Raw genomic sequence first — 71,942 nt, 5'->3', positions numbered from 1 at the left:
AGACTTTTCAGTGATACTGCTGCCGATCTAGTTGAAAGTGGGTACTGGCCAGCACAGTCAATTTTAAAACCTGTATGCAGTGGATTGTCTACTAACATGAGGATCTCAAGATTGCGGCTCTGGGAATGTCACGGCAAGCTTTTGTTAGCATGCCCAAACATCGCACAAAAGTCTTAGGTCGGTGAGCATAAAATGGAACCAATTACCCACCGCTCTGCAATATGTTTCCCATATACTACTATAACATAGCAATGGATTTACCCTTTCTCAGTGCAGATTAAGATATGTGGGATGTACCATGCAGAACGCATTACTGGGAACAGACCTATGCCAAATTTGAAGGTTGAGAGGCTGTCCCAGGTGCAGCATTCAGTGCCCTGCGTGCACACCCTCCATGTTGGTTTTGCAGTGATGGGATCTGTAAAACTATACGGCTTTAAGAGCCAACCAGGTAAAAATTTAGAGAGTGCCATAAATAGCATTTGTAAATATGTATATATTTTTATATGTTTGAGACTTGATTGATTTTGTTGTTCTTGGCCAGTTGATCTTGAGGTGTCTTCCTTGGTTGATCATATCCATGAGACGCATAAAACACGAGTTATATTACATCATCTTTCATTTACTTAATACACAAAGTTTTCTTGTACTCCTACCAATTTTATTTATGAATAATGATGTTTGGAAAGTAGGAAAACAAAACCTACCACCTTCTGAATTTATCCTTCCTACGCACCTGTCAGCCTGTCCTACGAAATAGATGTGCAAAGCTTTCCTCCATATGTATAATGATGACCCATCAAACATCATGTTAGCAATATTTACACCTTTTAATTTATACTGTTTATTTCTGTCTACATGTGAATTTGCCTCTCATTAGTTTTAGAAAAGAGCGATGTATCGGCCAGCGGGCGGCAGCACGAGACCCACTAGTGCAAGCAGACGAAGGCGCTTGAGGCCGCTGTCGGCCATTGTTTTGCTTAAGGGACTGAATATGTCCGGCAAGTAAAACATTTGCACTTCCTTTATATCTACAAAAACTGCTTTGTTTCTACAGACTGCAGTTTTGTTTTGTTCGATGTGGTGTGCAAATACTAGCCGTATCTGCAAAGGGCTGTGCAGTACAATATTTTGTAACTCTGATTTTGTTTTGACAGACTGTGCAAAGGACCTGAGAACATCAACACCTACAGGAAGACACAGTCCAGTAATGGGTGTCAGATGTTCAGCAGGGACGGCAGTAATGGGAAAAATGTATGTCATTGTTGCACAATGTCCTTTGATTCCCTGTTTGCTGGCTGCTGGTCTACACAAAAGGTTTGATTGTAAACTGATATTGGCACTAACGCATTTTATTCTCCTCTTCACAAGGACCAACCAATCAAAATGACTTATAGAATAGCCATTGAGGACTCTATTTGAGCATTACAGCAAAGATTTCGCCTGTATCACAGGCTGGGTGAGACAACAAGATGCCAACTTTAATGCCAATTTCTTTGTGTAACATACTGTGACAAATGTATTGATTAATATTTGTAGATTGTAAAATAGCTAACCCATTTATAAAGAAAACAAAACTAGAATTACCGCACTGCGGTTGTATGACTCGCTAACCAGTGCAGTTTCTGTGGTACATATCTCACATACCTTTTCTCATAAATGTCACTGTAACTCGATAACTGGAAACCGTAAGACGAGTGGGTCAGGCCTTCCTGACCTTGACTTTGGGCGCGTGCCAGTCAGATGGACAACCCGGAAAACATACAGTTATGCCTCCGGCAACTGGCTGCAGAGGCATTAAAATGTTAGTGTTTGGTTTCACATTCTAGATGGCAAGCAGAGACATCAACTCAGGAAAAGATTTGTAGAAAAGAAAGCCTTGTATGTGTGTGTATATATACATACACACAAACGCAATTATTAAAACGTTTTGTTTTATCATATATTCTCAGGCAGTACTGAGGCATTTACGGAGACGGGACATGAGGGTCTACTCTGCGTGCCTAAGAGAAGACACAAAGTCTGCTCAGCAGGCTGCAGCGTGGTCCGATATATTCTGAACAGCAACAATGTCTTTGGATGACTTCTCCTCTGAAGAGGAAAACATGGAGAGTTACTTCGCTGCTCAAGAACTGCGAGTGCTGTGGATTAGGTAAACGTGTTGTTACTCCCCTGGGCAGCCGTAGGGAAGGCCTTAGCTTGTGTTGCAGCTGTTAGCTTTAGCATATTTAGTGTTTAGTGGCCTGTCTGACGTTTATCTTAAAAAAAAAAAAAAAAACAATCAGAGGGAACCATCTTCTGAATTTCCAACACTATGGTTTGCTCTGTGTCCTTCAGTTCTTTTCCTATGAAGCTGTACCACTGTGCTCCAGCCCACACTCCCCTCTCCTGCAGCCTCCGCCCTGATGCTAACTTTCCTGTCTCCACTCACCAAGCAGCAAACCTGGGAGGACAGAACTTTCTCCATAGCTGCCCCTCCCTCTGAAACCCCTCTCAAACACTATTTCGCCTTTTGCATGAGAATCTGTTGATCATATCATTTCCAGCAACTGCCTTAATGTAATTTTGTGCATAATAAAATGACATTGATCATAAACATAATAATTTCCTTGCACTTCTACAACACCATGTTATTGGTAGATAAGATGCTGATTGAGTTAAAGCAGGAATACCTGCCTACCTGTGAGAAATGCAAAGCACAGGTCTGGTTGCTCAAGTGGCGCCTATATCCATATTGTTTAAGATGTGTACCATCAAGCTTGTATCAGTGCTAAACATCCAGTCATAAGTCAGGAGTCCACCTTCTGTTTACACTAAATTAGTGACCTGATGTTCATCAACCTGTTGATAACAGAAGAGAAACATTCTTAACATCAAAGAAATGAACAGAGCAGTACAGCAATAGATGTTTCACTCTTAAATCAGTAGCTGGTAATGTAATAGAGGCAGGTTTCTATCAGAAATATTTCTGGACATTACTTCTAAAAGATCTCCAGTATAAGCAAATATGTCAAAATTGGTTTACATCCAAGTGTGAGGCTGTCTCACCACTTGGAGTGAAGATAGTCCAGGTATGAAATAGTCAAACCCTCAAATCACAATTTCCAGTACGGTATGGTTCCAGGTGACAGTAGGTGGAAGGTGAAGGTAATTTCATGAGTCAAGAGAAACAATGTGACGCCTTAGTAGTTCTATTTGGGTCCCCAAAACATGCACCCACCAGTGTAATGGCAGATTTTGCATTTGTGTAATGTTTAATAGAAGAACAGATATGTATTTAGAAGAAGTAGATAACAAATGTGTTTTCTGTGACTTAACTACGGGAAGTTGCAGAAGGAAGTGTTTATGACCCCACACGTGTGTCTTAGCAAATGCTTCACTGCAGGGGTTACTTAGTGTGTCTGATAGAGATGGGTGAGGGAACTCTGCATTGTATACAGGACTGGAGTCTTTGATGTTGTAAATCTAGATAGGGATCTCGAGACAGATTGTCTCACACCAGAGAGGCACACCAGGGGTGAGACGGAGATCTGAGACAGGAACTCTGCCCAACCTGGTCAGACATCAAGAGACTGAAGTATACCTTTTGGCTCCTCGCGGGGAGGGGCTTCTGATTGTATAAGTGAAGTGATTCTCCTGTGCTCTGTGCTCATTCTGTACACGTCACACTAGGTGACTGTGTGGGGTGAGCCCACCTGCAGGTGATTTAGTTGAACTTTCCTAGAGACAATGTTATGTGTGTATTATTATACAATAGAGTATCATTATTAAACAGAAACTGCCACCACAATTTTGGCGTTGTCGGCAGGATCACTCGTGTGAGCAGACACTCTGGATCTCAACGCTGAGGAAAGTCTGGGACTCATACCTCAACAAAATGAGGGCCGAAAGCTTGAGAGCCAGGAGTGCACTCACTGAGGTGATCCAACGGACCTGGTCTGGAAAACAAGCATTGTCTCTCGGGTAAGTAAAATTAAAATGTTATGATATGATCTATTAGGAAAAGATCCAGGAAAAAGAGATTCACTCATTCATTGTATTGAGGGACAGACGTGTCTGCATGGCAAGGTTTTGGAAATCGGTGTAGGATCCAGGAAGCTTCGTTTCGATCTTTAGGAAAAGGTCAAATATTATAAATAAGATTGGGCTCTGATGTCGGGCTCATGACTAGTAGTTATTATTAATATATAGTAATATTATTATTATTTTGCAATAGAGGTGTAGCTGGGATGGAAGGACCAAGGCCAGGTCCGGATCGTCTCAGTACAGCAATCTGTTGAAAATCTGATAATTCCAGTACATTTTATACCTGCATGCGAGGTGCTAAAGAGAAGTGTGAATATGAGATTTCTCTAAGGCATTATATCAGGCAGAGTATTTAAAATGTATTAAGGAATCAAAAACGTAGGAACAATAATGGAGAAATTTGCCAAGTGATCAGGAATTACAAGAGGTAATTACAATAGACAACATTATATCGAAGATGGGTTTTATTGTTCCTTACAAAAGCATTTTTTGGAGTTTGGTTGAAGGTTAAAAGCATTTTGGTGTTGGTTGAAGGTTTAAGGTTACTAACACTAAAACACTAATAAACTAAACTTAACAAATTTTGTTGATGGATATGTGTGACTGTGAAAGAAGAAACATGTAGAATTTGATGAAACTAAACTGAGTATTTAAGCTGAGGATTTCAGCTGAGAAAGCAGAGGAGAAAAGAAAAAGAGAGGAATCTGAGAATCCTCAAACTGGAGAAAAAGGTGAGTATATGTTTAAATATATTTGGGGTATAATTGCGTTTTAAAGGCTAATAGTAAATGGAAAAATAAACAACCTCTAAAAAATCTTAAAATAATTTTTTTAAGAGATAGAAACGATTTGGTTAAAAAATTAAATTAAGAGACTTTTAAGTTCTTTTCCCATATAAGCAGAACTTTATTTTCCAAATTTCGTAGTCTGCTGAACAAACCAGAGTTTAAATTTATAAAATAAGAGTCGGGTTCGCAATTGCTGAGACAACCTATTTGAGAAAATAGGTTTAAAAATAGAGAGGATGACTGTGTCTTTTCGGAGCATGGGAAGTTTGAGTTTAAATTATCTTTGGTAATTCAAAACTAAACTGCGTGTGAAAAGAGAAATAGAAAGAATAAGAACGAAGTAGAGAGGACAAAGAAAAAGGAAAAATGAAAGTAGGGATTTTTGTGCTGGATTGAAGAGTGTATGGATGTTGTTTAACTGAAGTGAATATGCAGGAACTGAAATAATCTCCAGTCTCAGTGTCTCCGACTAGATTCTGATCTGGACTCAGCTCCACCAAGAGGTGGGCAAGAGAATGCCCGGGGAAGCAGCGCACACAGTGCGATTTGATTAGCGGTGAGCTGGGGACAGTGAAGGAATTCATCTGGTGAGGACACTGAGATGGAGAGAGAGAGTTTCAAGCACGTCACTATAGTAAGAACACGGTTACACACACACCATGTGAATTAATGTTAGACATAGAACAGATGATTAAGATTGCTATTGACCATTGTGAGCTTGATTAGAAGATCAGTAGAGAGAGGCCTACTGTACTTTATGCTAAATATTTTCACATAATGTGTATAAACTAATGCCCGAACACACAAATCACAGTGAGTGGTAGAGACATCACATATATTTGTAGATTCAGGAACCGGAATCAGTTAATAAATGTGAAGAGTGTGATATTACTCCTAAAATGAATGTTGGATATCTCATAATGATTGGAGCAACAGGTCTATCAACAGTGATAGAGAGATGCACTGTACAATTGCTATTTTTCATGATGTGGTTGAAGGAGATTGTTTAAGATTCATTTTTGTTGTCACCACACTGCCTGATAAATCTTATGGGTAAAGATTTGATGTGTTCATTGAGTAGTATGTTAAATTTAAACACCGCAGGGCATTAGAGGTAACTGGAGTCTAAATAACATCTGCATTTGTTAGATAGAGAAAGGGGGATTTGACACTAGCATATCAATGGGAGGTCTAGACTCTTTTCTACTCTCTGGAAGTAACACCCTCTTGCGAAAGGCAGAGGCAGAGAGACTTCAGACAAATGTGAACATAGATGTTATTTACTCAGAGAAGCGGACTTTTAAGTAAGAGCAATTTAAGTTTAAGAAGGTTATAGAGGATGTGAATTAAAGAAAGGATAAAGTAAGTTGGTTGTATTGAGATAGTAAACACTGTGTTGTCTTAGTAGTTTTGATAGACTCATTGGCTAAAAGATTTGTTAAAATATCAACTTTTGATTATAATACTACTGGAGGGGAAAAGACATTTAATACCAATAAGGTATTTTTAAAAGGGTTAAAGGTTAATCGCAAACGATTTTCCATAGTGATAAATGAAATTAGGAGTGTTGAACTCATTCCTGAATGTGGTAAATCTTTTGATAAAATGTATTACGATTTTTAGTTTTGGTGTAAACATTAATGATATTCCTGAGTTGGAACAGGTACCGTCATGTTTGTGGACCGGGCACAAATATGTTTTGGGTCTGATCAAGGGAGCAGACCTAATAGAAAGGTATATCTGAATCCTCGTGTAGAATATGTAAAGATTGTCTGTTAACACACTACTTTTTTCCTGTAAGGAAAAACAAAGGAAGCAGAGCTTCAAGCAATGTCTTAGAGCTGCGACAACTGCTGAGAGAGCTGTGATATTTGATGTGTGATATGTGACGCTGTGATATATGACTTTACTGGTGCCAATATGCTGATACGATGATTTTGCTTGAGCAAAATACCTCCCACCTTTTAACAAACAGGTGGCTCAGATATGGGACAGTATTGCCTTAGATGATAGACATCACTATTTAGAGATGCAATGTTTTTAACTATGCGACTCTTATCCCTACATCAGTAGGGATAGCCAAATGATTGCGTAGCAGTTTTTCTTAACTAAAGAGAAAAAAAAGTTTTTTCTCCTAGTTTAGAATTAGGTTTTAAGAGATAACCAGCTAATTATGCAGAAGTGATAGTTGTTTGGTGATAAGTTCAGCATCAAAGGATGCAGCAACTGAGATAACCAAGTGGGTTTACGACTGTGTGATACAATAGAGGCTAAACCACTCCCATCACACTATTGTGCATTGACTGAAGAATGCAAATATGCTAGGGACAAGAGTGTTAAGAGCAACACTAATAGCAGGTTTGCATGGGGGTGGCATGTGATTTTTGGCCGAGTTGATTGAATAGGAGATTCATGAACCTATTTCACTTCACACTCATCTGTGTGCTGATAGATGCTGTGTTAGCATGCAGCATCATGTTGTATGCAGTCTGCAAATGCGGAGAGCGTATTAAAGATTTTTAATGATAACACTTAATGTAGGTTATAGGAGCTATAAACAAGGGTCAATCGCAATTAAATAATTTTGTAAGAATACAGATTTAATTTACTACGTTTAAGGAATAAACTGGTTGGTGGATAACAGTCTGTTTGATGGATGACAGACTTATGATGTGGGTCACATGGATGATATTGTTTAACTTATGTATGTTTCTTCATTGGTTTGAATTGACACATGACTGTAGTCAGTGTGTCAAAAGGGAGGAATATAGATATAGATGTATTGGGTGTACAAAAACAACACTCTAAACAATACTCAATAAAAAATTTTTATCTGAGTCGTGTAATTGAATTACAATGAAAATAGGTAAAGAAATCCAGATTCCACAAAGTAAACAATCCACCACCAAACGAGCAGTTGATCATTTATAGAGGGAATTTGATAAAGATTAAATTGAATTAAGTAAGTTAGATAAATAAATAAATACTGTCTTGTTCTTGTTGACATGTATGCTATGCAAGTAGAAGCTTTCCCCACATCTAGACAGGATTCTTCAGCAGTGGCGCAGACACTGCTCGGAGAACTCATTCCACATTGGGAAATTCCGAAAAGATGTCCACTGATAATGGTACCCCATTTGTAAGCACAGCTTTAAGGATGCTGGTGAGTATGGGTATCGACATGAGGCAACATCGTGCCTATCATCCCGCCAGTGGCGGGGCAGTGGAAAGAAACAAATAGTGGAAGGAGACAACAGCACATTGAAAAACGAACTGGTAGATTATTGTGTAAACCTATCCCCTGTACTCTTTAAAATCCACAGGCAGGTGATGGACTCCCTACCGAAATCCATAGAAAGGAAACTGCATGATCTGAGACCAGGAGACAGGATTGTGTGAAGGACGTGAGGAGGAAACCAGGAGAGCACGTCGATGGAACGAGTGCAAACCAAGTGCCTCTCACCACACAGACGGAAGTGAAGGTCAACCTGGAGACATGCAAGCCATTGAAGGAGGATTTCCGGAGCCACGAGTGGATTCTACAGGACGGAGCGTGCGTTGTGTCAGTGTGCGAGCCTTCAGCCTTCAATTGTTTCGTGTTTGCAAGCAAGGAGAGGTGTGGAAATGATTAGGGCCACACGTCTCTAATCTCAAGAAGAGGCAACACTTTGAAGAGGGGGTTGGCGAGGGGCACTGCTGATACAATAGCGCCGAAGGGGGAAAACAACGACACCTGATGGGACGACTGGGATGCAGTTCGAGGGAAAAGATGGTTTCCCTGTTCATGAACACCGTCATCGTCGTCCTGCCACCAATAATATGGCATGTGAAACCTTGGCAGGAAGAAAAACACGAAATATAACCTGAGCATCAAAGTCAGGACAAAAGGAGAACTCATGTTCGACTTCCCTGATGAACTGACAAAGCCTGGAGAATGCATGGTTTGAGACCATGAAAATATCAGAGACCCAAGCTCATTTACAGATTCAACTCATTGTGTGTAATCAAGAGATGAGAGTTCCACAGTGTGAGTGTCTCCAGATGAAAGGTTTTGGAGGACTTGCCCCGGGGGGGGAGCACTGTGAAGAACACACACAAACAGATGAGTTTGCTCTGGAGATGGAAGATTTCCATCTTTAGAGGGGGGCTGGGTTTCCAACTCTTTCTCCCACTGTCTAGGGTCAGGAATGACTCTGCATCACAGGATGGCTTTGAGAAAGATGCTAGCCAAGAAGGTGTTTGTCACATAATCAGGACGAATTGTGGCACATACACAGTAAACATTTTGACAATATGATGCATATCGTTTCAAATTTTAAATGACCTATTGTCCAGAGAAAGAACAAGGACACTCAGATTCCTGAAGGGCGGAATTGATGGTCACGCCTACTTTTGAATGATTGCAAAATATGTTATTGAAGTTTGTTGAAACCTATTTGGATTTTCATGTGTGTACTAGTGTTGTTGAACTGTTGTATTGTCTTTTGAGTTTAAGACTATGGTTATTTCCTTAATCAAGTCTATGATTGGACGATATGTTCAACTTCCTGAAACTCATCTATCCTGGATGCTTCCCTTCCAGGATGATGAGATGGTATAAAGATGTATAAAGGATATTGAGCCTTTTAGGCTCAAAGGGGGAATTGTAATGGCAGATTTGCATTTGTGTAATGTTTAATAGAAGAACAGATATGTATTTAGAAGAAGTAGATAACAAATGTGTTTTCTGTGACTTAACTACGGGAAGTTGCAGAAGGAAGTGTTTATGACCCCCACATGTGTGTCTTAGCAAATGCTTCACTGCAGGGGTTACTTAGTGTGTCTGATAGAGATGGGTGAGGGGAACTCTGCATTGTATACAGGACTGGGGTCTTTTGATGTTGTAAATCTAGATAGGGGATCTCGGAGACAGATTGTCTCACACCAGAGAGGCACACCAGGGGGGTGAGACGGAGATCTGAGACAGGAACTCTGCCCAACCTGGTCAGACATCAAGAGACTGAAGTATACCTTTTGGCTCCTCGCGGGGAGGGGCTTCTGATTGTATAAGTGAAGTGATTCTCCTGTGCTCTGTGCTCATTCTGTACACGTCACACTAGGTGACTGTGTGGGGTGAGCCCACCTGCAGGTGATTTAGTTGAACTTTCCTAGAGACAATGTTATGTGTGTATTATTATACAATAGAGTATCATTATTAAACAGAAACTGCCACCACAGTACTCTATACTGTAATCCTGAAAACCAGGGACCATGCTGCATTGGGGTCTAGGGAAGGGAGTAGCAATGTTAAAAATTAAAGGGAAGACTGTGATATGAAAAGTGTTTCACAAAGAAAATTAGGTCTACACTTGCCCAAATTGAATGCAGATATATGTATCAAGTCAGATGGATACCATAGATTTATACAGAGTCAATGTCATTGGTAGTGAAAGTAGAAAATGAATACACTAAGATACATACAGTATGAACACATAAAAAATGTTCAGAAGTATTCAAAATATATCATGCAGAAGAGTATTGGTGTAAGTATATGGACATAATATATGGACACAAGTATAAATATTGTTGTGAGAGAATACATAAGTAGTCCAGAGAGTATGTACACAGTGTGTGTGGGGAGGGGTGGCTGCAAGTTAGGGATGGTGGTGGTGGTGGGGGCCTGTGGGATGACGAAGTCATCACCCGCCTACTCTCCCTCTGATTGGCTAGTAATCCTGATTGGCGCCAGAGCTATGTATTGGTGTTTAGGAATGAGGACCGTCAGAGTTAGGGTCAGGGTTAGCCAATCAGAACCAGAGTAGGGGGGGGCATTGTCATCATCGCGGGAATCCTGACACTCTCCACAACAGCTGATGCTCCTGGACAGGTATGGGACGAGCAATTATGAATTTTAATATTTCAGTATTGAAAAGTATTAGGCATTTGTTAATAATTACCATGGAGCAGAGTTTATATTGGTTCCTAACGTTTCAGTTTGGTGTGAAACGTTAGGAATGTATAGTATAGTGTAGTGTGTATGTGTATACTAACTTGAATGTGAAATCTCAACATATAGCTCAGTCTACTGCAAAAGTCATAAACACCACATTTAAAGCATAGATCAAATTAAGTTGTATGGATGTATTTTACTTATATGTATTGAAAATAATGAATATGCTAGTATGCACCACAAAACATTACTCTGATATTAATGTGTTTTTGTTCCATTGAGGTTGAAGTAACCAGCATCCCTCCACTCACTAACCCTCCATCATCCCTGCCAACCAGCCACCCATCAGCCAACTGGCCGCTTGTCCTCTCAACCAACCCTCCACCAATCCTGACATGCAGCCTCCCAGTGCCATGTTGAATCAGGGTATGTTGTGGTGACATTTTTAGAAAACGAACACAATAACGTTGTATTTTTACTAAGGTGTTACACAAGTAAATAATACATACATGTAGGTCAGAGTAACTAACCTTTGAAATCTTCCTAAAGATGACTGATGTTTGTGAACTTTGTTTCTACAATTGTCATGACACTACATCACATTATGTAAATAGAAATTTGTTTTGCTAGAGTTGTGATATTGTGGTAATAAATTGGAGTATTATATTCATATATATATATCTGAGTGTGTGAATGGATATGATCCCAAAAACTGAGCTCATCATTCATGTTTACTCTTTAGATTTTTATCTTTTCACATATTTTTAGTGGATTTGGACTCACAAACATATGTCGTAGGGCGACTAAAGTGAGAAAAGTGAGCAGCGGAGTCTGTGTTTGTGCGCTGCTACCTTTCCTCAGATTCTGGGACTATATTAAAGAAGCTGTGCAATTCTTTTATATAATCATCCATTTGTAGACATCAATTTGGCCGGGACAAGCGTGATTACTAACAATTTTTAAGGAGGCAGTATGAAATTTGACAGAGCTGGCGCACAATGAACTGAATATCTTTAATTTATTATCTAGGGCAGCAGGGCTCCATCTAATTGGCCAAATATATTGACATTATCTTTTGTGATATGTACATCGCCCATGTTGATATTGCGATGACCGTAATTTTAGATATCTTGTACAGCCCTAGTGTCTATGATTTAAAACCCATAAGCATGATCTGTTTTTTCCCTGTTCTAAAGCCAAATAAGGTTTGCTGCCATCTAGTGGTAATTTTTTTCCAACCAGCTGAATAGTTAATGGGTTTGAAGTCATCAGCGGATAATGAGATGAAATGTTGCTGGTCATCAACGTAATCATGTTATTTTTGCTGATGATAAAGCCAAGGGGAATCATGTCAAGTTAAAAGTGCACAGGAAGGAACCCTGTGGAACCCCAAACACTAATGTTTTTTGTTGGAGTGGAAGTCGACTGTTAATCGATTAGTTGTTGCAGCCCTAGATTGACACACCCAGTTTTTAGCATTTCAGTAGGTTCCCATGATCTCCATGATGCATGTGCTAAATGATAGCTCTGGTAGGAGTATTAGGATGTTCACTGACAATTGATTATCAAATTGTGCAACAATGCTAATATTAAAATATATGAGGTCAGATTGAGAGTAAGTGTACTCTTGTTTTGCTCTTTCAGAAGCAACCGTTCAATCACTGGAGGAGAGAAGTATTACCCGGTGAAGAAGGTACTGAAAAGCAAAAGGTTGAAGGTTTTATTTGTTGTAATTTGAGGTCAAAAATTTAGTTGTAATATACAAAAAAATGTTGTACTACAGAGATACTAACTGGATTTACAATCACCACAACTTCAAACTGTAAAGTCATCTGACCATAGGTTTGCTTTTAATGGTAAACATGTTTTAATGTGTTTCAGGGGAACGTAATGGAACTGGTGGAGCGGGAGCCCTGTTCCATGTGGTATGTACAATGTCTCTTAATTGGATTTGATTGTCCCTAAAATTACTTAATGTTTACTGCAATATTACAATTAAGAAATTAGTATTATATATCGTTAGTTTTTCTTATATAACATTATGCATTTCTTTACTTTTATGTAAATTGTTGCTGCTAATGTGGTGCTATTTATTTATTTGAAAAATATTTTTAAAAAGACAAGTATAAACTATTGTCTTGACAATTGACTATTACAATAATCAGGTCATTTACACTAATCAGCTTACTGTGTGCATGTTAAATGCATATGGCATTTATAGCTCGCTGTGTCTCGTTGCCCTTCTTCCTTGTCAAGTTTTGAATTCCATTCAATGCTAATGTAAAAAAAATTCTTGGTTAATTACAGTGGGAAGACGTGGCGCTTGCAGTGTGTGCCAAAGGAGAACACCGGAGTTGACATACATACACACAACATGAATATACACAAACGCATACACACACACAAATGTGACATAAAAGGTTCAATGTTAAGTGTTTATTTTCAAGAAGTTTTTGTTAATATTACTTATATATATATATATACACATATATATATATATATACACATATATAGATAGATATATAGATGTATTACAACAGAGCATGTCAATATATATACAGTATATATACACTATATATACAGAAATACAAATACAAAGTTATAAGAAAAAGTAAAGATAAAAAATGTATTAATGATATACGAAAAATAATCTTAATGTTCATCATCAGTCCATATCAAACTTATCAAATACACAATAGGCATATATACTGTAAAAATGTGCACTCGCTATACTAAGCCGTCCAAGATGACAGGTCCGCTCACGCATGCGCACTCGGCCCGCCTCGGTATGAATGTAGTTGCGGGACTTCTTAGATCCTTCAATTAGAGGTGTAATCTATCATCAAATATTAATATCAAATAACGTGAATAACGTTCACGCTCACTGAACGACGCAACGCACGGACGATGATTCAAACAGCACGCTACGACGTGGTTTACGGCATGGCAGCGTTCACAGCAACCACCATAGCAACGATAAAACGCGACATTACTACGATTTTTCTGGCGAGATCTGAAAAATATTCATGATAACTAATAAAATATAGATCGTAAGCATGAACTGGCTGAAGATTGTGGAAGCAAAGAGCATATTTCTCGCTAGAAATGGTGTCAGAATGTATTTTAATGCCCAAACTATATTATAAAATGACATTTTTATCTGAAAATACAAGGAATGTCCGCCATGTTTTCTTTTCGCAGACGGGAACTTGAGAGTCACGGGACGTGGGCACAGGCCAATGCAAAACAATGGGCAGACAAAAACGTAGGCATCTCACAATCTGAGAGGCCAAATTGTGAGAATACTACGTTTTCCAAGTGGACCAACGTAGGTGGTGTACGTTTTCTGATGAGACTGGTTTGCCCATAGCTAAGTAGCAGTTCTGTTCATTGTTCTAAATAAATACTTTTTTGAACCAGACTGACTCTACCATCTCTACCTAAGGAAAAAGAACACGACAGCTGCCTGCAGATTCCTGTGAACAGCCGTTAACCTGAAATTCCACCCAAATTTGCAGAGACACTAACTGACACAAATTCTTCTTTTCATGTACAGAACAGAGTCAGACACAAGATCTTGTGGTGAAAAGTTGAACCTGGTTCAACTTCCCAGATCGTACCTCAGTCTTTAAGTGGGGGAAATTAATAGTTTCTTTGATGTATGGTGATGCGGACGTGAGCGACTCTGCATCGATGCAGAGACAGAACATCATCGATTCATGTTTTCTGCTACGTTGATTTTGTTTTTTTAGCCATGTCCTGCCACTGCATAATTATAACCACCGCTACTTCAGGATCAGGACAGATGCACAGGTCTTCTTTTACTGTGTCAGTTTCTGAGTGTCCTCCCTCCACTCTCCCACAGACCTGCGCTCACTTTACATTTTAACAATAAACACTAATCAGAAGTTATTAGGACCTGAACAGAACTGACGTTTAATTTGTGTTTGTAGATTCGCTTTAGAGTTTGAGACACGTATTTTAACACATGCACACTGTGCGCACGTGATGGATAATCTGCTACACACAACACGAGACATGCACAGCCAGGACATCATGGTTTAAGTGACCGAACGATCCGGATTCATGATCCGATGCCATTGATTGAAGGACACAAGGAAGTAAATACATGTGGTTATCAGATTTTGTGAGCGACAGAGACGTGCAGACACACAATCACAAACTGTTTTTGTTTTTTACTTCCTTGTTGCAGCAGAATAGCGACGCCCGTTTTATCAAGGAACATAAATATGAATTCATCAGGTTTTTATAAAGATCAGCTCTAGGTGTGAGTGATTAGAGAACATCAGAGGACCACTGTTGTAGTCTGATTTTAAATTGAAAACCTTATTTTGTAAATTATAGCACACTTTTAATAACAGTAACAGTCTAGAATACTTTTAAAGCACAAATCATGAGGTCAGTGAAGATGCACACCTCTAGTCTCACAGTAATAAAAAATGTATCGTGTATAGAAATGAAATTCTTTGTATCGAGATGCATCGATAATCGTTTTGTAATTGAATCGTATCCCTCTGAATTGTGAGGTGCCTAGAGATCCCTAGAGACAGTGACAATTCAATATGTCAATATATGAAGTAAATTGTTGTAAAAATGTCCACATTAAGGAAAAATCTTGAAACTTTTTCTTGATCAAAAGAAACCTGAGAGCTGACTGCAAAAGTCAGTTGAAAGATAAATGAAAAAGAGCTTAGAACTGAACTAGTGTTGTGACTTGGGCCAGATTATCATGTACCATAGCCCATGTACTGCAGGTCGATTGAAAGAACTTGTGATATCATCATTATGAGTTCCTCCCTTTTTCCCCATCTGCACAGGATGTGAAAGCAGCCATCTTGGAGGACATGGTGCGACTGGGAAAGGAAGGAGGCCTCAAGTCCTTTGAGCAGGTAAAACAATGGCTCATAACTCAGCTCGGAGTTGAAATATCTGTGTCTGTCTTTGTAGCGTTCTTACAACCTTTGTTCAGATATGAAATACTTTTCTGGGAGTGAAACATTATCCTTCTCTCCAACACAACCTGGCAACTTGTGTGTGTCCCTCAGGTGAGGGCCACCTACACCCACACCGAGCTGTTCTCAATCGAGAACGGCCTTCTCACTCCGACGATGAAGGCCAAGAGGAACGAACTGCAGCAACACTTCAGACCCCAGATAGAAGAGCTGTACGCTGGGATCACAATGTAGAAGGAGAGGGGAGACCACTGACACAAGAGCTCCTCCAAACATGTTTTCAGATGGACAGCAAAGAAAGAAGGGGGTCGGAGAAGGACAAGGAGGAGGACAAGCTGACGCACACAAGGAAGTAAAGGAAGAGCGTCATCCACCTGCTCAGTCCTCAGTAACAAGAGAAACAACAGGAAGAGGATATCATGTAGCTTTTAATGAAACTTGATTCAGAGCATTCTGAACAAAAACGCAAAAACCTTTGAGGAACAGAGTAGATTTTATCTTTAAAATAAATGCGGCCACTGATTGAACGGTTTTGCGGAAGTTATGATCAGTTCTCGTCTCCAATGATGCATTTTAAAGGGAAACAGTTCTTCACTGTGGCATCAGATATCTCAGGAATTCTGTGGAATGAACCACACACAGCACCTCACACACACACACACACACACACACACACACACACACACACACACTTTCTAACTTAAAGGATGAAGAGGGAACACTTCACTGAGGGTCAGAGTGATGACTTATGTCACACAAACACCCTGACACATCACAACATGAACATTTCAGGGTTTTTGACAGTTATTGTCAGATTGTATTTCACTATGTAAGTTTGTTCAATTGGAGTTGAAATCCACATTGGATGCTTGGATTGTTTCTGTTGTGTTCTTTAGTATGAGCCATATTGAAACTGCACAAACAAACTTAGCTGTTCACAGGGACAGACACACTCAGGGCGATTTTTCTAATTTATCTATGTTTATAACAGGAACAGAGGAGATGTGTGGAGTCAGGAGTGTCATAGAAAAGAACAAAACTGAAAGAGAATAGGGAAATAAATATTAGGAATAATTAAAAGAAGAAGTAAATAAAATGTTGAAACAAAGAGAAATGATACAAGAATTAAATGAACAAATAATTATAAGCATTTTCACATTTATATTTTAATTAATATATTTTGAAAAAAACATTGCTTTATTTTTGCATATAAATTACACTTTCTGTATATATTTTTTAAGTTTTTATTTATTTGTATCCCTTTTTTACCTTAATGCAAAAACAATGGGGAATAGAACAAGGAAAAGTAAAGGGATAAAAGGACATTATATAAAGTTGGTTCAATAAATGAGTAATCAATATATATATTTTTAGAATTAAATGATTAAAATTGGAAGGAAATAAAATATTTTTAATATTTAGTTGTAATTCACATTCTGCATTTATTTATTATTTTATATATTTTCCCGTTAAACTTCTTATTTCACAGATTTCTTTTTTCATGGCACTGACTCCATTTTCTAGAGTTGTTACATGTATCTTATGTTACGTTGAAAAGACACATTTTCTTAATTTTACTTGCAATCTCAGTGTAATGATCTTGAAAGTTTATGATGAATTTAATGGAAGTACTTTTAACAGTGTCTCACTAAAACAGTTTTTACGATCATCTTGGATTTGTTTTGCAAAACTTGAATAAAAAATAATTGAAACAGCTGCGTGATCTCATTACTTTTGTGTGGCTTTGGGAAATATTTAGATAAGTAACCCAGTTTAATTGAATCCTGTCATCTATACTCCAAGTGATTTCCAACATTTTGATTTATTAGTGTCACTGCACGTTACTTACTTACTTAAATAAACTAAGAAAAATGTACCCATTAAATACCTAAAATTCAACAATCACAAGGAACCCGGAGAGAAGAAATTAATATCCAGGCTATATTTTGGTTGTACAGGATTATGAAACAGAAAAGTTAGTACGGTATGATGTGAAATTTCAGAACATGTTCTGCTTTTTCGTCCAAAATATACAGACAGAAGGCTACTGATACGGAACCTTGCAGGTTTAAAGTTCCATTTGGCTTTGGGAGAGGGGGTATCTGTTTGTGTTCCAATATCTCATGAGAACAAAATTGATTGAGAGGATTTATATTATTTAATTTTATTCTCCGTACCACTTGGTGGCGGTAATGCGTCATTCCGTTGTTTGGCCATAAAACAAGAGAAGAACGATGACTGGGGTTTACAAACTTCATCTCTCCGTAGGGACCAATGTGTCAGATAACCCTCTCACAATAGGGTTTGATTGTATTAATATGAAGTAAATATTGCCTATACCACAGTATTCGACAGTAAAATTCAGTTCGGTTTTTTGTATAAGCCATTCTTAGCAGTATATCTTTGTTTTCTTGATAGAACTGCTCCACCTCCCACCAGCCCTGTGTGAAGTGGTACAGTCCAGGAACTCAAAACATTTTGCGGGAAGCTGTGAGGAAACTACGAGCAGCGGATTGTTTACAAAGTGGAACCTGATATTAAAGCTGCAGTTCTTCAACATGAGGTGAGAACGGTCCATTATTAGTTTTTAATTAACCTGTCACACCCGTCGCTTTGTCGTTTGTTGGAAGAGTCACAACATTTCATTTGACATACAGTGTAATAACGAGAGGAAAACGCTCGAACTAGGGGGAAACCAGGGATCGTTCAGTGATATAAACACAACAATGAGCAGAGCTGCAATCGTAATAAATAAAGTACACTGTGAGTTTGTATGTAGGTTATTTAGCCACATGACAAACACAACACGAGGCTGGAGCTGAAGTGTCTCCTCTGGGCAGCAGCTACAGGTTGGAGGTGTCACCTGTAGCTGCTGATGTTACATATTCTGATGATGATGATGATGATGAAGAAGGTCCTCTATATTCTCTCTGTCCACAGTGCCACAAACGGCAGAAGAGCCAAGGCCCCCCCAGAGAGTCAAGTGAGTCACTGTACTATGATTTTTAATGTCATGTCATTTTTTTATGTAATTTGAGGTTTATTTTGTGTTTGAATGCAGAAAGCTGCGTCTGTGGATCAAGCAGAGCCTCCCAACCTGTCTTTCATAGACAAAGCTTCCTTCATGGAGGGGCTGCAGCTAAACGATGGTGACTCTTTACACTGCACATCTCTCTTGTCCACAACACACACACCAAACAAGTTCCCTCTAAATATTTATGTAGACGTTAATGGAGCACACATGCAGATTATATTTGTAATAATAATGATAATACATTGTATTTCACTCAGCCTTTTCTAGACACCTTATAATGTGTCGTAATTAAACACATCTTCCATCAAGGAGAACCAAGCATTAAAATCAGATTAAGAGACACAAACACCTCAATACGCAAGAATAGTTAAAAAAATCGAACCAATTGAATCAGGTTAAGAGGCAAAAACACCTACGAGTAACCAAAGGCTCATCAAACACCAAAGGTTCCAATCTGATTAGTGAGGGATGGATAAGATGGTGTCTGTGGTAGACTGATCCAAACAGATGTGGGATTTGAACAGTCCGATAGAGTCCAGCTGACAGATGTGAGGTGGCAGAGATTTTCAGAGTTGTAGCGAGGTGTAACACATTTGCTTTCTCAGGAGACCGAGGCCACTTGGAGCAAACTAGCATATGTTATGGTTTCTTCAATCTATAAACTGGAGTGTTCTGCAGTATGGAATCAGTGCCTGGCAGTGTTGTCTCTCTGTTCAGCTTGAAGCTTGACTGGGTGGACTCCTTCTACTTATCTGCTCAAAGATTGTGGGTCAAGTGCTTGACTCGACTATTCAAGCTGCGTACTTTAAAATAATGTCGACTCTGGCTGATATTATTACATCCGACCCCTCTCATTGCCTATTATAGCAGCTTTTTTCATCAAGCAGAAGATTTCGATTTGACTGAATTGACTGCGGAACTCATTTGTCCCTTTAGTTTGTCAAAGGTTAGAGTTTAATCTCTAAATTGGTCTCAGTGTCCCTGTGTGGGCTGAGCACAGGATGTCAAAGTATAAGCAGCTGATATAGCAATTGTGTTTTAATATAATTAGGCTGTTGATTTATTTATTTGCTCAATCCGTGTTGTGCACAATCACCTCAGTGATGACTATGACACCAGTGCACTGCCCACCTCTATTTTAATGGAAGTGATGATATCGATTGGTCGGCAGCCACTTACACATTATGTGTGATACAATAAGTTTGTATTTATATTTGCTTTGTGGTTTGGTTTCATGTTTTGTGAAACAGACGCAAGACACAGTTCAGAAGAGCACTCTGATGACAAAGAGTTATCTTGTCTTATCTTATCTGATTGTTTCTCTATAATACCCATAGTACTGTCAGGCAAGGGCTTGATATAGTATTTTATTATATTTTTTGTTCTACCTTTACTAGACCTCTACTAGAGTTGCACTCAGCAGTGTGTGTACCTCCTCCTAGGCCAAAAAGTCCTCTTAAATTAACAGGAGTATTATAGCTGAGGCCACATTACGTTTCACAGCTACATATTGGTGGTAGTTACAAGTTTCTAGCCCTATTTGTTACCATACAGCGGCTATATGCTATATACCATATGCTAGGGGTTGATGGCTTGATTGAAGCCAAATTTAAATCCACTAGATGATGATTTTTATTTGAATCCACATGAAATTTCACACACTCGTTGAATCAAACACCTCTTTTATTTTAAAGCGTCACTCATATTCACTAAGATATCAACGAAAATGTTTATAAATCCTGCAATCACCCCTAATCTGGATCTACACCATAATTTAATGGCTTCTTCCCAGACCCATACTTCATCCTTCCAACAAGTTTTGTGGGAATCACTATTAGTTTTTGTATAATCCTGCTTAACCTGCTCAGAGAAAGTTAACATGTTACTGCAGACGAGCAGATAGTTTATTGCACATTAACATGTTTTTCTTTGTATTGTCCTGCCTAGGTAACCCTCTGCACAGTACCGCCATGGAGGAAGATTTAAACGTCTTAGTGGAGGGACAGATGGACAAAGGAAAAGCAGGAAGAGGGGACGATCATCAGATGTTGAAGAAGAAACAGCGTGGAGCTGCGGTGAGGAGGGAGGTCACAGAGACGGGAGGCGAGAAAAGGAAGATAAGTAGGAGAAATCCTGCAGAGAAGTTCAAAGCCAGGTATGGTTCAAGAAATGTGTGTGCTGCAGTAATATTTTGGTATTATGATGTGAATTAAGTATATTGTCTCTGCTGTCTGTGCTGAAAAGACCTGAGAAAGGAGCAAAAGGGGAGAAAAAAAAGGGAGAACCTGAACCGGAAGTCCCCGCCACTGCTGAGTCTGACACCAGCGTCACCCCCCACACAAGCACCAAACCTCCCCCAAAGGCCAACATTCGCAGACAAGTAATTGCGAAGAGGAGGAGTGCTGGAAAGACCTCTGCATCGAGGTGAGGTCACATAGAGAAGCTACTGACAATTTTAAAGTGATAAAAAACTCGTCGGGACAATCTACTTGTCCTTATGGCCTTTTTATTAGATATGTTGACCTGCCTGTCTTCCTGTCAATTTCCTCATCTGTCTGTGTCTCTCAACAAGGCCATTGAAAAAGCAGCAGATGAAGGACATGAAGAGAAAGAATGAATCAGACCGTGGAAACTCCATTGACTCTGAATCACAGGTTCGTCCACACTATATCTCAGTTGTAGTAATACTGTCGTGATAAATACGCCACATCAAAACTTGGGGAACTTCTTGTGATGATGGATGAATTTTGATCTTTTTTCATTCAGCAGGAATCGAACACAGGCCAGCACAGCCGTAGTAGAGTCCTGTCCTCTGATGAGGAGGTGGACGAAGGCACATATTGGGTATGGAGCGACTTCAGCAGGGGGCTTTAACAAACACAATCAGTTTGTAGTTTGTTTTCATCTTTTTCTTTATCTCTTTCATACAGAAGCCAAGTCCAAAGAAGGCCAGAGTATTTAATTTGGGCAAAAGCAGAAAGTCTTCACCTGTTCGGTCCCAACCCAGAAAGTCTTCATCAGGTGAGGATAAAGGCTACAAGAGGATAGTGTCAGTTATGACTTCATACATCAAAATCTGGCATCTATGCTTCGATGCCCCGAGAATGGCTCTCCACACCAAAGACAACTTTGTGAGAGCCCCTTAATTGTTATGATTGGCTACTGACAAGAGACTGCAATGACACTTTGGTCAGAAACCTCCTAACCTCCTGCTTATAGCTTTCTGTTACAGCTTCGTAGTTTAAGAGGTTTGGTTGAAGAATATAAATATGTGTACATGATGTGTCTGGGATGGGGGTGGAGGTTTGCATTTAAAGAGATAATGCACATTTAAATGTGTTTTTTGAGCTATAAACTAACTTATATACGTTCTTTAATGACATACATTAAACATAAACATTTATTACCACATATAAAAAAAATCTACATTTATGAACATGGCTCATAACACCACCTAGTGTTTCAAACCGTCTTATGTAGAGTCAACCTTTTGGGACATCTCTACATCATGACACTTATATATATTTGAAAAGGTCGACACCCTCTTGGAATGATGTGGTTTGGTATCATGTGTTTCTTTTGGGGAGGAGGGTTTGGGGGGTTCACTTTGGTTCGATGTAGGGACCCCCCAGGTCCCTCGAAACACACTTGATAAACCTACTTCTCCCCTGAAGGCAGCGCATCTGCAGTAGCTGATAGTTCCAACACCGATAAAAAGAAGAGCAAGAGACGTGGTCGTCAGGCAACAACAGATTTAGAGGTGGTGCTGGATGCCTTCCTCGATTTCTGTGACGAGGACAGGTACATTTCCACTTCTAAGCACTTACTCTTCTCAAATATCTATAAGGTCTGTTTTATGGTGCAGTTAGGTTACATTCTTTGTGTATCTGTATGTTGTCAGGGAGTCTGTGGCGTCTAAATCTGTCAAACAGTCCATCGATTCCTTCTCCTCCAATGTGAAAGAGCAAATCCTGGAAAAGGTCAGACATTGTGAAATACTTGTAAGACTAGAAATAGCGTGACACTTCAGAGTTTATGAGTCATCTCAGAGATTACCTCGAGGCTAAAGTGCATAAATGCCAGTGCCTTGTTTTTGATCTGATTGTGTGTATATGTGTATAAACTGTATTGTATGAACTAAAACCCGAAAATGAAAGATATGGATTAATGCCATAAGTAAGTAAGTCATTTTTATTTAATTGTAATACACAAGTATTGTCTGGGGTTTCTGCTTTTCCAGGTCTCGACATACAAGGAGCTCAGGGTTCTAAAGAGAGAAAATGCCAAGGTAACTATGGCAAACTGCAAAGATAAAAAGGCTAAATACTTCATCTCCTGCTGTTTGAGTTTGACATTCATGGTTTTCAGACAACATAGCCGACAGATTGTGGTGATATTCTTACTTTATCTCTTGTGACATTTGTGATTTTGAGAATTTTGCCTTAAAAAATACTTTTCCTCTGAGGGTTGGGATTTCATCACTTTAGCGACTTTTCATCTCTAGTTTGTCTGATAGTGACTGGTTTATTACCAAATATTTACGAGACTAAAGACATTCAAGTCAGCCTCACATATAAGTTGTGTGTAGATCTAAAATTGTTAGCATGCTAATGTACAATAGTGAACATGGCAGACTTTATACCTGTTAAACATTAGCATGTTAGCATGCAGTCACAGTGCTCAAAGCTGCTGTGGCTAACTACAGCCGCACAGAGCTGATGGATGGTGCTAATGGCAGCCTCTATTTACAGTTGTGTGTGTGTGTGTGTGTGTGTCAGGTGGCTTCTTTGATAAGCACAAAGACAAAGAGACTGTTGGATGCCAAACATGAGCTGATGAGGTAAGAGGCAGCTCAGACACCAATAATGACCATTTAGTATTCTTAGGTTTTTATGTGTATAAGCTAAACATAAAGTAATGAGTCATTAAAAGTATCCACAGTGTTTTCAGGTAGATGTGTAGACCTAAGTCAAAAAAATATCTTTTCAATGTAAAAAATATTCATCAGTAACCTTCTTTTCCTAAAAAGTAAAAGTTCCTGTAAAGATTGTTTACTTTAAAGTCCTCATACTGACCTTTACACTGTGGTTGGTCCGACAGAGCAGAGAGACAGGTGACGCTGCTACAAAAGAAGGAAGCTGAACTTGAGCTCCGTTTAGATGATCTGAGACGAAGCCGTGCCTTCCTCCATGACATCAGAGACCTCAACCAGCATTATCTAGACTACCGACAACAACACCCCAAAGAGCAAGAGATGGTACAGACGCACAATAATGACGTGAAAGCTGACTTTAGAAATCATAGAAATAACCGCAGTAAAACTCCTATATTAACATATTCTCTCCTTTCCGATCCTCCTCGTCCTCCTCCGGTGCAGTACGGGGCGTCCAGCTTACCAGCTCTGCTGCTGGAGAGGAAGCATGTTCAGGCAGCAGAGCATCAGCTGAAAACACTCAATGACCAAATGGAACAGAGGCTGAAGAAGAGTGAGACTTGTAATTAATACACTATAGAATATTGTCATACACACACTCAAAGCATATATGTTGTATATACAATATGAGCTGTACTAAAACTACTGGATTTTTAAGGCCAGAAGCAGCTCGACATTTTGATTTACACTCCGTTAAACCGCCATCATTTTGTCCACAAGTGGCTCACTGTTTATTTACATGTTTAAAAGTATTAATAGCATATTTCCTGTCTTTGTGTCATATGATCTGTACAAACAGGATGTACATCAATAGGTTTCCTTTCTTGACATAACATTAAAGTTCTACTTTCATGTGATGTTGAAATGCCTTAAGTATAAAAATAAATTTAGACTAACATACAAACCTATCAGTGTGTTTTTCGTCCGGTATTGTATTTTACAGGTGTTACAGTTATGTGTTGCATGTATTACTCATGTTGTGGGGGCCCTAGATGTATTCACACAGTTACATTATGGGGATTTGTCGACCTTATGGGTACATGTTTTAAACTTAGGTAAAGGTTTGGGTTAGGGTTACGCAAGGAGTCACTGTGGTTAAGGTTGGGGGGCGTGTGTGTTTCCTTCCTGTAAAGTCCATGTTTACTGGCAGATTGTTGTTCACTGTATTTTCATCTTGAGCGACCGCTCCTGACACGCCACAACTGATTGGTCGCGACGGCAGCGGACATTTTCCTAAGCCAATCATCTGTCGTCTTCTGGCCAAGGTGCTCCGAACACTGTGATGTTTCTCCCGCCCACACCAGGGAGCGGCGTCCCTGATTGGCTGAAAGTTTCAGACTTGTACTTTGAACAATGTGACATTTCCTCATTATGACTCTAAAGGGAGGGCAGCTGCAGAGACTTTCCTCCACGGTCCTGTCAAGAGAAAAGGTGCGTTTGTTTTTCATTTAATCCTTTATATTTGTATTGTTATTTACACGTATGAGTTGAACGAAGCAGGACTGGAACAACAGGAGTTCTTATTAGTTTTCCTCGCTCGTAACTGGAGCCACCGCACCCAGCACCTGACATCATGAAGTTTTTCTGGTGTCATTTAAAATATAAGAGTTTGTTGCTTTAGCCTCATTCCGCGTTTAAATGTCACTGCAGGAAAACAACACGACGTATCTGCTGTTTTATTTTGAAAGTTGTCCTGTCACTTTCCTTTCAGGGATAACGTTGGCTAAGCTCGTGTCATTTAATTTTGATACAGTTTTAACACGTCTTATCTAATGAAGGCATGTCTTCAGTTAGCATGTGCAGCTAGCTCTTCAAGCATATTCCTCCTGACACGACATGCAGCAGTGACACAATAAGAACATGTCGTTAGCTGCATATGTGACAGGTTGATTATATGTAATAACATAGTTGTGAATAGAGTTTCGTTATGAGTTACAGGACAGGATGCATTATTATGAAAGGTATGATGAAACATTAAAGATAAACAGAATACAGTTTGAAAGATGCAAGGTACTGCTCATACATCCAAAGACCATATGATTTGATACCACAGGAGAATGTATACTAATTAAATAGTCATAACATTTAAAAACTAAGCCTTGAACATCTTCCAAGAATCTTTTTTTTTTTTTAAGCATTGAGTATGATTGAGAATCCTTTGTCATATGAACTGAATCATATTTACAGCAGTGAGTCAGAGTTTCTACTATTCAGTAAGGAATCACAATCTATGGATTAACTTGTTTGGTTTTTTTTTAACCAGTGGTACACAAACCTTCACCAAGCTCCAACTCTCCCCTTTAATCCAATCAAACTGCAGCAAATTGCACACACTCATACTTCCTTCAATATGTAAATCAAAACTCTGGAATATTTTTTTTTAAATTATCTAAAATCTTTAAAACACACAACCCACACACACACTCCGCCCTCAGGGACTGCCACTGGGGGAACAACAACATTCTTACACCATTTTGCACTATTTCTAAATATGCCTTGTTCTTTTTTCTGTATATAGTTGTTTGCTGCTATTATTGTTGTTCATGCTTATATTTCTCTTTATTTTTACACTCATAACAATACTGAGAACAACAGAAAAAGTGTTCTGGTCACTCTGGATAAACCAGAGACATCAACAGTTTTACTGGAAATAGAGAAAGTCATATTAAGTTCCAAAATTCCACTTGCAGTGAGTGAGAATATGTTTTTGTGATTTTCAAATTTATTCAATGATGTATGAAGCTACAGAGCTAACAGGAAATGTCTCCATAATGTAGTTTGTTCACAAGAGAGCTGGAATAATTCAATTTTTCAACTGTGAAGTTTATTTTAAAAACACAAAATCTAAGAGATGTGTATTGCATTTGTACTGCAGTTATGTATTCATGAAATTGCTATTGACTGATGTAGCATTATGAGATCTCTGTATCTGCATCAATATCTATTTCGCTCAGGCTGTAGCTGTAGAGGGATGTTAAGAGCTTCATTCCAGAAGACATGACAGACTGCAGGAATGTAACCAGCCTCAAAAGCCAGCAGTAGTGGAATAATATAAATGAAGCTAAGTCAGAAAATGTTTATTCTTTTCTCTAATACTTCTTATGGTAATAAAGGTAGTTTGGATTTTTCAGGGGTTCAGTGCAGTAGAGTGTGAGCAGGTTTCACCCATTTTTGTATTTTTCCATGTACTTAATTCTCTTATTTTTATCTTACATTTGTCACAGATTTTCAGATTTCGCTCTCTTTTCTCTTGATGTGTGTAGGAACATGGCTGATGGTGAAAAGGAGAGCGGTGGTGACACTGTGGATGCCTTAAAGTGGTTTTCAAAGAGGTAATTACTGTACACCAGTACTGACGACCTAAACCTGTCCGATGGCGATAGGTAGCTTGCACTCAGAGAGGCCTATAGAATCCATCAGTCCCTGCAGGGCATGTAACTCAGACAGGTGTGTGGGCAAATTGATAAAAAATAAGATAAAAAGAGTGAAATGAGATTCACCCAAACTGAAACAGAGTGATTTCCTCGACCTGAACGGCCACCAAATAGAGATGATGTAGAGGAAACATGACTCATACACTGCTCACTCGTAAGTCCTTGCTTTATCAGTTGTAGCCTAACTTTAGCCAGTTCCACCTCTGCTCAGGTTGAAGGTGGGCAGAGCTTTGCAACCTCGTCATCACGTGAGGTCAATCAGCGCCATGCACTGTGAATAATAAAGGCCTGGTTTGTCCCACCCTGGGAGGTGAAACAAAGCAGGCTGGAGAGTTGGGGAGATGTGGAATCAGCTGTGTAGGTGAACTATGAGTGTGAAAGTCTCTATGTGTATTTTGATTTAAGTCACTCAGATTTCTGCTCCTCTTTTAATTTAGTGGTATGGCTCAGTAACCGAGTGCTTCTGTATTGAATTACCAAGATTAATTCTGAGGGATTTATGGCCACCATGACCTTTGTGTTCATTTTATAGTCCTTGTTTATGTTGATTTAATTTTTTTATTAAATAAACAAAAATGTTTTATGTTGTCCACATGACACCTGCTAACAGTTTTACTTTGCCTGTGTGTTAACGACAGTGTAGGCCAGAGGTCACTAACAGGCGGACCGCGGTCCGGGTCCGGACCCAGAAGCCGTCCCGTACGGACCCGGACCTACAGCCAAAACAGAACGTTATGATTTAAAACCTGAAGGGGCGCTTCTATTTGTAACCGGCGCAGCTTTTGTAGTCTTTACGGTAGTGGTTTAGCGGATGAGGAAACGCACAGACCAATTGCATGCGAGTTAAGCCATCCCACGTGATACTACTCAGCCAATCAAGTCTGTGCATTCCAGGCGGTAAAGATTGCGACTCTACAGTGCAGACAGATGAGAGAGTTAGAGGCAAGTTACACACGAAAAGACGGTAGAAAGAAAAAGACAGATACAGATACAGGTGAGAAAACAAAGTTAGAGATACAGAGGAGTGAGACGGAGAAAGGGAGAGAAACAGGAGTGAGACGGAGAAAGGGAGAGAAACAGAGGAGTGAGACGGAGAAAGTGGAGAAACAGGAGTGAGATGGAGAAAGTGAGAGAAACAGAGGAGTGAGATGGAGAAAGTGGAGAAACAGGAGTGAGATGGAGAAAGTGAGAGAAACAGAGGAGTGAGCCGGAGAAAGGGAGAGAAACAGGAGTGAGACGGAGAGAGAAACAGGAGTGAGAGAGGAGAAACAGGAGTGAGATGGAGAAAGTGGAGAAACAGGAGTGAGACGGAGAAAGTGGAGAAACAGGAGTGAGACGGAGAAAGTGGAGAAACAGGAGTGAGACGGAGAAAGTGGAGAAAAAGAGGAGTGAGACGGAGAAAGGGAGAGAAAAAGGAGTGAGACGGAGAAAGTTGAGAAACAGGAGTGAGACGGAGAAAGGAGAGAAACAGACGAACAAAGTGGGGGAGTGGGATATAAGAGGGGAAGAAAGTGATTCTAAAACTGTTCAATTGTTAAGATGTGTTGAGATTTATTATCTGTAAAATTGGTGGAGACTTTTGAGTCAAGATGTGAAACAGAAAAAGGGAAATTCAAGCTTTTGCTCCCTTTATTTTATTTTTCTGAAGTTAAGCCATTTATTTGAACATTTTCTCTTATTTTGAAATGCAGCCCTACTTTTATTTAGTTAATGAGAGAACATTATACATATCTGCAATCATACATATATGTTCAGTTCTATGTTACGTGACAATAAATATTGTCAAAAACTTTTGGAATCGTACTGAATTCATTTGATTTGACAGTCAGGTATTTAGTACATGCAGATGTTGATACAACTACTAGGCTACTTAAATATATATATCACACTAAATAGTTAGACATTATGATCTTCCGGACCTTTGCTTCAAGAAATTTTCTCTAACTGGACCTCTTTAAATTTTAGTTGAATACCCCTGGTGTAGGCTATAAACCTTCAGCACTCACTTGACTGTGGTTAAACAAACAATTCAAGCTGAGTCACCAACGAGTTGTCAAAACAGGTTAATACGTGTATAGTTGTGATGGTGCTTAACAAGTTTGAAATAATTTCAATGACTGTGTGTTTCAGTCATAGGCAAATTTCCAACTAAAGATCAGTTCATTGTTCAATTTAGGGACGAAAGCCGCCTCCAAATGGGGGAAAAGCAGGTTTTTTTGTGTCAGTCATGAAGGTTAGTGTTAGGTCAAGGGGCAAGATAATCCATTAAGTCAATCAATTGTCCACACTGGGATGGTGAAACTAAATGTGTGTGTAAACTTTCAGGTCGGATGGAGCGGCCACAGGCAGCAATAAGACGTCTGAGGAAGTGGACTCTACCCCCAGCAGTAAAGGCAGTACAACTGCAGGCTCAGACCCCTACCGCTACAAGATGGACTATCCCAGCATTGGAACCTGTGTGATCATCAACAATAAGAACTTCCACAGTAGCACAAGTAAAAACACCCACTCAACAATTCATATGCACTGAATGAAGAAATGAATTTCACAATGTAGACAACAGATACAGATTCTGTACTACACGGTTTTTGATCTTCCTGCTCCCTCCACTCTGTTTGTTGAGTGCTTACCCACACTGATACCACTGAGGTGGAAACATTACAGAGTATTACTGGACATTTTGGAAAAGTTTGCAAATAAGTCTTGTGTTACATTTAGTAAGTCACATGGTTCAAAAGGATCTTAAACACAGTACACATAGTATGTGCATGTTTCGTATTGTTCCAGTGTTTAATCACAGTCCATACGATAGTAGTAGGAGTGATGATTTGGTGTGAGGCAGTTCTACAGGCTCATGAATGATCATTAAAGCTTTAACAGAGCCACCACCTGATCCTCCTGTTTTCACTTTACATACATGCCTTTGAACTTTATCGTAGAAACTGCCATTGAATGTCTACTGAATCCCCACGTGTGTTTTTGTGTCTAGAGATGAGTTATCGTAACGGGACGGATGTTGATGCTGCCTTTGCTATGAAGACCTTCTCTGAGCTGGGTTATAAACTCAGAGTGGCCAATGACCAGACTGTGAGGCAGATGAAACATCTTCTGACGAGCGGTAATAAACTACAAATCTTCATAGATTCAAATTTAAATCAATTACATAGAAAGGTCTTTGATATTGGAATCATCCATTTTTCATTTTCAATCATCAGGGTGACAAAAACTATACTTGCTGTTCATCCTGTAGATATGACATTACCGCTGAAGCTCTTAACCACCACTAGCTGGCAGTATATCAGGTGTAGTCTGTATGTTATCATAGACTATATATGAAGATAGATGACATGACTGCTCCTCAAAAGGGAAACTAAATAATCTTGATCATCCCCTGGTTGCTGGTTGCATTATAAATCATAAACCCCACCTCCTACGTACCAGAACTCAAGAATATGTCTGGAAAAATTGGGTCTGAACCCTTTTGGGACTTTTGAGACGGCCCGCTCACACCTGGTCAGCCCCTGTCCCCAAAGGCTGTCGTCTTTCTAAGTTGACATCTTTGTCGGGTTCTTGTACGTGTATGACACCTCTTTTTCATCCTGAGAAAGTGCTTATACATCCCCTCTGACCTGTAGATTATTTTCCTCTGTGACTTGCATCAGCTTAATCCTAAATTATCACCGCTCTTCTCAAGAGCAAGTATCGTATCACCAAGTATCTTCATTAAGAAAGGAAATAATATCTGGACTGATAGTGCAATGTTGTTTTCTATCTTTTCCTGTGTTTGTCTTTAGTATCTGATGAGGACCACAGTAGTAGTGCATCGTTTGTGTGTGTGTTGCTGAGTCATGGAGACGAGGGGGTGATTTATGGCACAGACGGCTGTGAGAGGTTGGAGAACTTGACGAGAAACTTTAAAGGGGATCGCTGCAAAAGTCTGGTTGGCAAACCGAAGCTCTTCTTCATACAGGTTAGTAACATAAACCCATGTGAACATACAAATACGCTGGTGTCTCATCCATGAAAATGTGTCTGGAAATGTTTGTGTTGTAGTGAAAGGTTTGTATGGTAATATTTTTATTTGTATTTTTTTTTACTATTTTGTCTTTTTTAGCTTCTAATAAATTGGTGTATTAGTCAAATGTGGTCTCACTTTGACGTGATGACAACAATCAAATGTAACTTGCTTCAGTTACCACCTTACTGTTGGGGTGAACACTGACAGTTGATGATATAAACCTGGGTCTCGTGCCCCTGTTAGGCGTGTCGTGGTTCAGCCCTGGATGACGGAGCCATGATCGAGACGGACAGTGTAGATGAGCAAACATCAGAGAGGATTCCTGTGGAGGCAGATTTCCTGTACGCTTATTCCACTGCTCCAGGTAAATGGCTCCAGCAGTAAAGACGTTTGTCCTTTACATTCTAGTTTTTACACATTGTTTTTTTTTTTCTGCACTTATTTTGCATATCAATATATTTTTCAAGCTGTTGTTAATGTGTGTTAAATGTGTTAAAGATTATGCAGCAAAAATCTGTTTTTTATTTATATTTTAGCTTTTGCACTACTAATAAAGGTATCAACCATTCACTGAACACTATAGTAGTTTTGGCTGTACAACTCTCTGGGTCAATAGCGTGCAGGTATGGTCCTCTGCCTCCTCAGATGTGTTTATAGATCACCAGCAGAACTTTAAACTGTCCCACCAACATCCCAAAATATGTCCTGGGCCAGGATACTGAATGAGACTGGAACATCTCCTTCTCTTTCTCTGTTCTGTTAAAGTGGAGCTGAAGTCATCATGCTTCAGTGTTCCCCATTTATTATCTAGACTGTCGTATTCTAATTTGTCCCACCACAGTTTCATAATGAACCAAAAGAAGACACTTTGCATAATGACATAACAGATCTCTAACTTGGTGCTTTGCTCCATTACTGCATTGTATAGCTGTTTGTAGCAGTACTTTTGCAGTGATATTTGCTGTATGCTTGCTTGTGCACTCTTACTATCGTCCATAAAGTTGTTACTGTCCACACAGACACTCAGACCTCAAAGTTTTAGCTGCAGTTGTGCAGTTGCGTACCCGAAAGTAGAATGTAATGTTGTTCTCTCTCTTACACGAGAACTTGTCTTCACTCTTTAGTCTGTGTACCTGCCTGGCTTTTGTAATTTATTGTGCATGAGAGCAACGTTCGTCCATGGCACCCATACTACTGCCATAGATTGAATAACTTTTTTGGGAAACACTAGTGCTCTCTGAATAATTAACTGTGTTTCAACTGTCACAAATTTTCATTGCTGCAGTTGTGAATATTTCCTTGTGAAATATCTTACTTCACATTTTGGCATCATTTATTCGTCACACCCTCAGTGTGTAAAGGCCTTTACACTGTATCCAGTAAATGAAACAGAAGAATATCTGATATCTGTACTAACCTCATTCTCACTTTGTGGAACATGTTTAAAAAGAGATACACTTTCTTCTGTCCTGCAGGTTACTACTCATGGAGAAACACATCCAACGGCTCCTGGTTCATGCAGTCGTTGTGTGAGATGTTGGTGCATTACAAGGGAGAGCTGGAGCTGATGCAGATCATGACACGAGTCAACCGCAAGGTGGCACTACACTTTGAGTCTTCCTCCAACCTACCTGGATTTAGCAGCAAGAAGCAGATCCCCTGTATTGTCTCAATGTTGACCAAAGACTTCTACTTTCCTCAATAGAATGAAATACTCTTCTTGTTTATCCTGTAGGAAATAGTGTCAAATGGAACTTTGCTGGAATTACACATTTCTCTTTCATCTATTTTACTGTCAAAGATATTTGCACAAAAGATTTGTGGTGCACTGTGTGGGCCTGTTCAAACAAGATAACGCTAGTTTTAGGTTTTTTAATGTCACTGCAAGCAGAACCCGAATGCACCAACAGCATGAGGATAAAAGGGAACATGTTAGTTTGATTATTGTTAAATCTGGATCATTATTCTTTTGGAATTTTTGTCCTTTTGTATTTTTTATGTGCAGTGTGTTTTTAATGTTGGTAAAAATAAAGGGTTTCACATTTAACACAATACTGTAAATCAATGTGACTGTGTCCTTTGTAGTGAGTTTGAAAGCCGGCAGACATATGAAAATGAATCTTTTTTATTTTGAGTAATGTTCAAGTAGATAAATTTGGTTATCAAAATAAAACATTTCATATTAATATAAAAAATATTAATATTAAATAACTAATTGATTAAAAGGGGGAACAACCCTTCAAAGGAAGGGAAAAGACAGCCAATTTATTGATTAAGTCTCATTAAAGTACTAACTACAAATTTGGAACTCTGATTAACAATTAAATTAATAACTATAACCAAAATTACCATGCAGATAGTTAGCTAAGTTGAAGGATATAGAGTTCTTGACAGTGTAGAGGTTAGCAAAATTCACACTTATGCAACATTAATGAAAAAAACATTTATTATGAAGATAATAAAGTATAACAACACAAATTACTAAAGATGTACTTCCTATATAAATATGTGTATGTGAGTATGCGTGTGTGTGTTTTCTGTGTGAGTGAGTGTGCTTTCAAAATGGCGGCTGGCCCCTATGAGGGCAATAAAACATCCCCCAATAGTATGTTTACGACATGTGGCGGGGGTCAGACAGATGGGTGCTGAGATATGCGTGTGTGTGTGTGTTGGTGCCCAATTAGAGAAAGTTACTAGATGCATGCAAGGAAAGACTGAAGAGCATTACATAACTAACATTAACTTTCAAATAACTTCTAACCAAAATATCACAGCAACACAAATCAAACGTATAAACATCACACGGAATCGAATAAACAGTCTTTGCTTAGCCTAGTATAATTATGAAGCCCAGTTGTGTTACCCGTCCATGGAAAGGGGAAAAAAATGTTGCTGTGCTGTTCGAAGTCCAGTGAAGTCGTCTTGCTGGTTGTGGTTCTGCTGTGAGATGGCTCTTGTGCTGAGTTGTTAGGCAGGACCTCGCGTCGCTGCCTTTTGGAAGGTGTTAGCAGTCTGCTCCAGTCAGGCCTGCTTGAAGGTTGGTAGAGCTTGGATTTGGAGGAGGTTTCCCTCGCTCGGTGAGTGAAAAGCTGCACCTCTCCTCCATTGAAGTTGAGCAGACAGAGAGGTGGGCTCCTCTCGGAGAGTTGAGTTGAGTTGAAAGAGGAGTCGAGAAAGTGAGCTGGACAGCCGCACTTCTCCTCTCGGAGGGTTGCGTGGAAAGAGAAAGAGGGAGGAAGAACTGGGCTTATATTGGCCTGGTGACCTCATGGGTCATGGGGCCCAGAGTGGCCAATAGTGGTTGAAACTTGTGTCTCTTCACACCTCTGTGTGACGTTGCCGCACCCTGGGAGACTGAGTTCTGGAGGCTCTGGTTTGTTTCCAGAACAAAGGACATGCGGCTAGGCCCTGACTACACATGTAGGCTGAACTGTAGTTCACAAATACCAGGTCCCAACAGCATCATATTTTTTCTTCTCAAGTTTGCCTCCACTCTCCCTGGACCTGACAGTGTGATAGTTTGACAACAAAACAAAAAACTGACCATCAAAACCTACTTCTCCCCTGAAGGCAGCACATCTGCAGTAGCTGATAGTTCCAGCACCGATAAACAGGGGAGCAAGAGACGTGGTCGTCAGGCAACAACAGATTTTGAGGTGGTGCTGGATGCCTTCCTCGATTTCTGTGACGAGTACAGGTACATTTCCACTTCCAAGCACTTACTCTTCTCAAATATATCTATAAGGTTTGGTGCACTTAGGTTACATTCTTTGTGTATCTGTATGTTGTCATGGAGTCTGTGGCGTCTAAATCAGTCAAACAGTCCATCGATTCCTTCTCCTCCAATGTGAAAGAGCAAATCCTGGAAAAGGTCAGACTTTCCAAATTATGCTGTGAGGAGTCGAAGTAAAGCAGCGACTGAACTCTGTCGTTTTCAAGATGTTTCAGCTTGACATTCAATTTGTATATTTTACTGCCACCTACTCAAACAGTACAGTTTGCGTAATAGTAAACCCATAGACCTCCGATTAGCGAATCTTATACAGAACTATAATTTCTTAGCTTTTAAGCTTTTTTTTTTTAAGTTCACATAAGACATTGTGAAATACTTGTAAGACTAGAAATAGCGTGGCAACTCAGAGTTTATGAGTCATCTCATCGATTACCTCGAGGCTAAAGTGCATAAATGCCAGTGCCATGTTTTTGATCTGATGTGCGAGTTGTGATTTGTCCACACTGGATTTCCAACAACATTTATAACTATGTCTTCATGCCAAAAATGTTGCAAAGAAATAAAACTTGTTGCTGAAGTTTTATTTATATAAATATATATATATAATAAATTTACATACATGTGTATATGTACTGTGTTGTATGAACTAAAACCGAAAATGAAAGATATGGATTAATGCCATAAGTAAGTAAGTCATTTTTATTTAATTGTAATACACAAGTATTGTCTGGGGTTTCTGCTTTTCCAGGTCTCGACATACAAGGAGCTCAGGGTTCTAAAGAGAGAAAATGCCAAGGTAACTATGGCAAACTGCAAAGATAAAAAGGCTAAATACTTCATCTCCTGCTGTTTGAGTTTGACATTCATGGTTTTCAGACAACATAGCCGACAGATTGTGGTGATATTCTTACTTTATCTCTTGTGACATTTGTGATTTTGAGAATTTTGTGTTTTTTTATGTGTATAAGCTAAACATAAAGTAATGAGTCATTAAAAGTATCCACAGTGTTGTCAGGTAGATGTGTAGACCTAAGTCAAAAAAAATATCTTTTCAATGTAAAAAATATTCATCAGTAACCTTCTTTCCCTAAAAAGTGAAAGTAAAAGTTCCTGTAAAGATTGTTTACTTTAAAGTCCTCATACTGACCTTTACACTGTGGTTGGTCCGACAGAGCAGAGAGACAGGTGACACTGCTACAAAAGAAGGAAGCTGAACTTGAGCTCCGTTTAGATGATCTGAGACGAAGCCGTGCCTTCCTCCATGACATCAGAGACCTCAACCAGCATTATCTAGACTACCGACAACAACACCCCAAAGAGCAAGAGATGGTACAGACGCACAATAATGACGTGAAAGCTGACTTTAGAAATCATAGAAATAACCGCAGGAAAACTCCTATATTAACATATTCTCTCCTTTCCGATCCTCCTCGTCCTCCTCCGGTGCAGTACGGGGCGTCCAGCTTACCAGCTCTGCTGCTGGAGAGGAAGCATGTTCAGGCAGCAGAGCATCAGCTGAAAACACTCAATGACCAAATGGAACAGAGGCTGAAGAAGAGTGAGACTTGTAATTAATACACTATAGAATATTGTCATACACACACTCAAAGCATATATGTTGTATATACAATATGAGCTGTACTAAAACTACTGGATTTTTAAGGCCAGAGGTTGCTCGACATTTTGACTTAGTTAAACCGCCATCATTTTGTCCACTCAGACCATAAGTGGCTCACTGTTTATTTACATGTTTAAAAGTATTAAAAGCATATTTCCTGTCTTTGTGTCATATGATCTGTACAAACAGGATGTACATCAATATGTTTCCTTTCTTGACATAACATTAAAGTTCTACTTTCATGTGATGTTGAAATGCCTTAAGTATAAAAATTAATTTAGACTAACATACAAACCTATCAGTGTGTTTTTCGTCCGGTATTGTATTTTACAGGTGTTACAGTTATGTGTTGCATGTATTACTCATGTTGTGGGGGCCCTAGATGTATTCACACAGTTACATTATGGGTACATGTTTTAAACTTAGGTAAAGGTTTGGGTTAGGGTTACGCAAGGAGTCACTGTGGTTAAGGTTAGAGTAAATCACTGTAGTGTCCTCTGAAGAGATGGAGATGTGTGTGTGTGTGTTTCCTGTAAAGTTCATATTTACTGGCAGATTGTTCTTCACTGTATTTTCATCTTGAGTGACCGCTCCTGACACGCCACAACTGATTGGTCGCGACTTGTACTTTGAACAATGTGACATTTCCTCATTATGACTCTAAAGGGAGGGCAGCTGCAGAGACTTTCCTCCACGGTCCTGTCAAGAGAAAAGGTGCGTTTGTTTTTCATTTAATCCTTTATATTTGTATTGTTATTTACACGTATGAGTTGAACGAAGCAGGACTGGAACAACAGTAGTTCTTATTAGTTTTCCTCGCTCGTAACTGGAGCCACCGCAGCCAGCACCTGACATCATGAAGTTTTTCTGGTGTCATTTAAAATATAAGAGTTTGTTGCTTTAGCTTCATTCCGCGTTTAAATGTCACTGCAGGAAAACAACACAACGTATCTGCTGTTTTATTTTGAAAGCTGTCCTGTCAATTTCATTTCAGGGATAACGTTGGCTAAGTTTGTTTAATTTTTGATACAGAAACAAACCTTCACCAAGCTCCAACTCTCCCCTTTAATCCAATCAAACTGCAGCAAATTGCACACACTCATACTTCCTTCAATATGTAAATCAAAATCTATGTAATATGTTTTTAGAAATTAACTAAAATCTTTAAAACACACAACCCACACACACACTCCGCCCTCAGGGACTGCCACTGGGGGGAACAACAACATTCTTACACCATTTTGCACTATTTCTAAATATGCCTTGTTCTTTTTTCTGTATATAGTTGTTTGCTGCTATTATTGTTGTTCATGCTTATATTTCTCTTTATTTTTACACTTATAACAATACTGAGAACATAAAAAGTGTTCTGGTCACTCTGGATAAACCACAGACAACAGTTTTACTGGAAATAGAGTAAGTCACATTAAGTTCCAAAGTTTACTTGCAGTGAGTGAGAATATGTTTTTGTGATTTTCAAATTTATTCAATGATGTATGAAGCTACAGAGCTAACAGGAAATGTCTCCATAATGTAGTTTGTTCACAAGAGAGCTGGAATAATTACATTTTTCAACTGTGGTTTATTTTAAAAACAACAAATCTAAGATCTGTATTGACATTGTTGCATTTGTACTGTATTTATGTATTCATGAAATTGCTATTGACTGATATAGCATTATGAGATCTCTGTATTTGCATCAATATCTATTTCGCTCAGGCTGTAGCTGTAGAGGGATGTTAAGAGCTTTGTCAGGGACCAAGCAGGAAGACCAGAGCGCCACAGATAGTTTCTTTGAACAACCGGTCTTTTAATCTGGTTTCCATTAACAAAAATGCCAAAAAGATAAATTTCACAACCAGTAAAAAGGTCAATTAATCAAAACTAGCCTCCAGTAACAGATGGAAACCATTTAACAGCCTAAAAAAAACTGCCCCTCAACTGATACAGGGGAACATATATGGTGGCTGGTCAAGCCACTCAAAACAACAAAGGGGGATAGACTTAGACATACTAACATTGAAAACAAACTACAGCCACAACATAACACTCCAGTATAAGACCATATAATATTAACTAAGGGAAATTAATTAAATATAAATAGCAAACAATAATCAAAGATAAAAAACTAACAATCGAAATAAGGAAATAATGTCCCTCCCCATGATTACACGAGACATGGTGCAGTCCAATTAGTGCTCAAAGCCATTTAAGGTTGTCTGCTGCAGCTGGGCCTCCTTTTGATGAATGGCCAGATGATTCTAGCAGCAACCCCCAGGAACTGGTAACTCAAAGAGAACTTGATTAATTATCAGAGAAGAAAAGATTTAATAAATAAAAGTATGTTGTATGAAACCAAAATGTGTCCAGTTATTTAATAAATGAAGTGGGTGTGTGTGCAAAAAGAAACAAACTCAGCAAATTAGGAATCAAGAGAGGTTACCACCATGTTACCGAGTTTCAGTGTGTGTGGTTGCTGGTGCGGCCATCACAAGCTTCATTCCAGAAGACATGACAGACTGCAGGAATGTAACCAGCCTCAAAAGCCAGCAGTAGTGGAATAATATAAATGAAGCTAAGTCAGAAAATGTTTATTCTTTTCTCTAATACTTCTTATGGTAATAAAGGTAGTTTGGATTTTTCAGGGGTTCAGTGCAGTAGAGTGTGAGCAGGTTTCACCCATTTTTGTATTTTTCAATGTACTTAATTCTCTTATTTTTATCTTACATTTGTAACAGATTTTCAGATTTCGCTCTCTTTTCTCTTGATGTGTGTAGGAACATGGCTGATGGTGAAAAGGAGAGCGGTGGTGACACTGTGGATGCCTTAAAGTTGTTTTCAAAGAGGTAATTACTGTACACCAGTACTGACGACCTAAACCTGTCCGATGGCGATAGGTAGCTTGCACTCAGAGAGGCCTATAGAATCCATCAGTCCCTGCAGGGCATGTAACTCAGACAGGTGTGTGGGCGAATTGATAAAAAATAAGATAAAAAGAGTGAAATGAGATTCACCCAAACTGAAACAGTGATTTCCTCGACCTCAATGTCCAATAGAGATGATGTAGAGGAAACATGACTCGTACACTGCTCACTCGTAAGTCCTTGCTTTATCAGTTGTAGCCTAACTTTAGCCAGTTCCACCTCTGCTCAGGTTGAAGGTGGGCAGAGCTTGCACCAAGATTAATTCTGAGGGATTCATGGCCACCATGACCTTTGGGTTCATTTTATAGTCCTTGTTTATGTTTATTTTATTTTTTATTGAATTAACAAAAATGTTTTATATCGTCCTTTAGTTGTCCACATGACACCTGCTAACAGTTTTACTTTGCCTGTGTGTTAACGACAGTGTAGGCTATAAACCTTCAGCACTCACTTGACTGTGGTTAAACAAACAATTCAAGCTGAGTCACCAACGAGTTGTCAAAACAGGTTAATACGTGTATAGTTGTGATGGTGCTTAACAAGTTTGAAATAATTTCAATGACTGTTTCTGTCATAGGCAAATTTCAGACTAAAGATCAGTTCATTGTTCAATTTAGGGACGAAAGCCGCCTCCAAATGGGGGAAAAGCTGTTTTTTTGTGTCAGTCATGAAGGTTAGTGTTAGGTCAAGGGGCAAGATAATCCATTAAGTCAATCAATTGTCCACACTGGGATGGTGAAACTAAATGTGTGTGTGTGTGTAAACTTTCAGGTCGGATGGAGCGGCCACAGGCAGCAATAAGACGTATGATGAAGTGGACTCTACCCCCAGCAGTAAAGGCAGTACAGCTGCAGGCTCAGACCCCTACCGCTACAAGATGGACTATCCCAGCATTGGAACCTGTGTGATCATCAACAATAAGAACTTCGACAGTAAGTAAAAACACCCACTCAACAATTCATATGCACTGATGCACGCACCTGTCTGTTTCAGTTCATGAAACAAAAACATGAACAAATGTTCTGTGAATTTCACAATGTAGACAACAGATACAGATTCTGTACTACACGGTTTTTGATCTTCCTGCTCCCTCCACTCTGTTTGTTGAGTGCTTACCCACACTGATACCACTGAGGTGGAAACATTACAGAGTATTACTGGACATTTTGGGAATGTCTGCAACTAACTCTTGTGTTACATTTAGTAAGTCACATGGTTCAAAAGGATCTTAAACACATTACACAGAGTATGTGCATGTTTCGTATTGTTCCAGTGTTTAATCACAGTCCATACGATAGTAGTAGGAGTGATGATTTGGTGTGAGGCAGTTCTACAGGCTCATGAATTATCATTAAAGCTTTAACAGAGCCACCACCTGATCCTCCTGTTTTCACTTTACATACCTGCCTTTGAACTTTATCGTAGAAACTGCCATTGAATGTCTACTGAATCCCCACGTGTGTTTTTGTGTCTAGAGATGAGTTATCGTGACGGGACGGATGTCGATGCTGCCTTTGCTATGAAGACCTTCTCTGAGCTGGGTTATAAACTCAGAGTGGCCAATGACCAGACTGTGAGGCAGATGAAACATCTTCTGACGAGCGGTAATACACTTTAAAAATTTAAACAATTACATAGAAAGGTCTTTGATATTTTCAATCATCAGGGTGACAAAAACTATACTTGCTGTTCATCCTGTAGATATGACATTACCGCTGAAGCTCTTAACCACCACTAGCTGGCAGTATATCAGGTGTAGTCTGTATGTTATCATAGACTATATATGAAGATAGATGACATGACTGCTCCTCAAAAGGGAAACTAAATAATCTTGATCATCCCCTGGTTGCTGGTTGCATTATAAATCATAAACCCCACCTCCTACATACCAGAACTCAAGAATATGTCTGGAAAAATTGGGTCTGAACCCTTTCGGGACTTTTGAGACGGCCCGCTCACACCTGGTCAGCCCCTATCCCCAAAGGCTGTCTTTCTAAGTTGACATCTTTGTCGGGTTCTTGTACGTGTATGACACCTCTTTTTCATCCTGAGAAAGTGCTTATACATCCCCTCTGACCTGTAGATTATTCTAAGTAGTCCTCTAAAACTTGCATCAGCTTAAACCAAATTATCAGCGCTCTTCTCAAGAACAAGTATCGTACCACCAAGTATTTTCATTAAGAAAGGAAATAATATCTGGACTGATCTATCTTTTCCTGTGTTTGTCTTTAGTATCTGAGGAGGACCACAGTAGTAGTGCATCGTTTGTGTGTGTGTTGCTGAGTCATGGAGAGGAGGGGGTGATTTATGGCACAGACGGCTGTGAGAGGTTGGAGAACTTGACGAGAAACTTTAAAGGGGATGGCTGCAGAAGTCTCCTTGGCAAACCGAAGCTCTTCTTCATACAGGTTAGTAACATAAACCCATGTGAACATACAAATACGCTGGTGTCTCATCCATGAAAATGTGTCTGGAAGTGTTTTTATTATAACACTTTATTTTTGTATTACTATTTTGTCTTTTTTAGCTTCTAAGAAATTGGTGTATTAGTCAAACGTGGTCTCACTTTAAAGGGCCCATATTGTGTAAAATACATTTTCTGGGCTTTTACTATCCGTAAAAGCCCAGAAAATATCTGTTATACTCAAAGTATGATAACAGTCACTCCGCAGACTTTTTCACTCAGTCCATTCTAAGAAATATGTTATCGAAACATCGCGTTTCAAACTACCGCCCCCGGATGATGTCCTTCGGGATCGCACTCGTCTCTCAGCGCCACCCAGCCGGTACCAGTCCAGCCTCCGAACCCACCACCCCCGCTCCCCACCCCACTAGCAGCTTGTTAGCTACCAGAGGCTAACCACAACAAACAACACTGAAGAAACACTGCAGCGTGGAGGGATGCAAGGAAGAGAATGTGTCCGTGCACGTTCCTCCTAAGAACGTAACTGCTCGAGACCAGCGGTCACGCTTTATTTCCTCTGACGTGCCGTGTCGGTGTGCTCAGTACGGAGTAACCTAGACGTTACTCGTTACTCGGGACTGAAACGCCGTTGTGAAACTCCGTACTGTAACTCGGGACGTTACTCCAATGTGAGGACGGTGTAACTTACCGTTCAGAAACATCCTGCTGCAACCGACTGTGAATATATGGCTTAAACATAATGCGCCTTTCAGCTGTGTTTACCAGAGTGAATGCGCCAGAATGAGACCTTTGATAGGCCTGGTCGGGTGTCACTCAAAGTGCAATCAGCCAATCAGAGGAGGGGCTCAAGAGGCAGGCGAAAACAGCCTGTTCTGTCTGCAGCACCAGAGAGGCAGAGGAGAGGACATGGAAATACACATTACAGCAGTTTTTTTCGACTTTAAACCACTGATATATCATCTCAGGGGGACCAATACCTCAAATTAAATCCAAGGAAGGTGTAAAGTATGGGCCCTTTAACGTTATTACAACAATCAAATGTAACTTGCTTCAGTTACCACCTTACTGTTGGGGTGAACACTGACAGTTGATGATATAAACCTGGGTCTCGTGCCCCTGTTAGGCGTGTCGTGGTTCAGCCCTGGATGACGGAGCCATGATCGAGACGGACAGTGTAGATGAGCAAACATCAGAGAGGATTCCTGTGGAGGCAGATTTCCTGTACGCTTATTCCACTGCTCCAGGTAAATGGCTCCAGCAGGAAAGAAAGTTTGTCCTTTACATTCTAGTTTTTACACATTGGGGGTTTTTTTCTGCACTTATTTTGCATATCAATATATTTTTCAAGCTGTTAATGTGTGTTAGATGTGTTAAAGATTATGCAGCAAAAATCTGTTTTTATTTATATTTTAGCTTTTGCACTAATAAAGGTATCAACCACTCACTGAACACTATAGTAGTTTTGGCTGTACAACTCTCTGGGTCAATAGCGTGCAGGTATGGTCCTCTGCCTCCTCAGATGTGTTTATAGATCACCAGCAGAACTTTAAACTGTCCCACCAACATCCCAAAATATGTCCTGAACCAGGGCCAGGATACTGAATGAGACTGGAACATCTCCTTCTCTTTCTCTGTTCTGTTAAAGTGGAGCTGAAGTCATCATGCTTCAGTGTTCCCCATTTATTATCTAGACTGTCATATTCTAATTTGTCCCACCAGTTTCATAATGAACCAAAAAAAGACACTTTGCATAATGACATAACAGATCTCTAACTTGGTGCTTTGCTCCATTACTGCATTGTATAGCTGTTTGTAGCAGTACTTTTGCAGTGATATTTGCTGTATGCTTGCTTGTGCACTCTTACTATCGTCCATAAAGTTGTTACTGTCCACACAGACACTCAGACCTCAAAGTTTTAGCTGCAGTTGTGCAGTTGCGTACCCGAAAGTAGAATGTAATGTTGTTCTCTCTCTTACACGAGAACTTGTCTTCACTCTTTAGTCTGTGTACCTGCCTGGCTTTTGTAATTTATTGTGCATGAGAGCAACGTTCGTCCATGGCACCCATACTACTGCCATAGATTGAATAACTTTTTTGGGAAACACTAGTGCTCTCTGAATAATTAACTGTGTTTCAACTGTCACAAATTTTCATTGCTGCAGTTGTGAATATTTCCTTGTGAAATATCTTACTTCACATTTTGGCATCATTTATTCGTCACACCCTCAGTGTGTAAAGGCCTTTACACTGTATCCAGTAAATGAAACAGAAGAATATCTGATATCTGTACTAACCTCATTCTCACTTTGTGGAACATATTAAAGACATACACTTTCTTCTGTCCTGCAGGTTACTACTCATGGAGAAACACGTCCAACGGCTCCTGGTTCATGCAGTCGTTGTGTGAGATGTTGGTGCATTACAAGGGAGAGCTGGAGCTGATGCAGATCATGACACGAGTCAACCGCAAGGTGGCACTACACTTTGAGTCTTCCTCCAACGTACCTGGATCTAACAGCAAGAAGCAGATCCCCTGTATTGTATCGATGTTGACCAAAGACTTGTACTTTCCTCAATAGAATGAAATACTCTTCTTGTTTATCCTGTAGGAAATAGAGTCAAATGGGACTTTGCTGAATTTACACATTTCTCTTCTCATTTCTCTATTTTACTGTCAAAGATATTTGCACAAACGATTTGTGGTGCACTGTGTGGGCCTGTTTTAATGTCACTGCAAGCAGAACCCAAATGCACCAACAGCATGAGGATAAAAGGGAACATGTTAGTTTGATTATTGTTAAATCTTGATCATTATTTCTTAGACATTTTTGTCCTTTTGTATTTCTTTGTGTTGGCTCCTTCAGAAAAGCTGAACCAGTTTTTTAGTGAAGCATGTTGCAATAATTTCTACAGATGCATCTTAAAAAAGCCACTTTCACTTATACCAACACATTAGCATTAGCGTTTAAATTCAGTACATACATATTTGCAGTTTGTTTTTTATGTTGGTAAAAATAAAGGGTATTCACATGTAACACAATACTGTAAATCAATGTGACTGTCCTTTGTAGTGAGTTTGAAAGCCGGCAGACATATGAAAATGAATCTTTTATTTTGATCAGTGTTTCTTCAAAACTTTAGTAATGTTCAAGTAGAAGAGTGATGATTGTAACTGTTCTAAATCTGAGCTGAGCAACCAGTAAGAGTGACATTACTGTATTACTCTTGTGTCTGACTCTGTTCTGTGCTGACATATCACTTAAAGCATCATTTAATTTGTGCAGCATATTTGTTCTCAAGTTTACCTCCACTCTCCCTTGACCTGACAGTGTGACAGTTTGACACAATCCTAGAAAACCTCAGGATTATTTGGTAATATCTGATGTTGACTGCATTGTTTCCAATCAGGTCACTTGGAAAAAAGAGACTGATGAAGACAGGAGTGTAGCTGGATTTAGTTATTTTAGAAGTGCACACTGTGCACTGAGTATATGGATAATACAATATGTGGATACAAACCTAACAGTTTATCTACAAAATATATTTAGTGTGCTGTAAAAAATTGCATAAAATAAACACAGACACAGATAAAATACCATACAAATCAGGAGATGTAAAACAAAACAAAAAACTTAAGCTGCTGAGGAGATCCTGGAGGCAGTTTGCTGCAGTGTGTAAATTGTGTCTGTCCATGGAATTCCTAACAGTAAAATAAATTACATTCATTGTAGTTGTATTAATTTTTATAGAGTCTGACTGAAATAGTTAAGAAACCAGGGTCTGCGTTTTGTCACAGCTCTTTAAGTGATTTCTCAACTGTGCTATCAACTGTAAGAACATCTGTTGAAACATCCCGGATCTAAGTGTTCAGAGAGATCATTTAAATACAGATCGGAGAAGCTGCCACTGCTCAATGTGTTTATTTTTAATGAGATGTCGTGAACTATGATACCAGTAGGTGGCAGTGTAATCACAGTGGCTGTAAACTAGTGAACCAGCGAAAATTGAAAATCAGCGGCCTGGAATTCATAGAGATTTCTGTGGGTTATCATTCGAAGATAAATGCAATTAGAAAATGAATTCCCTGTATTTGCTAGTCCTGTTTTTTTGAATTAGCACAAGAAATAAAAATGTGGTAAAACTTATCGGTCGTGTCCCAGGCAATTTACCTATTCTTGTTGCTTATTAGTCTCTGTGAAGTTGCAGAAATTGTCCACATACACAATATTTGCACAAAACACATTGGGTGAGGATCACAATATGTTGTATAAAGACAATAAAACTCCCCTTTTCATATTTCCAAGGCACAAAGAAGTAAAACATGATTGGACCATGATTGTTGCTTACACGTGACAGTCACCAAAGAGAAGAGCCCAGCAGGAAACTTAAGTTCAACATCAACATCACCTCTTATCGTAAACACAACAGATCACAAGCTGATCACAAGGATGGCATCCTTCCTGGGAGCCCATTCCCAGGAAACTGCTGCCCATCCAAACCCCACATGACAAATATCTAGTGTTTTGATCAATACATTAATAGAGGCCAACAGAGCAACACAAACAAACACAAAGTGGATAAATGATAAATCTCAATGCAGGTTCACTTTCACAGTCCCACGTGGTTCTTAGATATCAACACACAGGAGAGACTTTCTGTGTGGGCATAAACACACTAAAGGTAATGACACATTTTTAAAGTACTTTCAACAAAACAATGTAAGAAGGGTCAATGGAAACCAAAACCATTAACCCCTTGAGGGCTTGATTCAAAATCCCACCAAAATCAAAGAGAACATTTTAAATCACAGGCTGATTCATCTTGTGTGAATTTTCATCACAACAACTCATAAGGTTGTTCAGTAGTGTGTACGGCCTCTGTGTGCTTGTATGCAATCCGAACATCGTCTGGGGGATCTCCTCTCAGACCTGGGTCAGGGCATCAGTGAGCGCCTGGACAGCCTGTGGTGGTACTTGGTGGCGTCAGATGCACAGATACATAACGTCCCAGACGTTCTTAATCAGATTTAGGTCAGGGGAACGTGAGGGTCAGTCAAAGGCTGCTGGAGGTCATTTTGTAGGATTCTGGCAGTGCTCCTCCTGTTCCTCCTCGCACAAAGGAGCAGATGCCTGTCCTGCTGCTGGGTTTATGCCCTTCCACGGCCCTGTCCAGCTCTCCTCGTGTAACGGCTGGTCTCCTGGTGTCTCCTCCATGCTCTTGAGACTTAGCCTGGAGTGACAGTAAAGCTTATTGTGACTGCAAGTATGGATGTGCCATCCTGGAGGAGCTTGACTACCTGTGCAACCTGATCGGGCTGCAGGTAGCACCTCTTGCTACCAGTAGTGACAAGGACACTAGCAGAACACAAGACTAGGAAGGATAAGGAGAGAGAGCAGCTGTCTGTGGCCACCACATGTAAAACCATTCCCTGTTTGGGGCTTGTCTTGCTTTTGCCTCCATTGCACCTGTTGTCACATTTACACCAAAGCATCTGAAATGACTCACAATCACTTGGTCTTCCTAAATGGACAGATTGATCCCTGAAGTTTAACTGACTTGGTGTTATACTGATGATTAAGAGTTCCCTTAATGTTTTAGCCGTGTATATGAATGATTAACACTTTACCAGAGTGGGTTTATCAATAAGTGGCTGCATTTAAATAAAAAAACACTAGAGGAGGCCAGAGAAATACTGTGGGCCTTGATGCCATAGAACAGCCTGTCTGTTGAGACAATCGGATATGTGTGATCGTGTGCACGCGTGTGTGGGTGTGTTTGCGTGTGTGTGTGAGAAAGAGAGTTCTGTTGAACTATTAACTTTCACTGATAGTTTATCAGACCTCTCCCCAGTCCCAGTTTAAGTGTGTGTGTGGGGGGCAGTTATGTGTAAAGTGCAGCTATTTCAGCTTCATTCTCCTCCTGACCTGATGTCCTGCAGATAGAGGTGTGGTTAAAATATGACCAAAGTGCATTTTACATTAAACACAAAAAAACTGTTCTGCTGCTTCTTCTTATGACATTTTTTTTCTCATAGTAAATTGTTATTGTGGTCATAAATTACTAATGATGTAAAGATGGATAAGGATTTATAGAGTATTGTGACTTTAAGAGGATGAGAGCTGTGTATTTTATTTATAATGTGTATGTAAAAGATCAAGTAGGTACAAGAGTTGTTGTCTGTGACTATAGGTTTTGTACTATATAATTTGACTTTGATTTTAAGTGACATTGTATTCAACTTCTTATCTTTGATGTTTTGATTTCATCTCTTTATTTGTCCTCTTTGGGAAGCACTTGGTAACGGATGTTTGGAAAGGTGCTATATTAATAAAGTTATTATTATTGTTATTATTATTATTATTACTATAAAGAGATGAAAATGAGCCATTAACTTTGTGCATTGATTTCATGATCTGTATTTTAACTGTTAAACTGCACCGTTCCTGTGCGATAAAACAACATTTCTCTTCAAATGTATCAATTTATTGTATTCTGATTTTGATTTTTTTTTTGTCTTTTAAAAACATTTAAGCTAAGCAAGGAGAATTTGTATCTCAACTAATTTGAATATTTATTTATTAACAATGTTTGTACTTCAATCTTAGTGAGGTATCTCATTGGCATAATACATTCCCTAGCCCCTAAACCTAAACCTAATTATAACCCTAAAACCAAGGCTTAACCCTCAAACTGCCCTTTGAAAAAGTGAGGACTGGTCAAAATGTGCTCAGTCTGTAGGGTCTATGCTTAAAATGGTCCTCACAAAGATAGAAGTACAGGAACACACACACTCACGCACACTCACACACACGCACGCTGGTAGCTTTAAGTTTCTGGTTTCGTTTCCAGCATCAGCTGCGCAGAAAGGGGCCGGACAGGGAGGGGAGGGGGAGGTGAGGGGGAGGGGGAAGAGGAAGTGAAAATGAAATCCAGCCCAAAGATCCTCTCGGTTTTCTCCAGAACACGTAGTTCACACTTTTTGTGAGTAAGTGTGGTGTAGTCTGTCCACACACACAAAGTGCCACAGCAGCAACTTTTCATAGGTTATAAATCACAAAATTACCAACATGATTAAATTAAAAGATGTAGACTATAAAATAAATAATAAAACATAAAATCCACTTAACACCCATATGGTCAGCTGAACTATCTCAATGGGATATTTAGGCCTTAAGTCCTACTGCTCCTACACTGGCCATATAATGTAGAGGCTATAAAATCATACAAGGTCATTTAGTTTGGATTTCATGTTATTTTTAGGGTGACAGTATAGCATCTGTCCTGGGACTACACATGAAAACTCTTTTTTGCTATGGTCATTATTAGTTTAGTTTAGTTAAGTTCAAGTTTAGCTTTGTTTGAGATGGATAGGTCCACATTAGTTTAAAATGAAGTTTTGAAATTTTGTATAATATAATTTGCTGCCTCTGATTTGAAATGACAATGACATCAATTTGCTTCTTGATGTTTCTTTACTTGTTTGTATTTGTCCTCTTTGTGAAGCACTTTGAAACAGCTGTTTTGAAAGGTGCTTTAGAAATAAATGTATAATAATACTAATACTAATAGTAATAATAATGTAGGATTATAGCTGGCTAAAGTTAAAATGAAGGTTCTCATTGTACACTTGCTGTAATTTATATAATAATAATTATGTATAATATCAAAGATAAAACTGAAAGGGATAGTTCACCCAAAATTCATCATTCATTTACACCGTGTTTTTAGCCAAGATGTCCACTGATGTCCTCCTCTGGAGCAGTGTTCACGCGCACAGACTGCACACAAGCTCTCGGCCAAGGGTGCGCGGTAATATAGCTAGATCTGGTAGCATCGCTGCATAGCTGCAGTTACTGCTGAGTATTGCTGATGTCCTCACGTGCCCCTTGGGCGAGAGCATAGTAGTGAGTAGATAATGAGTGAATTTTCATTTTTGGGTGAACTATCCCTTTACTTTGGTCAGGATAATATTTACTTTGGTTTGCTAATATGAAATAATTATTGTCATTATTGCCAGTTTAACTACAAAATATAATTCACGTGTTGGCAAAAAAAAAATATTTTTGCTTTCATAAAATTTCCCATTTGAAAATATTTTATTATTATAATATATATATATATATATATATATACATGCGAAACCTGACACACTAATTTAAGCTTTGTATTACTACAGTAACATCATGTGCACGCATAAATAACCATATAAATGAAGTAAGGCATAACGAAACGGTTTCGGTTTGTTTTCGTGGTCACAGGAAAGAAGAGCGGAGTGATTCCTCTCCGTATTTCAGCTCCTCCGGTGAAGCGCGCACGCGGCCGCAGACACTTCCGCGACGGCGCTAGAGAGCAGGAGGGGGATTTCCAGCGCGAGCCCCCGCTTCCCCTCAACGGCCGCTGTTTTGCTTTCGCTCTCCGCTGAGAAACAGAAAAGAGCCGCGGACACACTTTTGTTTTGCACTTTGTGTGAAAGTCCGGGATAGAAGTTGAGCCGTGTGACTCGGGCTGGTATCGTCTGTGTGTCAGCGGGAGCCCGGAGCTACAGGCCGTCCTCAGCGAACAGGTACCGTCTCATTTCCGCATATTCACGCCGTTCGGTCGCGGACATGACGGCTCCCTCTCGCTCTGCGTGTGCAAGTGAAAGTGCGACTAGTTCTGTTGACTCGGTACTAGAGTTTATTTTCACTTTTGCCTCGGTTGTTGTTTCTTTATGGGACCAGCACGACAACACGGGGCGGGTTAACTTTGACTACATCCGTCTTTAACGCAAACTAAACCTGTTACTAACATTGACTAACAAGTGGAGGAGACGCAGAGAGAACCAGGATCTTACGGTACAACAACAACTACTGCTGTCAGTTTGTGTTGATGTTCCAGCTGTAGCTCTATTTACCTGCTGTGAACCAAAGTACTGTTGTTTGAACTCATTCACGTGTTTCTGATTCTGCTCTGCAGCTCAGAAATACGTGTTTTTAACACTTTGAGGAAATAAAACGTGTTTCTCTGAGTGGTTGATCATAAGCAATGTTATTTGTTAGGTCCAAAACTACCATTAGAGTGGTATATAGTACTACAGTTTTACCCTTAAAAACTGCAGTACCATGAGTACTGCAGTTTCTAAGTGTAATATACATTTTGTAGCTGTTTGTACTAGTTATTAACCCTTAAAGGCCTTAATGTAATTTATTTACTTTTCTGAATCCAATAATAGCAATAATACTAATAACTTTGTTTATACAGCACCTTTCCAAACAACCTTTACAATAGAAGACAAATAAAAGCAATAATACAAAACATCAGAGACAACAGGCAAAATAGCATACAACATGTGAACACAGAATAACTTCAATATATATGTTCCCCATGTGTAGTTTAAATGTTTTTTAAAGACATTAAATAAAAAGTGTATTTTACTTGACAGGGATGATGCAGTTGAACATAGTTACAATACAGATCATGAGATTGATGTACGGAGAAATATATCTTTATTTGTATAGCACCTTTAAAACAGCTGTTACAAAAGACTACAAATTAAAAAAGTAATGACAACAAACAAAATAATACCATATGTCATTGAAAATCAAAGACAACTAACGATATAATATAAAATCTTAAATCAAGGTCAGTAGATGAATTAATACAATATAATTTAAAAGTAATGGCAAAGGAAGATGAATAAAAGAAACCCAAGTCATAACAATAACAATTAAGTAAAAGCCATTTAGTAAAAGTACATTTGGAGTGATGATTGAAAAACAGACAGTGAAGTTTCAAGTCTGAGTCACTCATGTAGACTATTCCAGAGGGTTTGGGGCCTGCACATGATTTACTGACCTTTTGATTAATTTCAACCTTAAAATGAATACATAGTGTGTTCTATAATTCCATCATACAAATATAATATCCAATGTTGGCCAGTAAAGACAGCGTTCTGTAGTCAGACTGTGTGTGTTGTATCAAGCTGCTGGAAGTTTCAACCCTGCCCTTAATAAAAAGGGATGATATTTTGTCACCCTGTTTGACCTGTTAGGGAGCTCAGTCCTCATGTCAGCAGGCACTGCGTTGGCGCACTGCAAACTTCACCCACCCCAGTGTGGGTGGGGTGGGTGAAGTTTGTTTTCCAACCAGCCTGCGGTATTCATTATCTTCTTTTGGTTCTCGCTCTTCTTTCTTCTAAAGTACTTTATTTAAAATGTTTATCATATACAGATAATATGATAAGAGTGGGCTAAAGGGCTGCAATTACAGACATGATTACACAATTTAATTTTAGAGCGGTATTTTTTGAGACGAAAATTAAGAAGTGGACCTGAGCAGGATTTCTATCTTTACAACCACAGACAAGAGGCGTTCAACACTTTGCTGTGCTCTCACAGCCTGGTTGTAACCTCAAGTGGTCGCTTCTTCTCACAGTGGAGGACATGTGACTTTAAGTTTTGATATCTGCTCTGTTACTAACCCATTTGTTGTTATTGTAACAATAAACTCTGTGGAACCTTCAAATATGATTGTTTAGTAAGACTTACTGTAGTCATCATTCATACATATGCTGCTATTTATTATTGTTATAAGCAATTATAATTATACAGTAATCATAAATATATGTTTGTGTGTTCACAGGCCACAATGCCAGTAGAGAGGATGAGGATGCGACCGTGGCTGGAGGAACAAATAAACTCATCTCAGATACCAGGACTGAAATGGGTTAATAAGGTAAGTGAGCACACACACACACACACACACACACACACACACACACACACACACACACACACACACACACACACACACACACACCATAAATCCCAGTGTTTACTGTGGATCAAGAGGGTTTGGCGTGGGGGCAATGTGTTTTTTTGTTGTTAAGGGGGTTATGTACATGTACATATATATACACATCGATTCAGTTAATGATATTTTATTGTATCTAATACCAATTTTGCTTGTATATGAAAGGAATTCTCAGATCACTTATGCTTTAAACTGTGCAAGGAAACGTCTCACTTGGTGCATTATTAAAAATATTAAGGTAGGCCAGTCACAATAACACATTTTGTTGGACAATATATTGTTCCAGAAATGATTGCGATAAATTATATTATTGTCATCATTGTGAAACCATTTTATACCACTGATATAATGATATTATAGCATAATCATGCAAGTACACCCTTTCAAAGAGCAATGAAATACAAAATTTTAAGAATATACAGTCTGAGATTTGAATTAGAATTAAAAATAGTAAAATATCCTGAATAAATAAAACATTAATGAAATAAACCACACAAAACCAAAACAATAAGAAAATGGACTCTGGCTCTTGATTAAATATTAAACATTTGCCTCAGAATATATGATGCCAGCTCAGTAAACTGGATGGGATGGTTATGATTTAGATGAGATTTTAGCTTTGTGTTGTATTAGGTTAGTATTCCGGCGTTTCCTTTAGGATTGTGTGTGTGTCTGTCTGTCTGCTCATCTTTGTCACTCTTCACACACAACCTGGCCATCACATGAATTTAGTTATTAATCGATTGTGTCAAATTATTAATCCAGATCGTTCCAGCCACTTTAACACTGTGGGCGTCTCATGTTGTTTGTAGCAGGTGAAATGCGTACACACAACATATTTGGCTTTCTTTCAATGTGTTTAAATTTGTGCCCTATAAACTCTGGAGTGAATCAAACCAACACCAAGTAAACTTCAGTATTGTTCAGGTCTTAAAAACTTAATAAGATAAGTTAATAATAACTCTTAGAACTGTTTATAAAGAACTAAAGTGAGTACATGTCAGCAGGAGTGTGGATGTAGGACACCCAGACAGAGACTCCGACACGGTACAAACCAACCGCGGCTTCTGCTCGGGTCCTGAATCAGTGGGGCTAATCATTTTACAGCAGTGGTCCATAGTGGAAACCCTGTTATCACACTTTTTGTTGCCACTGTTTTAAACTAATTAGACAAACTCCTTCGTTCACATTAATGTTCTCTCCTTATCTCCACTTCACTGTCACACTGTCTGTCCGTCTGTGAGTGAGTGAGTGAGTGAGTGAGTGTGTGTGTGTGTGTGTGTGTGTGTGTGTGAGTGGGGTGGGGTCGGGTCAGCCCGGGGCCTCGGTGTGTGAGATTAAACTCTGCTCTCAGACTGAAAGGGGGGAGATGAGAGAAGCGACACAACTCACCAGCTAAATGTTTGGCACACTGGTGCAACCAAGGAATAGTTGGAGTTGCACTTCATCGATTTTTGGTCGCATGTGCGATTATTAAGCGCTGCAGTAAAGATTTTGGTGTGGTGATCCACCATGCAGAAATGTTACTAGCGGAAAAACTGAATCAAGACCTGAGCATATGTAAATGTTTTCAGGAAAAGAGAATCTTCCAGATCCCGTGGATGCATGCTGCGCGCCATGGCTGGGACCTGGAGAAAGATGCACCGCTCTTCATGAAATGGGCCATACACACTGGTAATACACAGATTTACCTAAAGACACTGCTTCTGCTTTTTAGTGGCTTTTATTTTCATGTCCACTGCACCAGTTCTGTTTCAAATGACAGAAACGCTCGATTTGCATCCTGTTTTCAAGTAAGAAATCACGTTGTCCTGGATTGTCCCATTCAATTAGACCACAGGACTTTCAGGTATTGGGTCTTTGTAAGGAAGTGCACAGGGTTTCTGTAAGAACAGGAATTCACACACCTCCTTATCACATCAGGAGAAAAAATATAATATGTTGAAACTTAGATAAATTCTTGTCAGAAGGATGTCCCTATGTTGAAAGAAAGATTCAAAAAGATGAGAATGAATAGAGAAATTATTAATTCATATTTTTGTATGGAAATTAGCAGTATGATGAAATAATTTTCATTTTAATTTCTCTGCATAAAGTATTTAAAATGAGCACCCACTTAGTTTGATGACCAATGAATGAATTGATAGGGCATTTAAGAAATGAAATTTAACTGAATAGTTTAAAACTGGTTCCCATAATGTACCATACATACTGGTATCATGGATTCATGTAAAACTGCCTGAAAAGTGGCAATGTCCTCCTCATGATATTAGCCAACTGTACCAAAAAAGCATCTCTGTAATAAGAATAATCAGAATAATCCTGTTTGTGTTTGTGTTTTTGCTCAGGTAAATACCAGCCAGGCATAGACCGTCCGGACCCAAAGACATGGAAGGCTAATTTCCGCTGTGCCATGAACAGTCTGCCAGACATCGAGGAAGTGAAGGATAAAAGTATCAAGAAGGGAACTAACGCCTTCAGAGTTTATAAGATGCTCTCCTCCACAGAGAGAAGTATGAAGAAAGGTGAGTGCAGCTTCCCTTCCTAAACCTGGTTTGGTTAAAGTTGCCATTCTCTCTTAAAATGTACTTACTATTAATTCCATATTCACTGATTAAAGACATTCAAGACCAGTTGTAAACTTTGGTTTTTAAAAAACGATCTTTATAATCTATGTCTTTCTGTGTGTTTGTCTATTTAGGAAAGAAGAAGTCCGACAAAGAGGGGAGGCCCAAGGAAAATAAAGAGGTAGATAAACAGATAATTTCCCTCCTCACACATGAAAACAACAACACTTGCAGGATAAGGCAGCTTTTATCTAAATGACACAAAACTGTCTTTATTAGGTCTCTCCACACTTTAAAATAACCTTTTCAGAACCATTTAATATTTGGATTATGGTGACCATGAGCAGCCGCATTGCAGAGGAGCAGACGCATGATAGGGAATACAAACACCACGGAAGAAAAGTTTCTGATTTCACACCCAGTCTTTGCAATTTAACTGTAACTTGCGGGAACTGGTCTGGTGACATTAGGCATCATAGGAATATTTACTTTACCCAGAAATGTTGCTTTTGTATCAAAGCAGATCAAATGATTTCTGAAAGTCGGAGCAGAGGTGGCAGATTGCCTCAGTATCTAATGTGAACAATCAGCTCCAGCTCCAGTTCCCACATCACACAGAGTTTTGGCAGAGAGTGCTCCTTCTCCATCTGCCTCTGTTTCTCTGTAATGCACATGTTTAAGCAATTCAAAGTAAAACCAATAGCTACTAGTTCCATTTTATATAATAAAATGATCAAATTAACAGAAAGTACTAGAGAACATACATCAAATTAGAAATATAATCTAAAATCATTGATTAACTGTACTTATATTGTATTTTACTTTGAAGAACATTAATTTTTACATAACTTATCAAAAGTACATAAATATTCACGACCATATCAAAAATCTGTGACAGAAATGCTAACTTCCAACAACAACCTCTCAAACGGCTCAGAGTATTGAATATAAATAAACGGAAGGACGTGGACTTATGATGTACAGAGTAATGAACATGAATGCTTTGATGATATTCGACTGGTTGGTGTTGTATTGTTGGCTCAGTTTAATTTATGAAATGCTCTGGATAACAGTTTGTATCCAGGTCTTACTTGGCACTAGATGTTATTTGTTGTTATTCTTATAGTTTTATAGATATTCATGTCAAAGCTACTGAATTGTCTTATTGGACTTTATCACTATCACAGTTCAAATGTAATGAATGAATAAGCTTAACAATATTTTATATATATATATATAACAGAGTATATTATAGTTAAATGGACATGTAAACATTGACTGAGCTTCTTTGTTTGTGTAGAAGTTTGAATAACATGTTTTCATTTATGTTTTTAAGTGTTGATACAGTTGTTGATGGCAGATTGATGACTATGATATGGAGCCCCCCATTAGGGATGTTTGGGAGGCCAATGCCCATACTGATATTAGGGTGTAAAAACACTTCTTGTTCTCTCAAATATATTTAAGATGTCCTTATCAAACCCTTATGACAAAGAAAGGTAATTGAGGCTTGACATTTTACTGCTTAACCATAAACTTAAATAAATAAATGAAAATAACAGACACATATATATATATAACTTAAATTAAGTAAAATAGCATATTTTCTGTACTTAAATATAAACATTAACGTACATCTGATCTGCATTGTTTATTCTGTATATCATCAACATAAACATAGATATATCTGTGAAAGTATCAGCCCACCGATAAATCGGTCAGGCTCTAATTTAATAGACCCTTTTCCACACACAGTGGTACGATATGGTACATTTGACCAAATCAGTCTTCCATAATCAACCTTTTACAGTTTTTTTTTGTTCTTCTCACCCTCAGGTACCTTCTCCGTTTCCAGACAGAATTCTTCTCCAAGCTCATGCTGGACCTATCGACTATTCCAAACAGGAAGAGGTCAAGCAGGAACCCCTAGAGTCAACAGTGATGGACAGTGCCTCAGGTACGACACCAGTGTCTTCTTTTTACTATGATTACTATAGCCATTTCAGACAGTTCCTACGGAGAATCTCCGGAGAATTGGGTCCGTTTTAAGTTTTTGTGCATTGAAATTTAAGTTGCCACAAAATCAATAAAGAAAAAAATGCCATTAATTGCACAGGAATCTTTCCGTATATATCCACAGCAGAGTAGTTACAGTGGTGAATGAGCAAAGTCCTAAAACCGGCATGTAGGTTATTGAAGTGTAATGTCTGGTGTTGTCTTGAATAGACATAGTGTGTGTTAAATAAATCTTCCACGAAGTATCTACTTGATTCTGTGTTAAACCATTCGTTTGAACTGTGTTCAGCTGTCTGTTTGACATGAGGCCTTGATGAGCCCTAAGATTGTGGTGCACAGGTTGTGCTCTCAGTCAGAGTAGAATAAATAAACTTGTCTCAGAATAGATGTTGTGGAAATAAATATCACAACTCTTTGTCTTACAGCAGTGGATAGATTCTATATGTTATTGTCATTTTATCAGTAGATCATTTACAGAGTCGGATCAGAGTGTGCATGCGTGTTCAGTTTATTATAACATAACCTCTGTTACCATTCATAGCCATTCACAGCTCAGTGGAAGACCACGTGATCACGAGTGAGCAGCTGCCATTCGTCTGTCAGACAATTGAAGTAACCACTGAGAATGAGGAGCAAACAGTTAGCTCCTCCCACTCGTACCCGCTCCAAATCTCCCCTGTGTCTTCATGCTGCGGTGAGACCACACACACACACACACACAAAACACCACTTTTTATTACCAGAATTTGCATAAACAGGTTACACTGTTGTGCTTTTTCAGAACCACCATTTTGACCACAGCAGCATCAAGTGCACATCTTTATATTAATAGTATAATGTTTATACATAAAGCTTCAGTTGGCTGTCAAGCTCAATGCATTTGATGTAGGCAAGTGGTTTTATTTTTTTTTTAAAACTGCAAAAAAGTGGTTCAGCTGGTGACCCAATAATCTGACATCATTACATCACCTGTTGTTACACAATCCAACTAAAATAAAGTGGCTTCTTTATCAATGTCAGCAGATCTTATCTGAAGCGCAGAAAATTGTGGGCAAACCAAGTGTGGAAAAAAGAAACCACTGTTAACAGCAATTATTGTGGCAGATAACAGTGTTTTAATCAGACTCTTTGAAGCTGCGTTTGAACTGAAAAGTTGGAACAGCAGAATGCACTCTGCCATATTGAAATAAAAGAGTAAAGTTTTTAATAATTTATCTTGGAAATAATTACACTGGAGACTAAAAAAGTTCTATATTGTAGTGTCATTTTGAAAATAAGATTTCTCCTCTCAAATAGACCCATAACCATAAAGACTGAAAAGTGTTAATAGTGATATTAGTTTTTCTTCCAAATCTTGTATTCATTAGTTTATCTCACCTCTCTGTGTATCCACCTTTTCTCACTAACCACTCATTAAGACTAAGTTTTCTCTTATATTTTCCATCCCTCCTACCTCTCTGTACATTTGACCCTTTTTTGATCTCTTACTCAATCGTTGTCGTTGTCTGGCTTCTCTCTTCTTCTCTTTTGTTTATTTGTTAAGCAGGTTTATTTAGCTGATTTTCACATTAATTATACATTTAGTGTGCAGGCATTTTTGTTTAGACAGTAGAAAAGTGCCATGCTAGGTACCAGCCATGTTAATATGGTTTCCCAATTTAAGTCAAGATTTGCTGGAATTCCTCCTCTTTCTCTTGCCCTCTTTGTCTCTGATATATTTCCTGAGTACTGTTTTATTACTGCAACTCTGTATGTGTGTTTATTTCTGCAGGCAGTGACACAGACAGTGACACAGAAGATACCAAAGAGGTGAGTCTCCCGTCATACACAATCAAATACACAAAGGACAGAGTGATGATAAAATGATTACCTGCTCTGATCTTTAGATAAACAGGTTTTCACCTGTTTCAACCTCACTGTAAAACAGGGTGTGTGTGGGAGGGCCTTGTCAGGAACTACGACTGTCAAATATTAACAGACTGATCTAAGGTTGATCTTTTGTCGTACATTGTACCCACAGTGAATACACACACACCAATACTGCTACTTATCAGTGGTAATAGGTTTTGGTGTTTAATTTTTCAGTGTAATCCAGCACAATATTAAATAATAATGTAATCTTATCTTGCTCAAAAAATACAAAGGTGTAAAATGTTACCCTAAGGTTATTTGCCACAAACTCAACATTTGGACTAAGTAAACCAATGGAAGATTGTATCTGTACATTTTGATGCTCTGGGCCACATATACATTTTTTAAATCGAATGAAGTTTGCTGCCATTCAGTCCTTGATATATGATAAACAGCTATGACGTGTGCTTAGATTGTTTAGCTTATGTGGTTTAAATGAGGTATAATTGTGTATCATCTGTGTATCGGTGAAATGGAATGTTGTCTTGCTGAATGATAGTTCACACAATTTCAAATGTGTCTCAGCCCCAGCTGGAGATTCATGATCTCTCCTATTTTTAAAAGGGTATCAGTGCAGTCTGGAGGCGGGACTATAGCACATCAGTCGTCAGAGTTCCCACATGTTCTCTTCCCAGCATGGCCACTTTTGTCACCGCCAACAAGCCGAACTTCAGGGTCACCAGCATGCGGGACCCAGACCCACTCATCAGCTACCACACGGACGGCTGGACGTCGGCCTACACCCAGAACTCTCTTGCGTCTCCGGGGACCAGCCACACCCATGAGATGCGCGCAAGTGTCATAATGAAAACCTCCGACGTTACCTCTTCCTGACCCCAGAAGGGGGGTATCCTAGCTGTTGTCAGAGCATAGGAATGACAGAGAATGTTGTTTTTCTTCATCAGGGCCACGTGGTGCCTCAAAGGCCAAACTACCAAATCTGTGATTTTGATTGTAGCTTCTGTGTGGGACATTAGTCCCCTGAGTTTTCCTTTTGATTGGAAAAATTGCTGACTGGTTTTAATGATATTCTTCGGGGCTTGACTTGCTCACTAATTGAGGAACATTGAAGTCTTTAAAACTTTCTGCATCTGTACGGCTGCGACAGTTTGTGTAAATTTCATCAAGTTCCCATGTCCGCAAGGGTTTGTGAACAATCCGTGTCCAGGTTAAAATGTATGAACACGTGGAATGTACACGCCGGCAATCGTGAATCTAGAGTTGTATATGTGGGATGTGTGTTCACATTTGTTCTGGAATATATTTAGTCTTGATCATCCATGTGTCACAGGTAGATCATTTTCCCTGCAGCTTGTTGTCAACACTTTAGAACACCATGGTTAGTGAAGAGAAGATTTAGCACTTTTACATAATTTCTTAAGATGGATTTTATGAGTAAAAAATATCTTTTGTAGATGCATAGTCTGCTGTGACCAGGTTTTCATATTAATAAACTGTTTTGTTTTTTTTAAGCTGTTAACAGCCTCCAGTCAACCCAAACATTCAGTTCCTATGTCAAATAGTCCCTAGTAGTTCATCACAGGAGGATGTTATTTTATGTAAAACTTATTTTGATTATGAAACTACCTAATTGTACCATATTTAATTCAAAATTACTTACCGGTTAAGTATTAGAACCCGTTACAAAACAAAATGTTTTGATGTCACTGTTTTGTTTCCCAGTTCTCAATGTCTATGTGTGCACAAACATCCTCTTTTATGTCTTCATTTTTTATTGCACCATAAATGGGAAGAGAACCATTTACTTACTATTTCAAAAGAGTTGAACCTTGAGCAGGAAACATTGTCTAAAATGATTTACTGAGACACATGGATGGAACAAAGATTACGTAAACCTAGAAGCAAACTGTTGATAACAGAGGAACCAAAAAAAACAAATGTTATGAGGAAGTTAAAGTCTCTGTCGGCAAACCAGCTCCACTAGCAGCAAGTCACAAGAAGAATCAGAGGCACGTTGTTGACAATCATGACAATCATTGATATGCCCCGAATTGCCCCATGCAAGCAGGTGTGTGTGTGTGTGTGTGTGTGTGTGTGTGTGTGTGTGTGTGTGTGTGTGTGTGTGTGTGTGTGTGTGTGTGTGTGTGTGTGTGTGTGTGTGTGTGTGTGTGTGTGCGTGTGCGTGTGTGCGTGTGCGAACTTGTAAGTCTGGAAACCTCAGGTAAACGTGCCCGCCTAAACAGAGAGATGAACTGACAAGATGAACGACAGACATGCTGACAGACGGACTGACAAGACTGTGAACAATGGATTTCTTCCGCTCTCTCCTGCCTCCTGGTGTTAATAATGTACATAGCTCATATGTATGTATGCCTGCAAACTGCTTCTGCACCTTATGGACAGCACTGGTGTGTGTGTGTGTGTGTGTGTGTGTTGGGGAAATGGTATTGAAGGTGTGTGGATGGATACAAATGATCTATGCTTTAGTCTGCTAACAGCCCAAAACCTCAGTCGATTCTGATGCTCAGTTGTCGCAGTGCAAGCATCACTATGTTAAGCACAAATTTTCACAATCTGTAAATCTCAACACAAAGAAAGACATTATATTGAAGTGTATGCACAGAATGATAAACTTGAGCATCAAAGGAAGATCTTCTTTCCTTTGATTGATTGTTTCTCATGCCTGTAAAGAAGCAAGCTTGGTGGTCTCAGTATTATTTGGCAAAATATAATTAACCAAGAAGAAGTAGGTTATGAAATGTTCATATTCCATCTTCTGAGAGTCATGTCTCCCTGTGTTCTGAACTACGCTGAGTGAATCAGAAAGCTACTGGTGTGTTAGCAGCTAGCAGGCTAAAGCGCAGACTTCATTCCCAGGCTGCTTTCAGCCAAGCCCCAGCTCTTGAGGATAAACAGGATGCTGCCATGTTTGTGAACCAAACCCCTGTAGATTTTGACACTGGACGCACATTACCGTCATGGTGAAATTATTTAAGGTTCTCATTCAATCTAAGGCGTATGGGTTTACTTGACAGCAGATGTGGAATAGATGTCGCTTTTCCAAATGTTTCTTCAACATGTTTTTTTTTTTTCCCCAACTTGCATCACATATTGAAAGATAATGGAACACTTCATAGTACTTAGAAATGCTCCTCAATCTTCTTCAGTGATTTTTGTTCTTCTGCTCACAGCCTCTTTGAGTGCTGTATTTTTACAACCATGTCATTATGACCAAATCAGACGCTTTTCTTTGACTATGTTTACTTGGAAACCAATATTCTGATAGTAATGTGATTAAGACAATAGTCCAAGGAAGACACTGTCATGTAAACAGCATTCTTTGATTACCTTAACCTGAATAATAATAATAATAATAATATTAATAAACAATTAACATGTATATACACACAGGAATATGAATGGGATATTCTGTTGGCAAATTGTGTAAACATAAATATTTTATTCAGATTAAGGTAGATAGTCGGATTATTGGTGTCCATGTAAACATAGTTGCTAAAGGAGCCAAAATTGTTGTTTCATTGCATGCAAATGGTATAGTTCATATTAGGCCTTTGCACCAGCAAAAATGTGTTAAATTAAAATTGTAGTGATTTCAACATTGAAGCATGAGCTGACTTGAAATCGACGTGTTGTAATTAATGATGGCGTTTCTGATAATTAAACGTTCAGATCCTTCTGCCTTCACAAGCCTGACCGTGGACACTTTTAAAGAAGTTGTCATGGAACAACTGAAGTGCACTTAAACCTGGAGCCTATTTCTGTTTCTGTCTATGCTAAAGGGACGTCATTGCAGCCAAACGTTAGCAGGGGAAAGTGGGTAGTGATACTGTTATTTGTCATGAGGTTGTCTGATCTTTCTAACCTGCCTCTACTTTATGAGATTGCTTACTTTTACTTTTAAAACTGAGGTGTGTCTCACTGTCGGCACTTTGCACGTATGATAAAAACAATATCACCATTCAACTCCCAAGGTTAAGCAACACAGGTAACTGCCCAGCTAATAGAAACTGGACCCACAATGTGTCATCACTGTTTATTCTGCAAACATGAAAACTACATGTGGATCAACATGTAAATCTGAATAAAGACCGTTTTTTGTATTTATTCAGATGAGTTTAATGTGTTTTATGCATTGTGGAAAGATTGTAGATGGTGGTTAGAGGTTTATCTTGTGCACTCATAAAGTTCAGAGTCCAGGTTTATGGGATGTGGGAGACTGAGAGAGCTGGCCTATCTGTTAGTGTTGAGATAAAAATGTCCAGTAAAAACAAAGTCCTCCACGTTGAGGTCATGTTGTCTGTGCGTTCTGGAAAAAACACATCACTGCTCTGAGGTAGTTCAAATTAGTCCATGTAACATCTGCACAAAAATATCAAGCGGTATATGTGCTAAGTGGAAAATACTGCCTGTGTGTGAGATCTTTTTGTCAGAGCAGCAGATGTTCCCTTGTTGCAGACGCACACAAACACACGCTAATACTCGCACGTACAGCTCTTTCAGTTCAACCAGAGCACCAACTGCTGTTTCGGTTTCAGTTGCTGTTTTCAGTTCTCTCTTTACTTCCTGTCTCAGAGGCCTCGGTGGATGGCTGGTCGGTTGCCTTGACGACTGCTAACCGCATGCCATTTGTCATCATAAACACTCCGTCCCTAGTGTGGGGTGTCTTCTATTTTGCTCTATTTCACAAGATCCTTTGTATCCACGTCTTCTTCACTACACTTCTCTTGTTTTGGTTTAATGACCACAAACAGTCACGACAGTCATCTCAAATAGTCTCTACTCAGGCTTCTCTAACAGTTCTTCAGATACTAAAAGAAACAAAAATCATTCTGTTCATGATTAAATTGTAAATCCTCCCTTGCTGCTAATTCACCTAATAAAACAGTAATCAGATCTAAATTTAATCATCTGGTGTCACTGAAAAGAACAACAGTTTTACGAGAAGAGGTTCATTTATTTTCTTAATTATAGTCTATGTTTACAAAGCATGTTGATTCTTCATTTCTATATTATTTACGAGCCACAATGAGGGCAACTATTCAGAAAACAATGTGATTAACTTGGATCCTCCTGCAACTTCTGCAGTAATCGCTCACTTTTACCATCTAGTGTTCAAACGCGGAATTACAGCTTAATTTCTCTGGTTAACACAGGTCAGAAAGGCTTTCAACATCATGCATCTTTTTATGTTCAAATATTGATACAGGTTGCTTATTTTAAGGAATATTTTAAGGATACTAAAGTCATAGAGCTTATAGAACTATTAAATGTATTGACCACAGTCACTAACCAAGAGAAATATTGTATGTGAAATCACTAATGAGCACCACAGCCAAAGAATTTGATCCCCTGGATTTCTGTGAGCTTCGCCTCACTGTCATGTTTGAGACAAAGACTGAGCTCTACTGTTTCAGGGACTGATCGGGTGTGATATCGATCAGTCAACTCATGCTGCTGTTGGTTTCTTCTATGAGACCTGCAGCCACTGGTCTTCAGCTCTAATCTCCAGCTGTAGTTTCTCTACCTGCAACTCAAAAGCGTTTAAATGTTTCTGCTGAAGCTCAGTGATCTTCTCCCACAGCTCCTGGATGTCCTTTATTTTCAAAAGTTTCCACCTGCTTCTCTCGGTTGGTTCTCACAATGTTTTAAACTCCTCCTCAGCTGCTTCTGAGCTCGAATGGCAGACTCTCCACCCTCAGTATGACTTCAGCGGAGTTCGACCAGAGTTTGATTCCTCTGGAGAGCGGTGCCGTCGGCTGGTTTTCTTAAACACCAGCTTGTCAAGAGAAGCAGCTGCTGGTTTTTCTTCAGCCACATCCTTTTCTAATGAAGCTGATGTAAAATGTTCTTAATTCAAATTTTGGAAAACTTTTGCCTACTCTCATGCATCCTGGAGAAAAACCTTTTCAGTAATTTCTGTATTTTTCCTGAAACTTTGTCATCTCTCCCTAGTTCATGAAAATCAACCATGTGGAAAAAAGGTGGATTTGTCAGAGACATCTTTACAAAGTCTGCCTTATAAAGACTAACACATACAGAGGGACATTTTTGCCGAAAAAACAATGGCTGAACCAAAACACAGATTTGGAGACTTGTTAGACTCCGATACCATTTACACATGGAGGGTTGATGGATTAACTTGAACAAATATCAGTGCTGGGCTCCTTTCGATCATTTTGTCCCAATCCCTGTGGACTATGTGCTTTTTTTTGTGTTGCTGCTAAAGATTGTAGTTTGGTAATTTGATGTAATTGCAAATATAAGATGTAAATTACAAATTCAACAGATCTCTCCACATCAGCTGCAGCCACATGGAAATACCTTACACTGGCCCCATTTGAATCAGTAAATGTGATTGGCCCGACCTGTCTGAGGACAGATGGAAATCAGTCTGAATGGGAGCGGGGCCAGACCCATCTGTGACAGTGAATTAACATCAGCTCACTGATTGGTCTGGTTTCCAGGCTCAGAGCCCTGATCACGGAAGTTGATATAAAACTTGACTGGTGCACATTCACAAACAATTTTTAAATAAATTAGCTGAAACCATTCAGCACAAATTAACACTGGAGCGTTCAGGAATCTCTGGGTAAATGCCACGTTACCTGGTTTGAACACCAGGTAAAGTGGATTGTGATTGTGAGTATGGAGCACAGTTGTATATATTCAATGCTGTGATATTTTGATTTTGTTTCAAACTGTGGCATCGTGGCGAAGAGAGGAGGGAGGATAAGTTGTTTAAATGTATGCATTGTTCCTCGTCACGTCATGTTAGATGTTTTGTGCTTCACATTTTTCATTTTAACATGAAATTTTCATTTACTTCTTTATTAAGTTATTTTTTGGGCCAGGTGGGTTTCAAAGTAACAGCCAAATGCAAAAAGTTGGTACCACACAGTGTTGAAATGTTATATCATAGAAGCTGATGGCTTTAGATATTTCTAATGATCTATTCTAAATAAAAAGATTTTGAATGATACAACCAGGACATTTTTGAGATATAAAAGCATTGGCCAGTTTATGTTTATAGATTTTTGGCTACAACAGAAGCCCCCACTTACTGGATTATTAGGTCTGAGCAAAGAACTTTCTGTCTTTCAACAAATATTTGAAGGTCTAAACATGCTTACAGACTTATATAACTTTGCTCACACATCTGGTCTAGCAAAACATGATCAAATTTGATGGATTTAGGCAAAATGTCTTGATTACCTCCCCTAACAGCTTTGTATATACCACTACCTTCCAGCAGAGGACAGTGTTCCTCTGTGTGTGTGTGTGTGTGTGTGTGTGTGTGTGTGTGTGTGTGTGTGTGTGTGTGTGTGTGTGTGTGCGTGTGCGTGCATGCGTGTGCGTGTGCATGTGCGTGCACTGTTTGAATAATACAGTGTCTGGATGTTTATCTCAAACCCACACATCAGTTCTCTCTCTGACTCTTTTGCCTCTGTTATCTCCTCATCAAAAAGTTGTGATAATGTGCACATCATAACAAATACAGGATTGTCATGGCATGTGGTGCATTGGTTTGGAAATGAATGTTCACTTAGGTGCAGAGTAATTCTTTCATCAACCTCCATTAGATTCACATTATTGTTTAGCCCGTACAGAACTTTGATTTTTAACTAAATTCTACAAACCTGGTGTAAGATTCCCATCAGCCTCAGCCGTAGCAATTAGCAAATGTTAGCACGCTGACACGATAAACTAAGATTTATTTGCATTTCCTTGCATTCCTATATAACCATTATATTGCCACTGTGAGTGCACAGCAGTTTCTTTAAGTCCAGTGTTTGTGTTGCAAGCTCACGTGTGGTAGAGACAATTCATCAGTCAGCTGCACATTTGATTTCTGATATATGTACATCTGTCAACTGCAATTCTAGTTAAATTGTTACAAAGCATCGTATTCTCCTTGTACAAATCATTATTATTTAGGAAGTAAAATCCATGTGCAACACCTTCATCCATTCACACAACACAGTCTGCTCCTTTGTGAATCATGTGTTTCCACGGTAACAGCACAGCATCTACACCACCCCCTGATGTGCAGTTTGCAGCTTTAATTTTGGAATGAAATTACATTTTTTTTCGATTGCATAAACACTAAAATCAAAAGTATTACACAATTATCAAAACCTTACACTCAAGGAGCAAAACATCGGCCCAGATTTGCACCACTATAAGCACAATGTCAGCTTCACACTTTTTGCAAAACAATACACACAGTATTTGCAAAACACGAAACACACTTGTATACATTAGACACAGAAGTGTATCAAGATGTCACTTCCTTGCAATTCCAAAGCACTAACTGTCAAATGACCCCCCCCTATGAGCCAATTGGTTCAACACAGCCATCAGGTGTGCAAACACATGTTTGCTTAATTGTAGACACACCAATCAGGTTTAAGCACTATACAAATGCAGCAGGTGAGTTCACCTGTCTTCAACCAAAATGGAAGGAGTCAGAAGAAGAAGAAGAGTGAGGGTGAGAGGGGGAATCCACGGAGGAGGAGGCCGTGCCAGAGGTAGAGGCCGAGGTGGAGGTAGAGGTAGAGGAAGAGGTAGAGGAAGAGGAAGAGGAAGACCTGAAGCAGGAGGAGAACGTGCTCAAAGAAGAAGAGGACCAAATTTATCAAATGAAATTCGCGCAACACTAGTTGACCATGTCGTGAACCACGGATTGAGGCTGAGGGAGGCTGGACTAAGAGTTCAGCCAAATCTTAGCAGATATACAGTGAAATCTGTCATTGTAACCTGTCCTGGAAACAGAATCTTCTGTTTGTCTGATATTTGCTGAGCTTACAGTGTTATGCACACTAGTGTAGTAGCATGAAAACTGGGACATGTTTTGTTGTGATTCTCCATGTTGACATGTTGACTGATTTGGGTATATGGAGACAAATAAATTATAATTTCATCAGTCTGCGGCATTGGTCTTGTGTAGTGTTTGGTGAATTTATTGTATATTTGCACTTTCTCTGTGTACTTACAGTACTCTAATCACTGAGAAGTAGAATTGCTAAAAGTGTTTTAGGTTAGCAACAGCAGTGTGTAACTGGTTCAAACAGAATTAAGTCATATGAAACGTGTGTGTTTCATATGGTAACAAAATATGGTTTTGTATAGTTTTTACAAGAGTGTTTCATTTTGCAAAGGATCTGAGGTGTTCTGCTAATTGGGTGTGTGGTTGTGCTAATTGTGTGTAGTGTTTTGAAAAACCGGGCCCTGTTTTAAAAATCGTGCTTAAGCAATCGAGAAAAACTGTAACTAAAAGCATTTGAAGCTACACCTGGTGTCTAACTTTCTGTAAGACAATGTTGTACACGAGAGAATCACTTGTCTCGCTGCCCACCTCTCTGACAAAAACATCAGGAAATCCACCAAGGACACAAATAGGAGACACTCTCTGGTCGACACATGCTGTACCGCTTGCCAGCAGCAGATGGCAGTGTCGCTCCATTTTTCAATTTCTGCACTGCCTCTACTTCCTTTTTGTCTTCTCTCTTTCTCTCTCAGAGAAACTTTTGGACTATGGAAGCATGTAGAGGATGTATTATGTTGGTAAAGACTTAAACTAAAGCATCTTAAGAAATCTGATGGAAATGCAATCACTTATTTTTTTAATATTTGATATCTGCTGGTGTTAAAAAGTGTATTTTCTCACTTAAGTGTAGACTTTCAACCAAGAATCTGTTCAGGAAATTGAGTTCATTGATATATCATATACAGACCATTACTACTCTTATAGTACTTGAATCTCATGTTCACACTGAGCATCAGCGAGTTTCTGTCTGTGTTTTCCGTCTCACCCATTAATGAAATGTCGTAACACAGAGTCGATGTTTGGAGAGGTGGAATATCTTCAGTCAGAGGAGTGCAGGAGCTCTGCAGAAATGCAGTCCAATGCATAAAACATGTGAATCAGAGATTCCACGGACTGTGCTGAATGGATACTCAGTCTTTTCATGCGTTGCAGTGGAAGTGTTGCACTCGATATTTGACGCACAATGTAAAATAAATGTATAAATGTCAGTGATTAACCTGCATTGTGGCTCCAATACAGCTGCACATTGCCACTGCGTTGCATGGAGGAAGATGTAGCCTGAATGCACATACAATCTCTCTCTCTCTCTCTCTCTCTCTCTCTCTCTCTCTCTCTCTCTCTCTCTCTCACACACACACATACACACAGTCAACTTGGGGAGGAACCAGGTATTGTGAGTCATCAGCAAAGCCCTGTTTAAGAAACCTGACTCAGGGGGAGAGATAGCGTGAGACAGATGGGTGAGAGAGAGAAGCCAAGTGTGGGAGGAGGAGGAATGGGGGGAGGTGAAAGTAGAAAGAAGGTGGAGGTGGAGGGGTTAGAAAAAGGGGAGAGACGAGAGGGGGCGGGGGTTAAAGAAGAAAACAGACGGGGAGATAGAGAGTGTCAGCGAGGGGCGAGTTAAATGACATTAATGATGCGTTGGTGTGAAGTGGCTGTGAATCTCAACAGTCGACTTGTTACCATGGTTCCTGCTGCTGCTGACTTCCCGAACACAGAGCACACATAATGAAGTCAGGTGTGTGAGAGGAGTGAGAGCAGAGTATGTGTATGTGGATCCCTCCACATACACTGTACATGTGCAGTGAAATAGTGTGACTCTATGAGTGAGCAAGATGTGTGTACGCATACATTTACGTGTTTGGGTGTAGGTCCTAAATATTCTATGTCCTACTCTATTCCTCTTGTCATCCCTCTCTCTCTCTCTCTCTCTCTCTCTCTCTCTCTCTCTCAAGTTTATTTCCTGCAAACAATGAAACACACACACACACACACACACAAACACTAACACCCCCACACACACACTCTTGAAAAGTCTACCTGCACAAACTAAAAAGAAGATAACAAATAAGAAAGTGGACACTAATAAAAGTTGACGAACGTTGCAAGCACACATTATTTCACGCACACACACACACACAAACACACACTGCAGTGTAAGTAACACAAACAGAGGTAAACAGTAATAAGTAGAGTACTGAATCGATGGCCGAATGAATTAATGTCTGTTACCTTGGCAACCACAGCCTATGAAATAAAACACAAAGGAAGCAAAGGGATGAGACAGAGGAAAGAAAGATGATGTGATTAAGAAGTGAAACACTTGTTTTATTTGACCCATCAAGCTTCAGTCTTGTGTTTTTGTTCCATCTGTGATTCTTAGCTCTAGTTACTGTATCATTTCTGCACTTCACTGAAATCAGCCTTCCATGAACCTATATGTCCAGCAGTGTCTTTTTTCCTTCACTGTCTGAACTGAGCAGGGTACAGTGAAATCACATCTCTCTGGCTCACAGTCCACACAGACTCAGGACATTTTTCCCTTTTTTGTGATGTATGACTAGGCTGGTTGAGTGAGGTGACACTCAGTGAAGCGACTGTGCTGTGTCCGACCATATTTATACTTATTCACTTCATACATCAGACAGCTGTCTTGTCAAAAGTGTGAATGCATACAAAACTATTTTCAGGTGGATTAAGAACCACCTCATCTCAGGAGGCAGTTTGAGGTAAAAAAACAGTAGACTAACGTGACCTTCAGAATGGTTCCCTCTAGTTGTATGCCTGCCAGGTCATGATTAGGGTTAAATTAACTCGTATGTAGCTGTTCTATGTCGTCTGTCAACAAAGGAACAGTAAGTGTAGGATGTTCTGCTTTCCAGGAGAAATGGATGAATGATTATTTTTTTGTTGAAGTAATGCAGGACCCACGCGTATGTGCTGCTTTAATGCATGAAGGTGGGCGTCCAGAGTTACAGTGTTTCCCACAGAGTAGATTCAATCTATGGCGGTAACAGGGGCACATGTGCATGAGGGTCAATCTCAGCAACTTCCTTGTTCCTTATGCATTAGCCTGCTGAACTTTGTGGCATGTGAAAGTTCCAATGACATATTCAAGGTTGGCGGTTCGATCCCACTCTTCCCCATCCCCATGCCGAACCCCAGATTGCTTGACTGCTGTTGCGTTCTCATAGAAAAAGTGCTGCCTATAGTATGTAGTATGTGAATGGGTCAATGGCAAAAACTGTACTGTAAAGTGCTTTGAGTTGTCATCAAGACTAGAGAAGCATTATATAAGTACGGACCATTTACCATATCTCTTATGTTATTATGAGAAATGTAAAAAAGTTAATGAAGATTCTGTGGCAGGACAAATTTACGATATGGCCACAGTCTAGATAAATAATAGTAAACAACAACAATCATAGTTGGCTTTCATGCTAACATACCATGCTAGCTGTCCCCTTCATGCCAAAGACCAGTACACAGGAAATAAAATCCACCACCAGATGACAACACACCTGGTTCACCAGCTGCCTGTTAAGTGGGACCGTTGGACAGGTGAACCCCAGTGCAAACACAGATATGGAGACAGGAGTAGGTGAAAGGTATTTATTGCCAGGCACGGGGAGAAAGAGCTACAGTTTAGGGAGAGCTGGAACTGGTAGGGGGTGGCGAGGAGCTTTAGGCCAAGGCAGGAGCGATGGGGGTAGAGGTGACAGGTCCAAAAGGTTATCCAAGGTGAGGGGTGTAATGCTGGGTTCCAGGACAGCAGGTTTGTAACCAGGTGGGGAACGGAGAGCAGAGAACGGAGCCAGATCAGGAGGAGCTGGAAGAGTAATGGAGAACAGGATCAGGCAACAAGGGCTAAATGCTAAATAGCTAACATGAGTAAAGATAATAGGTTTGAAGTGTAGCAACACTAACTGGTAGCAGAAACTATGATCTGGCAGCGTGGAGGTGGTCCTACTGAGTATATGAAGAGGTTTGATGACAGATGAGGTGCAGCTGG

General features: G+C 39.3%; 3 protein-coding genes and 1 long non-coding RNA gene across 10 annotated transcripts; all 4 read left to right on the top strand.

Annotated features, from left to right (window-relative positions):
* The first annotated feature begins 12,386 nt into the window (after nucleotides 1-12,386).
* LOC118122383 lies at nucleotides 12,387-13,110 on the top strand. Its single transcript, XR_004698463.2, has 3 exons — nucleotides 12,387-12,436; nucleotides 12,625-12,668; nucleotides 13,051-13,110. It is a non-coding gene; the product is annotated as an uncharacterized LOC118122383 (long non-coding RNA).
* A 5,056-nt stretch (nucleotides 13,111-18,166) lies between these two features.
* LOC118112336 (centromere protein U) lies at nucleotides 18,167-24,591 on the top strand. Of its 4 annotated transcripts, none has more exons than XM_035161568.2 (14): nucleotides 18,167-18,279; nucleotides 18,657-18,699; nucleotides 18,778-18,865; nucleotides 20,698-20,905; nucleotides 20,995-21,174; nucleotides 21,323-21,404; nucleotides 21,520-21,594; nucleotides 21,684-21,771; nucleotides 22,425-22,551; nucleotides 22,652-22,730; nucleotides 22,991-23,038; nucleotides 23,529-23,590; nucleotides 23,851-24,007; nucleotides 24,128-24,591. In XM_035161568.2, the coding sequence occupies exons 1-14, from the start codon at nucleotides 18,275-18,277 to the stop codon at nucleotides 24,251-24,253; spliced, it is 1,368 nt and encodes a 455-aa protein (XP_035017459.2). In that variant the 5' UTR covers nucleotides 18,167-18,274; the 3' UTR covers nucleotides 24,254-24,591. The 4 variants fall into 4 exon arrangements, with proteins under 4 accessions (XP_035017459.2, XP_035017457.2, XP_035017458.2 ...); XM_035161566.2 differs by having other exon boundaries at nucleotides 21,681-21,771; XM_035161567.2 differs by having other exon boundaries at nucleotides 21,517-21,594.
* A 210-nt stretch (nucleotides 24,592-24,801) lies between these two features.
* Nucleotides 24,802-45,058, top strand: LOC118112335 (caspase-3). 4 transcript variants are annotated; one of them, XM_035161564.2, is made up of 7 exons: nucleotides 24,802-25,114; nucleotides 26,947-27,015; nucleotides 40,182-40,342; nucleotides 40,886-41,014; nucleotides 41,643-41,818; nucleotides 42,959-43,079; nucleotides 44,186-45,058. In XM_035161564.2, exons 2-7 carry the CDS (start codon nucleotides 26,951-26,953, stop codon nucleotides 44,413-44,415), a joined length of 882 nt encoding a protein of 293 aa, XP_035017455.2. In that variant the 5' UTR covers nucleotides 24,802-25,114; nucleotides 26,947-26,950; the 3' UTR covers nucleotides 44,416-45,058. The 4 variants fall into 4 exon arrangements, with proteins under 4 accessions (XP_035017455.2, XP_035017452.1, XP_035017454.2 ...); XM_035161561.2 differs by lacking the exons at nucleotides 40,182-40,342; nucleotides 40,886-41,014; nucleotides 41,643-41,818; nucleotides 42,959-43,079; nucleotides 44,186-45,058 and adding exons at nucleotides 29,443-29,612; nucleotides 30,107-30,235; nucleotides 30,912-31,087; nucleotides 31,379-31,499; nucleotides 32,611-33,187 and having other exon boundaries at nucleotides 24,880-25,114; XM_035161563.2 differs by lacking the exons at nucleotides 24,802-25,114; nucleotides 26,947-27,015 and adding exons at nucleotides 37,114-37,200; nucleotides 39,264-39,332.
* A 5,090-nt stretch (nucleotides 45,059-50,148) lies between these two features.
* Nucleotides 50,149-63,207, top strand: irf2 (interferon regulatory factor 2). Its single transcript, XM_035161408.2, has 9 exons — nucleotides 50,149-50,399; nucleotides 52,457-52,549; nucleotides 54,202-54,301; nucleotides 54,976-55,152; nucleotides 55,329-55,375; nucleotides 57,031-57,151; nucleotides 57,752-57,904; nucleotides 58,982-59,019; nucleotides 59,686-63,207. Exons 2-9 carry the CDS (start codon nucleotides 52,463-52,465, stop codon nucleotides 59,953-59,955), a joined length of 993 nt encoding a protein of 330 aa, XP_035017299.1. The 5' UTR covers nucleotides 50,149-50,399; nucleotides 52,457-52,462; the 3' UTR covers nucleotides 59,956-63,207.
* Nucleotides 63,208-71,942: the final 8,735 nt, after the last annotated feature.

This window comes from Hippoglossus stenolepis, chromosome 7, assembly GCF_022539355.2.
Source record: "Hippoglossus stenolepis isolate QCI-W04-F060 chromosome 7, HSTE1.2, whole genome shotgun sequence".
NCBI lineage: Eukaryota > Metazoa > Chordata > Actinopteri > Pleuronectiformes > Pleuronectidae > Hippoglossus > Hippoglossus stenolepis.
Note: the sequence above shows the minus strand (reverse complement) of the source record. Positions and strands in the feature narration are given on the sequence as shown.

Bases quoted from the DNA above. Each gene is read 5' to 3' on its own strand.
- irf2 (XM_035161408.2), top strand. From the start codon at position 52,463: ATGCCAGTAGAGAGGATGAGGATGCGACCGTGGCTGGAGGAACAAATA. The intron at 55,153-55,328 runs GTGAGTGCAGCT...TTGTCTATTTAG, and splicing joins AGAGAGAAGTATGAAGAAAG to GAAAGAAGAAGTCCGACAAA. The intron at 55,376-57,030 runs GTAGATAAACAG...TCTCACCCTCAG, and splicing joins GGCCCAAGGAAAATAAAGAG to GTACCTTCTCCGTTTCCAGA.
- LOC118112335 (XM_035161561.2), top strand. From the start codon at position 26,951: ATGGCTGATGGTGAAAAGGAGAGCGGTGGTGACACTGTGGATGCCTTA. The intron at 29,613-30,106 runs GTAAAAACACCC...TTTTGTGTCTAG, and splicing joins GAACTTCCACAGTAGCACAA to AGATGAGTTATCGTAACGGG. The intron at 31,088-31,378 runs GTTAGTAACATA...TGCCCCTGTTAG, and splicing joins CGAAGCTCTTCTTCATACAG to GCGTGTCGTGGTTCAGCCCT.
- LOC118112336 (XM_035161565.2), top strand. The intron at 20,906-20,994 runs GTATGGTTCAAG...TGTGCTGAAAAG, and splicing joins GCAGAGAAGTTCAAAGCCAG to ACCTGAGAAAGGAGCAAAAG. The intron at 22,552-22,651 runs GTACATTTCCAC...GTATGTTGTCAG, and splicing joins GATTTCTGTGACGAGGACAG to GGAGTCTGTGGCGTCTAAAT.